The 72,089-nt window shown below is 45.5% G+C and overlaps 2 protein-coding genes across 3 annotated transcripts in view; one reads left to right on the top strand and one right to left on the bottom strand.

Moving 5' to 3' along the window:
* LOC120048477 (transcriptional regulator ATRX-like) overlaps positions 1-25,883 on the bottom strand; it is a 91,646-nt gene extending 65,763 nt beyond the window's left edge. The window contains 8 exon segments of the mRNA XM_038994476.1: positions 185-294; positions 6,267-6,365; positions 9,089-9,224; positions 10,172-10,269; positions 16,049-16,147; positions 18,267-18,402; positions 19,285-19,382; positions 25,741-25,883. Coding sequence (XP_038850404.1) covers positions 185-294; positions 6,267-6,365; positions 9,089-9,224; positions 10,172-10,269; positions 16,049-16,147; positions 18,267-18,402; positions 19,285-19,377 — 771 coding nt within the window. The 5' untranslated portion in view covers positions 19,378-19,382; positions 25,741-25,883.
* A 5,744-nt stretch (positions 25,884-31,627) lies between these two features.
* Positions 31,628-63,371, top strand: LOC120047359 (ectodysplasin-A-like). 2 transcript variants are annotated; one of them, XM_038992884.1, is made up of 8 exons: positions 31,628-32,115; positions 43,487-43,979; positions 52,946-52,987; positions 53,710-53,889; positions 57,410-57,444; positions 57,679-57,730; positions 57,903-58,027; positions 62,482-63,371. In XM_038992884.1, the coding sequence occupies exons 1-8, from the start codon at positions 31,774-31,776 to the stop codon at positions 62,725-62,727; spliced, it is 1,515 nt and encodes a 504-aa protein (XP_038848812.1). In that variant the 5' UTR covers positions 31,628-31,773; the 3' UTR covers positions 62,728-63,371. The 2 variants fall into 2 exon arrangements, with proteins under 2 accessions (XP_038848812.1, XP_038848811.1); XM_038992883.1 differs by having other exon boundaries at positions 57,903-58,033.
* The last annotated feature ends 8,718 nt before the right edge of the window (positions 63,372-72,089 follow it).

Genomic DNA, 72,089 nt, shown 5'->3' with positions numbered 1-72,089 from the left:
GCAGAGACAGGGGGGCAGACAGAGACAGGGGGGCAGACAGAGACAGGGGGGCAGACAGAGACAGGGGGGCAGACAGAGACAGGGGGGCAGACAGAGACAGGGGGGCAGACAGAGACAGGGGGCAGACAGAGACAGGGGGCAGACAGAGACAGGGGGCAGGTGAAGGTGTTGCAGGTGTATCTACCTTGCAGAGGAGCACATGGAGCATGGGGTGCTCAAACACTGAGTGGCGTTGGAAGTGGTTGACCTGCTGTCCACAGGCGGTGCAGTCTATTCTCTCCTGCAGAGTGGTATCTGGATAAACACAGAGGAAGACCGAGAGACACACATGTTTCGTTTACATCCACGATGATTGGTTCACAGAAAAGTATGATCAAAAGAGTGTGGGGGCTGTTTTGTTCGACTTCAGTGCAGCTTAAAACATTATCGATCATAGTCTGCTGCTGGAAAAACCTGTGTTATGGCTTTACACCCCCTGCTATGGATAAAGAGTTACCTGTCTAACAGAACACAGAGGGTGTTCTTCAATGGAAGCCTCTCCAACATAATCCAGGTAGAATCAGGAATTCCCCAGGGCAGCTGTCTAGGGCCCTTACTTTTTTAAATCTTATCTAATGACATGCCACTGGCTTTGAGTAAAGCCAGAGTGTCTATGTATGCTGATGACTCAACACTATACATGTCAGCTACTACAGCGACTGAAATGACTGCATCACTCAACAAAGAGCTGCAGTTAGTTTCAGAGTAGGTGGCAAGGAATAAGTTAGTCCTAAATATTTAAAAAACTAAACGCTTTGTATTTGGGACAAATCATTCACTAAACCCTAAACCTCAACTAAAACTTGTAATAAATAATGTGGAAATGGAGAAAGTTGAGGTGACTAAACTGCTTGGAGTTACCCTGGATTGTAAACTGTCATGGTCAAAACATGTTGATACAACAGTAGCTAAGATGGGGAGAAGTCTGTCCATAATAAAGCGCTGCTCTGCCTTCATAACAACACTATCAACAAGGCAGGTCCTACAGGCCCTAGTTTCTACCTTCTTAACAACACTATCAACAAGGCAGGTCCTACAGGCCCTAGTTTCTACCTTCTTAACAACACTATCAACAAGGCAGGTCCTACAGGCCCTAGTTTCTACCTTCATAACAACACTATCAACAAGGCAGGTCCTACAGGCCCTAGTTTCTACCTTCTTAACAACACTATCAACAAGGCAGGTCCTACAGGCCCTAGTTTCTACCTTCTTAACAACACTATCAACAAGGCAGGTCCTACAGTCTCTAGGTTTGTCTCACCTGGACTACTGTTCAGTCGTGTGGTCAGGTGACACAAAGAGGGACTTAGGAAAATTGCAATTGGCTCAGAACAGGGCAGCACGGCTGGCCCTTGGATGTACACAGAGAGCTAACAATAATATGCATGTCAATCTCTCCTGGCTCAAAGTGGAGGAGAGATTGACTTCATCACTACTTGTATTTATGAGAGGTGTTGACATGTTGAATGCACCGAGCTGTCTGTTTAAACTACTGGCCCACAGCTCAGACACCCATGCATACCCCACAAGACATGCCACCAGAGGTCTCTTCACAGTCCCCAAGTCCAGAACAGACTATGGGAGGTGCACAGTACTGCATAGAGCCATGACTACATGGAACTCTATTCCACATCAGGTAACTGATGCAGCAGGAGAATCAGATTTATAAAACAGGTATAAATACACCTTATGGAACAGCGGGGACTGTTTAGAGACACACACACAGGTACAGACACACGTATACATTGTAATATTGTTGTATGGTGGCATTATACATTTTGTAATGTAGATATGTAGTGGAGAAATATTTAATGTACATGCTTCACCGTGACACTTGGCATTCAGGCGAAAGAGTTCAATCGTGGTTTCAACAGACCAGAGAATCTTGTTTTTTGCCCTGTCAACTGTGGGACCTTATATCGACAGGTGTGTGCCTTTCCAAATCATATCCTATCAATTGAATTGACCACAGGTGGACTCCAGTCAAGTTGTAGAAACATCTCAAAGATGATCAATGGAAACAAGATGCACCTGAACTCAATTTCAAGTCTGGGCGCTCACGTCAAGTCTGGGCTCTCACGTCAAGTCTGGGCGCTCACGTCAAGTCTTGGCGCTCACGTCAAGTCTTGGCGCTCACGTCAAGTCTGGGCGCTCACGTCAAGTCTGGGCGCTCACGTCAAGTCTGGGCGCTCACGTCAAGTCTGGGCGCTCACGTCAAGTCTGGGCGCTCACGTCAAGTCTGGGCGCTCACGTCAAGTCTGGGCGCTCACGTCAAGTCTGGGCGCTCACGTCAAGTCTGGGCGCTCACGTCAAGTCTGGGCGCTCACGTCAAGTCTGGGCGCTCACGTCAAGTCTGAGTACGCACGTGAGGTTTCAGTTTTTTTAAAATTTGTAATACATATGCACAAATGTCAAAAAAACTGTTTTTGCTAATTATTATGGGGTAGTGTGTAAATCGATGAAAAAAATGATTTTATCCAATTTTAGAATAAGGCTGTAAAGTAACTGAATGTGGAAAAAGTCAAGTGGTCTGAATTAGAGGTCGACCGATTAATCGGGGCCGATTTCAAGTTTTCATAACAATCGGAAATCGGTATTTTTGGGCGCCGATTTAAAAAAAAAATGTACACCTTTATTTAACTAGGCAAGTCAGTTAAGAACACATTCTTATTTTCAATGACGGCCAGATTTTTAACCTTGTCAGCTCGGGGGATCCAATCTCGCAACCTTACAGTTAACTAGTCCAATGCTCTAACACCTGATTACATTGCACTCCACGAGGAGCCTGCCTGTTAGCGAATGCAGTAAGCTAAGGTAAGTTGCTAGCTAGCATTAAACTTATCTTATAAAAAACAATCAATCAATGACTGTCATCGCTCCAATGTGTACTCATAAACATCAATGCCTTTCTTAAAATCAATACACAAGTATATATTTTTAAACCTGCATATTTAGCTAAAAGAAATCCAGGTTAGCAGGCAATATTAACCAGGTGAAATTGTGTCATTTCTCTTGCGTTCATTGCACGCAGAGTCAGTGTATATGCAACAGTTGGGGCCGCCTGGCTCTTTGCGAACTAATTTGCCAGAATTGTACGTAATTATGACATAACATTGAAGGTTGTGCAATGTAACAGGAATATTTAGACTGATGGATGCCACCCGTTAGATGAAATACGGAATAAACGTTTTGTTTTCGAGGTGATAGTTTCCGGATTAGTCAAAGGTATATGGTTTAGAGAGAAATAGTCGACACGTTATAATTCCTGTAATAACTTGCGGCTGAACTTGAAAGGGGTTCCTTCGTTATTTTACCGTTCATGTCTTCCATAGAGAATGTCTTGATCTACTTCAAATAAGGTCTGTGTTTCGTGCAGGCTTAAACCGCCTCGACGTTTTGATACCCGTGTAAATCTCACTAGGATAAGGTAACGTTTGTCAACATATTTTCATAAATCTACTCTACAAAAAAATGTATCTTTGCTTATATTTAGCCAATATTGATCAGAGTTACCTTGTCCTATGGATATCTACAGTTATAAAATTGGCACGGTGATGTAAGCCTACACGAAACACAGACCTTATTTTAAGTGAATCTAAAAATATCATATGGAATAAATGAAGGAACCGCTTTTCAGATTTTGCTAGAGGGTGTCATGGGAATTATGACTCGCACTTTGGTTGTCAATTCTTACCATGCCCATTATTAAAATAGGATTTCCTGCATATAGAAATTAAAGTTTTTGTTTTCAACATTCATCACAGGTAACTTAATCTATTTTTATTCAAACAGTTGAGAGTATTTGTCTCCTAAGCAGACTCTTCAGTATCATTGTCACTTCAGAGCTGTGTGCGTGCGTGTGTATTTATGTATTATATTAAGTTAAAATAAGTGTTCATTGTTCATTCAGTATTGTTGCAATTGTCATTATTACAAAAATGTGTGTGTGTATGATATACACTGCTCCAAAAAATAAAGGGAACACTTAAACAACACAATGTAATTCCAAGTCAATCACACTTCTGTGAAATCAAATTGTCCACTTAGGAAGCAACACTGATTGACAATAAATTTCACATGCTGTCGTGCAAATGGAATAGACAACAGGTGGAAATTATAGGCAATTAGCAAGACACCCCCAATAAAGGAGAGGTTCTGCAGGTGGTGACCACAGACCACTTCTCAGTTCCTATGCTTCCTGGCTGATGTTTTGGTCACTTTTGAATGCTGGCGGTGCTTTCACTCTAGTGGTAGCATGAGACGGAGTCTACAACCCACACAAGTGGCTCAGGTAGTGCAGTTCATCCAGGATGGCACATCAATGCGAGCTGTGGCAAGAAGGTTTGCTGTGTCTGTCAGCGTAGTGTCCAGAGCATGGAAGCGCTACCAGAAGACAGGCCAGTACATCAGGAGACGTGGAGGAGGCCGTAGGAGGGCAACAACCCAGCAGCAGGACCGCTACCTCCGCCTTTGTGCAAGGAGGAGCACTGCCAGAGCCCTGCAAAATGACCTCCAGCAGGCCACAAATGTGCATGTGTCAGCATATGGTCTCACAAGGGGTCTGAGGAGCTCATCTCGGTACCTAATGGCAGTCAGGCTACCTCTGGCGAGCACATGGAGGGCTGTGTGGCCCCACAAAGAAATGCCACCCCACACCATGACTGACCCATCGCCAAACCGGTCATGCTGGAGGATGTTGCAGGCAGCAGAACGTTCTCCACGGCGTCTCCAGACTCTGTCACGTCTGTCACATGTGCTCATGTGCTCAGTGTGAACCTGCTTTCATCTGTGAAGAGCACAGGGCGCCAGTGGCGAATTTGCCAATCTTGGTGTTCTCTGGCAAATGCCAAACGTCCTGCACGGTGTTGGGCTGTAAGCACAACCCCCACCTGTGGACGTCGGGCCCTCATACCACCCTCATGGAGTCTGTTTCTGACCGTTTGAGCAGACACATGCACATTTGTGGCATCGGCTTTTTTTGTCCTCCAATAATCGGTATCGGCATTGAAAAATCATAATCGGTCAACCTCTAGTCTGAATACTTTCCGAAGGCACCGTATGTAGATACGGAGGGCAGGTAGCCTAGTGGTTAGAGTGTAGGGTCGGCAGGTAGCCTAGTGGTTAGAGCGTAGGGACGGCAGGTAGCCTAGTGGTTAGAGCGTAGGGACGGCAGGTAGCCTAGTGGTTAGAGCGTAGGGGCGGCAGGTAGCCTAGTGGTTAGAGCGTAGGGACGGCAGGTAGCCTAGTGGTTAGAGCGTAGGGACGGCAGGTAGCCTAGTGGTTAGAGCGTAGGGACGGCAGGTAGCCTAGTGGTTAGAGCGTAGGGACGGCAGGTAGCCTAGTGGTTAGAGCGTAGGGACGGCAGGTAGCCTAGTGGTTAGAGCGTAGGGACGGCAGGTAGCCTAGTGGTTAGAGCGTAGGGACGGCAGGTAGCCTAGTGGTTAGAGTGTAGGGTCGGCAGGTAGCCTAGTGGTTAGAGTGTAGGGTCGGCAGGGTAGCCTAGCGGTTAGAGCGTAGGGGCGGCAGGTAGCCTAGTGGTTAGAGCGTAGGGACGGCAGGTAGCCTAGTGGTTAGAGCGTAGGGACGGCAGGTAGCCTAGTGGTTAGAGCGTAGGGGCGGCAGGTAGCCTAGTGGTTAGAGCGTAGGGACGGCAGGTAGCCTAGTGGTTAGAGTGTAGGGGAGGCAGGTAGCCTAGTGGTTAGAGCGTAGGGACGGCAGGTAGCCTAGTGGTTAGAGCGTAGGGACGGCAGGTAGCCTAGTGGTTAGAGCGTAGGGACGGCAGGTAGCCTAGTGGTTAGAGCGTAGGGACGGCAGGTAGCCTAGTGGTTAGAGTGTAGGGGCGGCAGGTAGCCTAGTGGTTAGAGTGTAGGGGCGGTTGCTATGGCTACTGTTCCTAGGCCGTCATTGTAAATAAGAATTTGTTCTTAACATACTTGCCTAGTTAAATAAGGGTTAAATTATAAAATGTTAAAAGATATGTAGTGGTGGAATTATGTTATATCATATATCTGCTGTTTTAGGTGATGTAATGTGTTTGGACCCCAGGAAGAGCAGTTAACGGGGATCCCTAATAAACACAAATATCAATCCCAAACGGTTTGATTTCATTAAACTGGCAGCAGTTGTGATTATTAGGCCGTAGGAACACCCTTTCTGGTCAACACCTTGGGGGCTTCTCTGACTATCCCCTGGTTGGTAGCAGTGTGGTATATAGTGAGGAGACTAACCTGTCTTTCTCCGTGAGAGGTCCACTCGGAGCTTCATGGCTCCTCTGCTCTTGTCCTCCTTGTTGTCAGTCCCAGCGGGAGGCTGCACAACCAACATCCCTGAAGGAGAGGACAAGAAATTAGGGTGTCAGCATGCTTTAGTTCAGCTGGAGCGTAGTAATCTGGTCGAGGGGAACCTAACGAGGGAGCTCCATGCTCCCAGAAAAAAGCTGCAAAAGTACTGTTTGTCCATTTTGAGATGCCGTAGCCAGTATACACTTCCTCAAAATAATCAGAATGAATCTAAGACAACAAGAAATCTGTAACTGACGTTTTTGCCAAAGAGATCTTGATCACACACTTTTCCATCTAACTGAGATGTACGATGCAGTATTTTCAGAAGAAAGAGTCGTCTCTTGTTGAATGACAAAGACTTTACTGAAGAATCCCTACTGTTGACAGATCAATAGATTTAGACTCCACAAAAAACAGTACTAAATGTCTTCATAATATACAGTGCATTTCGGAAAGTATTCAGACTCCTTGACTTTTTCCACATTTTGTTACGTTACAGCCTTTTTCTAAAATGGATTACATTGAGGAGGACAAACAATGTACACATAATACCCCATAATTACAAAGCAAAAGCAGATTAGACAGTTTTGCAAATTTATTAAAAAACTGAAACATAATTTACATAAGTATTCAGACCCTTTACTCAGTATTTTGTTGAAGCACCTTTGACAGCGATTACAGCCTCGCGTCTTCTTGGGTATGACGCTACAAGCTTGGCACACCTGTATTTGGGGAGTTTCTCCCATTCTTCTCTGCAGATGCTCTCAAGTTCCAAACTTCTTACATTTAATGATGGAGGCCACTGTGTTCTTGGGGACCTTCGATGCTGCAGACATTTTTTGGTACTCTTCCCCAGATCTGTACCTCGACACAATCCTGTCTCGGAGCTCTACGGACAATTCCTTTGACCTCATGGCTTGGTTTTTCCTCTGAAATGCACTGCCAACTGTGGGACCTTATATAGACAGGAGTGTGCCTTTCCAAATCATGTCCAATCAATTGAATTTACCACAGGTGGACTCCAATCAAGTTGTAGAAACATCTCAAGGATGATCAATGGAAACAGGATGCACCTGAGCTCAATTTCAAGTCTCATAGCAAAAGGTCTGAATACTTATGTAAATAAGGTATCGTTTTTTTAATTTTAATACATTTGAAAACAGATCTAAAAACCTGTTTTTGCTTTGTCATTATGGGGTATTGTGTGTAGATTGATGAGGGGGGAAAACTATTTAATCCATTTTAGAATAAGGCTGTAATGTAACAAAATGTGGAAAAAGTCAAGGAGTCTGAATACTTTCCGAATGCCCTGTAGAGAGAGAAGGTGAAGTAGCACTTGTCACACTGTACGGTGCAGGGTTACCCCCTAGTGGTAAAAGCAGGTACTGCAACAGGACGGTGCAGGGTTGCCCCCTAGTGGTAAAAGCAGGTACTGCAACAGGACGGTGCAGGGTTACCCCCTAGTGGTAAAAGCAGGTACTGCAACAGAGAACGGCGCAGCGTTACCCCCTAGTGGTAAAAGCAGGTACTGCAACAGAGAACGGCGCAGCGTTACCCCCTAGTGGTAAAAGCAGGTACTGCAACAGATTACAGTGCAGGGTTACCCCCTAGTGGTAAAAGCAGGTACTGCAACAGATTACAGTGCAGGGTTACCCCCTAGTGGTAAAAGCAGGTACTGCAACAGATTACAGTGCAGGGTTACCCCCTAGTGGTAAAAGCAGGTACTGCAACAGAGTACGGTGCAGGGTTACCCCCTAGTGGTAAAAGCAGGTACTGCAACAGATTACAGTGCAGGGTTACCCCCTAGTGGTAAAAGCAGGTACTGCAACAGAGTACAGTGCAGGGTTGCCCCCTAGTGGTAAACGCAGGTACTGCAACAGAGAACGGTGCAGGGTTACCCCCTAGTGGTAAAAGCAGGTACTGCAACAGAGTACAGTGCAGGGTTGCCCCCTAGTGGTAAACGCAGGTACTGCAACAGAGAACGGTGCAGGGTTACCCCCTAGTGGTAAAAGCAGGTAATGACAGGGTCAGATTAGACAAATGGTTAGGAGTGGAGGTAGATTTGATTTCATAAAAAAATATATATATATATATCACACATTCAACCTTTATTTGACATTATGTTCTGTATGTTTACACAAACTCTACCAAACTGTTTCGGCTTGGAAGCATGTGGAAGCTTTTAGAGTGTCCCAAATGACACCCTATTTAGTGCACTACTTTAGACCAGAGCCCTATTCCCTATTTAGTGCACTACTTTAGACCAGAGCCCTATTCCCTATATAGTGCACTACTTTAGACCAGAGCCCTATTCCCTATATAGTGCACTACTTTAGACCAGAACCCTATTCCCTATATAGTGCACTTCTTTAGACAGGAGACCTATGCACCCTATTCCCTATATAGTGCACTACTTTAGACCAGAGCCCTATTCCCTATATAGTGCACTACTTTAGACCAGAACCCTATTCCCTATATAGTGCACTACTTTAGACCAGATCCCTATGCACCCTATTCCCTATATAGTGCACTACTTCAGACCAAGGCCCTATGGAACCCTATTCCCTATATAGTGCACTACTTTGGACCAGATCCCAGAACCCTCAACAACTGCTTCATCACCACCACATAAACCTGGAATATCAACTCAGAACAGACCAACAAAAACATTATTATCCACAAAGTGTGGAAATGCACCTTTTGGCTCCACAAGGACATTAAGAAGCACTAAAACCCGTGCTGGGCCCAGGTCTAGTGGTAGACCTTACCATCTGAGGCGCCATCTTCCTGTCCACTCTCGTCCGAGGTGTCTGACTCATTCCCTCCAACTTGCTTGGCTGCGGCAGCAGGCTTCCTCTTGGTGTGAGAAGAGGAGGGTCTCTCAGTCTCTGTTGAGCTCCCAGCCTGAGGAATAAACAGTCATGAGAGTCTATTAAAAAACATCCAAGAGGGAAAAGCCTTAGAATAACCTGAGTGATCGTATTGTCCTGTTGTCTGCCACAGAAGCTACAGTCCGGCTGTGTCCCAAATGGCACCTTATCTAGTGCACTACTGTTTTTGTTAAAACATTGTTTGTGCCCAGGTGGAAACATTTTAAAAAGTAAGCAGGGGACATAGAAAGACAATCTGATGTTGACCTACCTCCTCCTCCTCCTCCTCCTCCTTCATCTGGTCTGTAATCTGATGTTGACCTACCCCCCCCTCCTCCTCCTCCTCCTCCTCCTTCATCTGGTCTGTAATCTGATGTTGACCTACCCCCTCCTCCTCCTCCTCCTCCTTCATCTGGTCTGTAATCTGATGTTGACCTACCTCCTCCTCCTCCTCCTCCTTCATCTGGTCTGTAATCTGATGTTGACCTACCTCCTCCTCCTCCTCCTCCTCCTTCATCTGGTCTGTAATCTGATGTTGACCTACCTCCTCCTCCTCCTCCTCCTCCTTCATCTGGTCTGTAATCTGATGTTGACCGACCCCCCCCTCCTCCTCCTTCATCTGGTCTGTAATCTGATGTTGACCGACCCCCCCCTCCTCCTCCTTCATCTGGTCTGTAATCTGATGTTGACCTACCCCCCCCCCCCTCCTCCTCCTCCTTCATCTGGTCTGTAATCTGATGTTGACCTACCCCCCCCTCCTCCTCCTCCTCCTTCATCTGGTTTGTAATCGGAAGCTGACCGACCCCCCCCCCCCTCCTCCTCCTCCTCCTCCTCCATCTGGTCTGTAATCTGATGTTGACCTACCTCCTCCTCCATCTGGTCTGTAATCTGATGTTGACCTACCTCCTCCTTCATCTGGTCTGTAATCTGATGTTGACCTACCTCCTCCTTCATCTGGTCTGTAATCTGATGTTGACCTACCTCCTCCTCCTCCTCCATCTGGTCTGTAATCGGAGGCTGACCTACTTCCTCCTCCATCACTTGGTCTGTAGATTCAGCTGAGGCCTTACTCATTTTACCTGCCAACAACAAGAAATCCCATTATTAGGTCTGAAATTATACATATTAGCTCCCAGTAATTTATTGGGTAAATCACCAACCGGAGGACAATCCTTCCAGATTTTTTCCCCAGGTCACCCTTGATTACTATGGCTGTCAATGGGAATATAAAAGGAAGTCCTCCCAGATTGCAGTTCCTAGGGCTTCCACTAGATGTCAACAGTCTTTAGAAAGCGTTTCAGGCTTGTTTTTTGAAAAATGAGCTCGAATTTGTAGTTTTAGTAAGTGGCTGCCATTTTGGCTGTAGTGTTTGTTGCGCGTTCCGGTGAGTGCGCGTACTCTGTTATTTATCTCCGGTATTCTCTGTTTTAAATTGTATCATTTATTTACATATTATATATCCTGAGGATTGATTAGGAACGTTGCTTGATATGTTTGGAAGGAGTTTATTGGTAACTTACGGGATTCATTTGTATGCATTTTGAACGAGGGAAACCGGTGGATTACTGAGTCTGCTCGGTTGGAAAATGTATGTAATGCTTTTGTGTGCGGGGCGCTGTCCTCAGATAATCGCATGGTGTGCTTTCGCCGTAAAGCCTTTTTGAAACCTGACTAAGCGGCTGGATTAACAAGAAGTTAAGCTTTTAAATAATGTTGTATTTTCATGAATGTTCAATATTATGATTTCCGTAATTTGAATATCGCGCTCTGCAATTTCACCGGATGTTGTCGAGGCGCTAGTGGCATGCCCTAACCCTAACCCTAACCCTAACCCTAACCCAAAGAGGTTAACCAGGCCAGTTGAGAACAAGTTCTCATTTACAACTGCGACCTGGCCAAGATAAAGAAAAGCAGTGCGACAAACACCAGAGTTACACATGGAATAAACAAACATACAGTCAATAATACAATAGAAAAAGTCTATATACAGTGTGTGCAAATGAGGTAAGATAAGGGAGGTAAGGCAATAAATAGGCCATAGTGGCGAAATAATTACAAATATAGCAATTAAACACTGGAGTGATAGATGTGGAGAAGATGAGTGTGCAAGTAGAGATACTGGGGTGCAAAGGAGAAAAATAAATAAAATAAATAACAGTATGGGGAGGAGGTAGATGATTGGATGGGCTATTTACAGATGGGATATTTACAGGTGCAGTGATCTGTGAGCTCCTCTGACAGCTGATGCTTAAAGTTAGTGAGGGAGATATGGGTCTCCAGCTTCCGTGATTTTTGCAATTCGTTCCAGTCATTGGCAGCAGAGAACTGGAAGGAAAGGCGGCCAAAGTAGGAATTGGCTTTGGGGATGACCAGTGAGATATACCTGCTGGTGCGCGTGCTGCGGGTGGGTGCTGCGGGTGGGTGCTGCTATGGTGACCAGGGAGCTGAGATAAGGCGGGGCTTTACCTAGCAAAGACTTGTAGATGACCTGGGGCCAGTGGGTTTGGCGACGAATATAAAGCATGGCCAGCCGTAGAAAAATGCTTATTGAAATTCTCAATTATCGTGGATTTATCGGTGGTGACAGTGTTTCCTAGCCTCAGTGCAGTGGGCAGCTGGGAGGAGGTGCTCTTATTCTCCATGGACTTTACAGTGTCCCAGAACTTTTTGGAGTTTGTGCTACAGGATGCAAATTTGTTTGAAAAACGCTAGCCTTTGCTTTCCTAACTGCCTGTGTATATTGGTTCCTAACTTCCCTGAAAAGTTGCATATCGCGGGGGCTATTCGATGCTAATGCAGAACGCCACAGGATGTTTTTGTGCTGGTCAAGGGCAGACAGGTCTGGAGAGAACCAAGGGCTATATCTGTTACTGGTTCTAAATGGTTTGAATGTGGCATGCTTATTTAAGATGGCGAGGAAAGCACTTTTAAAGAATAACCAGGCATCCTCTACTGACGGGATGAGGTCAATATCTTTCCAGGATACCCGGGCCAGGTCGATTAGAAAGGCCTGCTCGCTGAAGTGTTTTAGGGAGCGTTTGACAGTGATGAGGGGTGGTCGTTTGACCGCAGACCAATTACGGACGCAGGCAATGAGGCAGTGATCGCTGAGATCCTGGTTGAAGACAGCAGAGGTGTATTTAGAGGGCAAGTTGGTCAGGATGATATCTATGAGGGTTCCCGTGTTTACAGATTTGGGGTTGTACCTGGTAGGTCCATTGATAATTTGTTTGAGATTGAGGGCATCAAGCTAGGATTGTAGGATGGCCTGGGATTTAAGCATGTCCCAGTTTAGGTCACCTAACAGCACGAGCTCTGAGGACAGATTGGGGGCAATCAATTCACATATGGTGTCCAGGGCACAGAAGGTGGTCTATAGCAAGCGGCAACGGTGAGAGACTTATTTTTGGAAAGGTGGATTTTTAAAAGTAGAAGCTCAAATTGTTTGGGCAATTTAGTAATAGTAAGGATAGTAAGACAGCACTCTGCAGGCTAACTCCGTCCCCTTTGGCAGTGTTATCTTGTCAGAAAATGTTATAGTTAGGGATGGAAATTTCAAGGTTTTTGGTGGTCTTCCTAAACCAGGATTCAGACACGACTAGGACCTCCGGGTTGGCAGAGTGTGCTAAAGTAGTGAGTAAAACAAACTTAGGGAGGAGGCTTCTAATGTTAACATGTAAGAAACCAAGGCTTTTACGGTTACAGAAGTCAACAAATGAGAGTGCCTGGGGAATGGGAGTGGAGCTAGGCGCTGCAGGGCCTGGATTAACCTCTACATCACCAGAGGAACAGAGGAGGAGTAGGATAAGGGTACGGCTAAAGGCTATAAGAACTGGTCGTGTAGTACGTTCGGAACAGAGAGTAAAAGGAGCAGGTTTCTGGACACGGTAGAATAGATTCAAGGCATAATGTACAGACAAGGGTATGGTAGGATGTGAATACAGTGACCTAGGCATTGAGTTATGATGAGAGAGATATTGTCTCTAGAAACATAATTTAAACCAGGTGAGGTCATCGCATGTGTGGGTGGTGGAACTGAAAGGTTGGATAAGGTATAATGAGCAGGGCTAGAGGCTCTATAGTGAAATAAGACATAAATCACTAACCAAAATAGCAATGGACAAGGCATATTGACATTAGGGAGATGCATGCTTAGTTGAGTGATCATAGGGGTCCAGTGAGTAGCTCGGCGGGCTGGAGACACAGCGATTCAGACAGCTAGCGGGCCGGGGCTAACAAGCTAGCAGAAGGGCCTTAGAGGGACGTCGCGACGGAAGAAGTCTGTTGTAGCCCCCTCGTGCTGTTACGTCGGCAGACCAGTCGTCGTGGATCAACAGGGCTCCGTGTGGTAAACCAGGCCAATTGACAAAATAGGTATATAATTGCCAAAGAATTTGTCCGATGGGCCTCTTCAGCTAACAGTCCGATATACTCTAGACAGCTAGCGGGCCGCGTCTAGCATGCTAGCAGATGGGCATTCAGGGGAAGTCGTGACGGAGGAGCCTGTTGAAAAACCACCTCAGGCGGATTACATCGGTAGTCCAGTCGTGATGGATCGGCGGGGCTCCGTATCGGCAATAAAAGGGGTCCAGGCCAATTGACAAAATAGGTATTTTAGCCCAAGGAGTGGCTGATGGACCTCTTCGGGTAGCCGGGAGATGGGCCTAGCAAAGGCTAGCTCCAGGCTAATTGGTTCTTGCTTCGGGACAGAGACGTTAGCCGGGAGTAGCCACTCGGATAGCAGCTAGCTAGTTGCGATGATCCAGGTGAAAAGGTGCAGAGCTTACGGTAGGAATCCGGAGATGGAGAAAAATGAGTCCGCTCTGCAGACTGGCAGGAGGTGACCGGGCTAAAGGTTAGCTGATGACCGCTAGCCGTGGATAGCTGACTACTAGCTAGTAAGCTGGCTAGCTTCTGTTGGGGGATCCGGTTCTAAGTTAAATAAAATAGCAGATCAATACCACATTGGGTGAGGCGGGTTGCAGGAGACTATGTTGAAGTTAAGAATAAAATTGTTTAAATATATACGAAGAAAAAATATATATATTATACACGGGACAAGACGAAGACGTCTGACTGCTACGCCATCTTGTAATCAACCGGAGCTTTTAGAATATCAAAAAATACTTGATATACCATCAAGCCCTGGGTTTTTTCCAGACTGAAAGGATTTAAGAGCCTCAAAAATGTTCTTCCTCTGTAATTTGGCCTTCGCACTGATCTTTCTGTACATTTGCTAATTTTCCATTTTTTATATTATTTGTAAAGAATTCCTTACCATAATCTTCATTCAGTGGGAAAGGATGAGACGGAAGAGAGAACATCTGCCTAAAATAATTAGCTTCCTCTTTTAAAATATAATTCGGAGAATCATAGATGACTCCGTCTTCAGTAACGAGTTTCTGCAAATTATTTTTGTTAGCGTTCCTGTATTGGAGATTCAGGAAGAATTTTGTGCATTTTTCTCCGTATTCCATCCAGTTTGCTTTATTTCTGTAATAGATTACATTAGATCGTTCTTGAATAAAGTTCCTCCAGTTCTTTTTGTTTTTCCTCTAACTTATTGTGTATCTCTGTAGTATCGTTTTTATTGCTATCTACCTGTACTATTAATTCATGGATTTCCCTTGTTAGTCTTGTCTCTTTAGACAGAAACTGCTTTTTTATTATTGATGAATATTGAATGACCCCTGAAGGTACATTTAAAGGTATCCCAAATGGGGATTTGGGGACTTATGGGCCCTTCCCAACAAGGCAACGTAAATAGTCTGGGTAGCATTTTGACTAGATGTTCAGGAGTCTTATGACTGGGGGGTAGAAGCTGTTTAGAAGCCTCTTGGAAAAAGACCTGGTGCTCCGGTACCGCTTGCCGTACGGTAGCAGAGAGAACAGTCTATGACTAGGATGGCTGGAGACTGACAATTTGTAGGGCCTTCCTCTGACACCGCGTGGTATAGAGGTCCTGGATGGCAGGAAGCTTGGCCCCAGTGATGTACTGGGCCTTCCTCTGACACCGCGTGGTATAGAGGTCCTGGATGGCAGGAAGCTTGGCCCCAGTGATGTACTGGGCCTTCCTCTGACACCGCGTGGTATAGAGGTCCTGGATGGCAGGAAGCTTGGCCCCAGTGATGTACTGGGTCTTCCTCTGACACCGCGTGGTATAGAGGTCCTGGATGGCAGGAAGCTTGGCCCCAGTGATGTACTGGGCCTTCCTCTGACACCGCGTGGTATAGAGGTCCTGGATGGCAGGAAGCTTGGCCCCAGTGATGTACTGGGCCTTCCTCTGACACCGCGTGGTATAGAGGTCCTGGATGGCAGGAAGCTTGGCCCCAGTGATGTACTGGGCCTTCCTCTGACACCGCCTGGTATAGAGGTCCTGGATGGCAGGAAGCTTGGCCCCAGTGATGTACTGGGCCTTCCTCTGACACCGCCTGGTATAGAGGTCCTGGATGGCAGGAAGCTTGGCCCCAGTGATGTACTGGGCCTTCCTCTGACACCGCCTGGTATAGAGGTCCTGGATGGCAGGAAGCTTGGCCCCAGTGATGTACTGGGCCTTTCGTACTCCGCTCTGTAGTGCCCTGCAGATGGAAGCCGAGCAGTTGCCATACCAGGCAGTGATGCAACCAGGTACTGTTGTTTCTGTCGTTTTAGGTGATGTAATGTGTTTGGACCCCAGGAAGAGCAGTTAACGGGGATCCCTAATAAACACAAATATCAATCCCAAACGGTTTGATTTCATTAAACTGGCAGCAGTTGTGATTATTAGGCCGTAGGAACACCCTTTCTGGTCAACACCTTGGGGGCTTCTCTGACTATCCCCTGGTTGGTAGCAGTGTGGTATATAGTGAGGAGACTAACCTGTCTTTCTCCGTGAGAGGTCCACTCGGAGCTTCATGGCTCCTCTGCTCTTGTCCTCCTTGTTGTCAGTCCCAGCGGGAGGCTGCACAACCAACATCCCTGAAGGAGAGGACAGGAAATTAGGGTGTCAGCATGCTTTCGTTCAGCTGGAGCGTAGTAATCTGGTCGAGGGGAACCTAACGAGGGAGCTCCATACTCCCAGAAAAAACCTTATTAAATGTCCTCATAATATACAGTGCATTTCAGAAGGTATTCAGACCCCATGACTTTTTCCACATTTTGTTAAGTTACAGCCTTATTCTAAAATGGATTACATTGTTTTCCCCCCTCAATCTACACATAATACCCCATAATTACAAAGCAGATTAGACATTTTTGCAAACGTAAAAGATAAGCCTGAAATTTCACATTTACATAAGTATTCAGACCCTATAAACAGTACTTTGTTGAAGCACCTTTGGCAGCGATTACAGCCTCGCGTCTTCTTGGGTATGACGCTACAAGATTGACACACCTGTATTTGGGGAGTTTCTCCCATTGTTCTCTGCAGATCCTCTCAGGCTCTGTCAGGTTGGATGGGGAGCGTTGCTGCACAGCTATTTTCAGGTCTCTCCAGAGATGTTTGATCGGGTTCAAGTCAGGGCTCCGGCTGGGCCACTCAAAGACATTCAGAGACTTGTCCTGAAGCCACTCCTGCGTTGTCTTGGCTGTGTGCTTAGGGTCAATGTCCTGTTGAAAGGTCAACCGTCGCCCCACGCGGAGGTCCTGAGCACTCTGGAGCAGGTTTTCATCAAGGATCTCTGTCCCAGTCCCTGCCGATGTAAAACATCACCACAGTATGATGTTGCCACCACCATGCTTCACCGTAGGAATGGTGTCAGGTGTCCTCCAGACGTGAAGCTTGGCATGCAGGTCAAAGAGTTCAATCTTGGTTTCATCAGACCAGAGAGTCATGTTTCTCATGGTCTGAGAGTCTTCAGGTGCCTTTTGGCAAACTCCAAGCGGCTGTCATTTACCTTTTACTGAGGAGTGGCTTCCGTCTGGCCACTCTACCATAAAGGTCTGATTGGTGGAGTGCTGCAGAGATGGTTGTCCTTCTGGAAGGTTCTCCCATCTCCACAGAGAAACTCAGAGCTCTACGGACAATTCCTTTGACCTCATGGCTTGGTTTTTGCTCTGACGTGCACTGTCAACTGTGGGACCTTCTATAGACAGGTGTGTGCCTTTCCAAATCATGTCCAATCAATTGAATTTACCACAGGTGGACTCCAATCAAGTTGTAGAAACAGCTCAAGGATGATCAATGGAAACAGGATGCACCTGAGTTCAATTTCAAGTCTCATAGCAATGTGTCTGAATACAGAGGTAGATAAGGTATCTGTTTTTTATTGTTAATACATTTGAAAACAGATCTAAATAAACATTTTTGCTTTGTCATTATGGGCTATTGTGATGTCATTATGGGGTATTGTGATGTCATTATGGGGTATTGTGATGTCATTATGGGGTATTGTGATGTCATTATGGGGTATTGTGTGTAGATTGATGAGGGGAAAAACGATTTAATCAGTTTTAGAATAAGGCTGTAACGTAAACAATTTGGAAAAAGGGAAGGGCTCTGAATGAGGGTCAGACAAGATAAATGGTGGAAGTAGACATTATGCTCCTCCCACAACCAGAGAAACACCCCCTTCTATAGGAAGACAGAAATTACAGTCTAACAAACAGAAACAACAGGTGGCTGGGTGGTACAGACCTTTATAGTGCACTACATTAGACCAGATCCCTATAGAACCCTATCCCCTATATAGTGCACCACATTAGACCAGATCCCAATGCACTCTATTCCCTATATAGTGCACTACTTTAGACCAGATCCCTATGCACTCTATTCCCTATATAGTGCACTACTTTAGACCAGAGCCCTATTCCCTATATAGTGCACTACTTTAGACCAGAGCCCTATTCCCTATATAGTGCACTACTTTAGACCAGATCCCTATGCACCCTATTCCCTATATAGTGCACTACTTTGGACCAGATCCCAGAACCCTCAACAACTGCTTCATCATCACCACATAAACCTGGAATATCAACTCAGAACAGACCAACAAAAACATTATTATCCACAAAGTGTGGAAATGCACCTTTTGGCTCCACAAGGACATTAAGAAGCACTAAAACCCGTGCTGGGCCCAGGTCTAGTGGTAGACCTTACCATCTGAGGCGCCATCTTCCTGTCCACTCTCGTCCGAGGTGTCTGACTCATTCCCTCCAACTTGCTTGGCTGCGGCAGCAGGCTTCCTCTTGGTGTGAGAAGAGGAGGGTCTCTCAGTCTCTGTTGAGCTCCCAGCCTGAGGAATAAACAGTCATGAGAGTCTATTAAAAAACATCCAAGAGGGAAAAGCCTTAGAATAACCTGAGTGATCGTATTGTCCTGTTGTCTGCCACAGAAGCTACAGTCCAAACGTGTCCCAAATGGCACCCTACACCCTATCTAGTGCACTACTGTTTTTGTTAAAACATTGTTTGTGCCCAGGTGGAAACATTTTAAAAAGTAAGCAGGGGACATAGAAAGACAATCTGATGTTGACCTACCTCCTCCTCCTCCTCCTCCTCCTTCATCTGGCCTGTAATCTGATGTTGACCTACCTCCTCCTTCATCTGGTCTGTAATCTGATGTTGACCTACCTCCTCCTCCTCCTCCTCCTCCATCTGGTCTGTAATCGGAGGCTGACCTACCTCCCCCTCCTCCTCCTCCTCCTTCATCTGGTCTGTAATCGGAGGCTGACCTACCTCCCCCTCCTCCTCCTCCTCCTTCATCTGGTCTGTAATCGGAAGCTGACCGACCTACCTCCTCCTTCATCTGGTCTGTAACCTGATGTTGACCTACTCCCTCCTCCTCCTCCTTCATCTGGTCTGTAATCTGATGTTGACCTACCTCCTCCTCCTCCTTCATCTGGTCTGTAATCTGATGTTGACCTACCTCCTCCTTCATCTGGTCTGTAATCTGATGTTGACCTACCTCCTCCTCCTCCTCCTCCTCCTCCTTCATCTGGTCTGTAATCTGATGTTGACCTACCCCCCCCTCCTCCTCCTCCTCCTTCATCTGGCCTGTAATCTGATGTTGACCGACCTACCTCCCCCTCCTCCTCCTCCTCCTCCTCCATCTGGTCTGTAATCTGATGTTGACCTACCTCCTCCTTCATCTGGTCTGTAATCTGATGTTGACCTACCTCCTCCTCCTCCTCCATCTGGTCTGTAATCGGAGGCTGACCTACTTCCTCCTCCATCACTTGGTCTGTAGATTCAGCTGAGGCCTTACTCATTTTACCTGCCAACAACAAGAAATCCCATTATTAGGTCTGAAATTATACATATTAGCTCCCAGTAATTTATTGGGTAAATCACCAACGTTTCGGCATCGCTGTGCCTTCTTCAGGGTGATGTCATGAATACGTAAACCAGGTTATGTAGACAACCAATGACAATAGTGAGGGGTGTGTCATAATGAGTAAGTTAATTAGGATGAATTGAGTGAAAAACTGTAGTTTATGGCATATTAAATATATTAGATTGTTATCATATGGAAACATAATTTAATATTGTACATAATATTAGCATCAACATACATTATTGTTTCATTGAATTTCACATATTTAACCGTTTCGTATTTCGTTACATGTAATCTTTTGGTTCAACCTTAATGCATAATAAGCATCATCAACAGGGGGAACTTATCGGGTGAACGCTGATAAGCTGGAGAAACAATATATCCATTTATAAGACTTTGAATTGTTCATAAGAGCCTGAGATCAAAGTCAATATTCAGACCACTAGGGGTCAATGTTTTTAGACAGGATATCCTGTCTCCCTTTGTAGTAAGTAGGATCTCCATGTTACCTCCTCTTCTTGGTGGAGCAACATGCTCACTGCCGGTGTATTTGAGGGAGGTGATTGGACGGTTAGCTTCAACGAAGTGGGCTGCTATTGGACAGTCAGTGTTCTGACACCTGATTGAGCTCCTATTGGACAGTCAATGTTCTGACACCTGATTGAGCTGCTATTGGACAGTCAATGTTCTGACACCTGATTGAGCTGCTATTGGACAGTCAATGTTCTGACACCTGATTGAGCTGCTATTGGACAGTCAATGTTCTGACACCTGATTGAGCTGCTATTGGACAGTCAATGTTCTGTCACCTGATTGAGCTGCTATTGGACAGTCAATGTTCTGACACCTGATTGAGCTGCTATTGGACAGTCAATGTTCTGACACCTGATTGAGCTGCTATTGGACAGTCAATGTTCTGTCACCTGATTGAGCTGCTATTGGACAGTCAATGTTCTGTCACCTGATTGAGCTGCTATTGGACAGTCAATGTTCTGTCACCTGATTGAGCTGCTATTGGACAGTCAATGTTCTGTCACCTGATTGAGCTGCTATTGGACAGTCAATGTTCTGTCACCTGATTGAGCTGCTATTGGACAGTCAATGTTCTGTCACCTGATTGAGCTGCTATTGGACAGTCAATGTTCTGTCACCTGATTGAGCTGTGGTGTTCAGCTATGTGTTGTTGTGTCTCTTCGTTGGTCCTTCGTTGTCTTTTCCACATGAACAGCTGATGAGATAGATTACTACCTTGGTCTTGCATGATAACTCTTACAGGGATTTTTCCACCTGTATGTGGGTGTCTGAAGGCTGTTTTTTATAGTGCTATTGAACTGTGCACATGAGCCACATTTGTAGTTCCCATTTGGAATGGGTGTCACGAGTGTCTGAGTGGGCTCAGGGGGCAGCGGATTAAATTAGTATCAGGTTACAGGCTTTTTCCTAAGTAAAAGTTAACGTCCGCGAACACTCAGAAGCAAAATAGCCTGAAGCTCAACAGCCTGATCTGGATCTAAGACATTATTGTTCAACACGATGAGCCCGTTTCATTCACGTCGTACAGGACGGCGTCACGTCGTATTGGATGACATCATGTAAGAACATTACTGATCAACGTGAGGAGTCTGTTTCATTCTGAAGATATGTTCCAAATGCCACCCTATTCCCTATGGGCCCTAGTCAAATGTAGTGCACTATAGAGGGAATAGGGTGCCATTTGGGACCCACTCCCCATGGGCCCTGGTCAAATGTAGTGCACTATAGAGGGAATAGGGTGCCATTTGGGACCCAGTCCCCATGGACCCTAGTCAAATGTAGTGCACTATAGAGGGAATAGGGTGCCATTTGGGACCCACTCCCCATGGACCCTGGTCAAATGTAGTGCACTATAGAGGGAATAGGGTGCCATTTGGGACCCACTCCCCATGGGCCCTGGTCAAATGTAGTGCACTATAGAGGGAATAGGGTGCCATTTGGGACCCACTCCCTATGGACCCTGGTCAAATGTAGTGCACTATAGAGGGAATAGGGTGCCATTTCAGATGCAAGTCTAGATAAATAAAGAAACGTCCTCTCACTGTCAACTGCGTTTATTTTCAGCAAACTTAACATGTAAATATTTGTATGAACATAACAAGATTCAACAACTGAGACATAAACTGAACAAGTTCCACAGACATGTGACTAACAGAAATGGAATAATGTGTCCCTGAACAAAGGGGGGGGTCAAAATCAAAAGTAACAGTCAGTATGTGGTGTGGCCACCAGCTGCATTAAGTACTGCGGTGCATCTCCTCCTCATGGACTGCACCAGATTTGCTAGTTCAAGGCACCTGCAAGTTCCCGGACATTTCTGGGGGGGGAATGGCCCTAGCCCTCACCCTCCGATCCAACAGGTCCCAGACGTGCTCAAGGGGATTGAGATCTGGGCTCTTCGCTGGCCATGGCAGAACACTGACATTTCTGTCTTGCAGGAAATTACGCACAGAACGAGCAGTATGGCTGGTGGCATTGTCATGCTGGAGGGTCATGTCAGGATGAGCCTGCAGGAAGGGTACCACGAGGGAGGAGGATGTCTTCCCTGTAACGCACAGCGTTGAGATTGCCTGCAATGACAACAAGCTCAGTCCGATGATGCTGTGACACACCGCCCCAGGCCATGACGGACCCTCCACCTCCAAATCGATCCCGCTCCAGAATACAGGCCTCGGTGTAACGCTCATTCCTTCAACGATAAACGCGAATCCGACCATCACCCCCGGTGAGACAAAACCGTAACTCGTCAGTGAAGAGCACTTTTTGCCAGTCCTGTCTGGTCCAGCGACGGTGGGTTTGTGCCCACAGGCGACGTTGGTGGCGGTGATGTCTGGTGAGGACCTGCCTTACAACAGGCCTACAAGCCATTAGTCCAGCCTCTCTCAGCATATTGCGGACAGTCTGAGCACTGATGGAGGGATTGTGCGTTCCTGGTGTAACTCAGGCAGTTGTTGTTGTCATCCTGTACCTGTCCCACAGGTGTGATGTTCGGATGTACGGATCCTGTGCAGGTGTTGTTACACGTGGTCCGTGGTCTGCCACTGCGAGGACGATCAGCTGTCCGCCCTGTCTCCCTGTAGCGCTGTCTTAGGCGTCTCACAGTACGGACATTGCAATTTATTGCCCTGGCCACATCTGCAGTCCTCATGCCTCCTTGCAGCATGCCTAAGGCACGTTCACGCAGATGAGCAGGGACTCTGGGCATCTTTCTTTTGGTGTTTTTCAGAGTCTGTAGAAAGGCCTCTTTAGTGTCCTAAGTTTTCATAACTGTGACCTTAATTGCCTACCGTCTGTAAGCTGTTAGTGTCTTAGCGACCGTTCCACATGTGCATGTTCATTAATTGTTTATGGTTCATTGAACAAGCATGCTTTCCCCCCTCATCTACACAGAATAACCCATAATGACAAAGCAAAAACAGGTTCAGACATATAAAAAAACAGAAATACCTTTACATAACTATTCAGACCCTTTGCTGTGAGACTTGAAATTGAGTTCAGGTTCCATTGATCATCCTTGAGATGTTTCTACAACTTGGAGTTCACCTGTGGTAAATTCAATTGATTGGACATGATTTGGAAAAGACACACACCCGTCTAAAACCAAGCCATGAGGTCGAATGAATTATCCGTCGAGCTCTGAGACAGGATTGTGTCGAGGCACAACTCTGGGGAAGGGTACCAAAAAATTTCTACAGCATTTAAGGTCCCCGAGAACACAGTGGCCTCCATCATTAAATGTAAGAAGTTTGAAACCACCAAGACTCTTCCTAGAGCTGGCCACCCGGCCAAACTGAGCAATCGGGGGAGAAGGGCCTTGGTCAGGGAGGTGACCAAGAACCCGATGGTCACTCTGCCAGAGCTCCAGAGATTCTCTGTGGAGATGGGAGAACCTTCCAGAAGGACAACCATCTCTGCAGCACTCCACCAATCAGAACTTTATTGTACAGTGGCCAGAAGGAACCAACTCCTCAGACAAAGGCACATGACAGCCCGTTTGTAGTTTGCCAAAAAGGCACCTAAAGGACTCTCAGACCAAGAGAAACAAGACTCTCTGGTCTGATGAAACCAAGATTGAACTCCTTGACCTGAATGCCAAGTGTCACATCTGGAGGAAACCTGGCACCATCCCTACGGTGAAGCATGGTGGTGGCAGCATCATGCTGTGTGGATGTTTTTCAGCAGCAGGGACTGGGAGACTAGTCAGGACCGTGGAAAAGATGAACAGAACAAAGTACAGAGAGATCCTTGATGAAAATCTGCTCCAGAGCGCTCAGGACCTCAGACTGGGGCGAAGGTTCACCTTCCAACAGGACAACGACCCTAAGTACACAGCCAAGACAACGCAGGAGTGGCTTCGGGACAAGTATCTGAATGTCCTTGAGTGGCCCAACCAGAGACCAGACTTGAACATCTCTGGAGAGACCTGAAAATAGCTGTGCAGCAACGCTTCCCATCCAACCTGACAGAGCTTGAGAGGATCTGCAGAGAAGAATGGGAGAAACTCCCCAAATACAGGTGTGTCAATCTTGTAGCGTCATACCCAAGAAGACGCGAGGCTGTAATCGCTGCCAAAGGTGCTTCAACAAAATACTGAGTAAAGGGTCTGAATACTTATGTAAATGTGATCAGCTAATTTTATTTATACATTTGCTAACATTTTTAAAAACCTGTTTTTCCTTTGTCATTATGGGGTTTTGTGATGTCATTATGGGGTTTTGTTTGTAGATTGATGAAGAAAAAAAAACTATTTAATACGTTTTAGAATAAGGCTGTAATGTAACAAAATGTGGAAAAAGTCATGGGGTCTGAATACTTTCAGAATGCACTGTAGAGACAAATAACTAGGAATAAAGTGACAGATAAACAGTAAAATCAGTGTACGTGACGAGTCAAAGTTAGTGCAGAAAGGGTCAATGCAGATAGTCTGGGTAGCTATTTGGATAACTATTCAGCAGTCTTATGGCTTTTGGGGGTAGAAGCTGTTCAGGTTACAGACTTGCTGCATCGGTACCGCTTGCTGTGTGGTAGCAGAGAGAACAGTCTATGACTTGGATGGCTGGAGTCTGGACATTGTTAGGGCCTTCCTCTGACACTGCCTGGTATACAGGTCTTGGATGGCAGGGAGCACAGCCCCAGTGATGTACTGGCCTTTAAGCTCCCAAACAGTTTCCATACCAAGCAGTGATGCAGCCAGTCAAGATGCTCTCAATGGTGCAGCTGTATAACTTTGAGGATCTGAGGGCCCATGCCAAATATTTTGAGCCTCCTGCGGGGGAAGAGGCTAGTTACATGGATAGCTAGCTACCAAACATTACGGTCCGTTTTTTTTTTTTTTGCTATTCATATTATAAATAACCTAACAAACGTAAGGTATCTATCTAGCAAGCTAACTTCGTAAAATTCATTTACAACAGCTCGTTGTAAAGAAAAAAGACCAGAGCGCTAGCTAGCTAACGGTTTACCTCAACGGCCAGTTTAGCATTTAGCTAACTAGGATAATTCAGACATTTTGCGCCATTATAGGCGTGAGGCGATTCTGTTGTTCATCTCTCTAATGCATCGGTTTCCTGTCTGACGTGAGTACGTTAACTATCATGGATCGTGTCTGCTTCTAGGGATGCTATCTGACATGCACAGAGTACATAAAGGCGAACTGGGAGAGAAACGGTCTACAAAAACCGGGCCTCATCCCATCAAAGGCTAACTAACTAGATAACGGGTTAGCTATTTAGCCATCTTGTATGTGCAGTAAGTCAACCAGACAAAGTTATGAGATTAACAAAACAGACATCACTGCAGCATGTCAACATTTCAGACATTCGTTTCCCGGGTAACCCTGCAATCCCAGTGCATGAATGGTCCAGTGCATTCAGAGGCATGCACCGAAATGCATACATCCCGTGTATCCCCCTCCCCCAGAATGAAATGTAAAATTTCACATTAGTTAGCATGCTAGTTAGCAAGTAAACTGCAACTAGCTGATGCATTCCAAGACAGAACACAGGTGGAATTTTACGCGCACAATTGTTTTGTGATGCAACATTTACCATTTCGAAAAGACTCAATAATAGTGGATAGCTAGCTAGATAGCTTATAAAATCCCTCAGTAGAGTTTTTCATTCTGCTCCGTTGGGAAAATGTGCCGGCTTCCTCTGCGTAACACCGTTACATAGCTAGCCAGCTAACTAGCCTAGCACAGTGTTTCAATGCAAAGCTGCCAACGTTAGGAACTGCTTTTTAGGAAAAAGCCGAATATTACGCATACCTTCTGTACTCTGTCGTCATTTCTTGAACGACTGAGACACGTGTAGTTCTTGGCACGTCGTCCCGGAGATAAAACACCGTTAATTTTAGAAAAAATATATATAGACTATTGAAGCAACCCTGTTCACTGGAGACAAAGCAAAGTCGCCATCATACCGGATGGCTGGAGACGCGCTAAAATGGCGCATCTAGCCCAAATCGTATCTGCTATCCTATTGGTTGATGAGTCAGGAAATTCTGGCTTTCTGATTGGCCAAAACGTTTTGAGCGTTCCCATAGGCTTATAATTTAGTGCGTACCAAAATCTCTTAATATCTACTGGCGATTTTTTTGTGTGTCCCACCTCTTTGCTCTGGTTTTATTTGTTATTCATTCATGAATAATACACACAGAGGCAGGCACCACACTGTACATATTCTACAATGGAAATGCCACATGCATACCGGTACACACTATTTGCGCTGATATTCTGAGCCTCCCATAGACGCAGGCTGCATTCTGGTCTCAGTCTTGAATTCTAAACTATATTGTCCTAGATTCTAAACTATATTGTCCTAGATTCTAAACTATATTGTCCTAGATTCTAAACTATATTGTCCTAGATTCTAAACTATATTGTCCTAGATTCTAAACTATATTGTCCTAGATTCTAAACTATATTGTCCTAGATTCTAAACTATATTGTCCTATTCTGCACTTCACAAAATAGATGGCATCATGAGGATGGAAATTATGTGGATATATTGAAACAACATCTCAAGACATCAGTCAGGAAGTTAAAGCTTAGTCGCAAATGGGACTTCCAAATGGACAATGACCCCAAGTATACTTCCAAAGGCAAAATGGCTTAAGGACAACAAAGTCAAGGTATAGGAGTGGCCATCACAAAGCCCTGACCTCAATCCTATAGAAAATTTGTGGGCAGAACTGAAAAAGCGTTTGCGAGCAAGGAGGCCTACAAACAGTGATATATGTGCATGTAAAGAGCAAACAACAAGCTGCACAAGAACTCACTACTGTAATGGTCCAGGTTACAAAGTGGCTCAGTGACTCAGTGACTCACTACTGTAATGGTCCAGGTTACAAAGTGGCTCAGTGACTCACTACTGTAATGGTCCAGGTTACAAAGTGGCTCAGTGACTCACTACTGTAATGGTCCAGGTTACAAAGTGGCTCAGTGACTCAGTGACTCACTACTGTAATGGTCCAGGTTACAAAGTGGCTCAGTGACTCACTACTGTAATGGTCCAGGTTACAAAGTGGCTCAGTGACTCACTACTGTAATGGTCCAGGTTACAAAGTGGCTCAGTGACTCACTACTGTAATGGTCCAGGTTACAAAGTGACTCAGTGACTCACTACTGTAATGGTCCAGGTTACAAAGTGGCTCAGTGACTCACTACTGTAATGGTCCAGGTTACAAAGTGGCTTAGGGACTCACTACTGTAATGGTCCAGGTTACAAAGTGACTCAGTGACTCACTACTGTAATGGTCCAGGTTACAAAGTGGCTCAGTGACTCACTACTGTAATGGTCCAGGTTACAAAGTGGCTCAGTGACTCACTACTGTAATGGTCCAGGTTACAAAGTGACTCAGTGACTCACTACTGTAATGGTCCAGGTTACAAAGTGGCTCAGTGACTCACTACTGTAATGGTCCAGGTTACAAAGTGGCTCAGTGACTCACTACTGTAATGGTCCAGGTTACAAAGTGGCTCAGTGACTCACTACTGTAATGGTCCAGGTTACAAAGTGACTCAGTGACTCACTACTGTAATGGTCCAGGTTACAAAGTGGCTCAGTGACTCACTACTGTAATAGTCCAGGTTACAAAGTGGCTCAGTGACTCACTACTGTAATGGTCCAGGTTACAAAGTGGCTTAGGGACTCACTACTGTAATGGTCCAGGTTACAAAGTGGCTCAGTGACTCACTACTGTAATGGTCCAGGTTACAAAGTGACTCAGTGACTCACTACTGTAATGGTCCAGGTTACAAAGTGGCTCAGTGACTCACTACTGTAATGGTCCAGGTTACAAAGTGGCTCAGTGACTCACTACTGTAATGGTCCAGGTTACAAAGTGACTCAGTGACTCACTACTGTAATGGTCCAGGTTACAAAGTGGCTCAGTGACTCGTGTTTGCATCTCAATGTGAAAAAAACTGTTTGCATGTTTTTCACAAAGAGGGCAACAGATGCTACTGAGCCAGATGTCTGTGTGTCAGGGTTGAAGCTCCAGGTGGTATCTGATGCTACTGAGCCAGATGTCTGTGTGTCAGGGGAGAAGCTCCAGGTGGTATCTGATGCTACTGAGCCAGATGTCTATGTGTCAGGGGAGAAGCTCCAGATGTCTATGTGTCAGGGGAGAAGCTCCAGGTGGTATCTGATGCTACTGAGCCAGATGTCTGTGTGTCAGGGGAGAAGCTCCAGGTGGTATCTGATGCTACTGAGCCAGATGTCTATGTGTCAGGGGAGAAGCTCCAGATGTCTATGTGTCAGGGGAGAAGCTCCAGGTGGTATCTGATTTTAAGTACCTTGGCATCATACTTGATTCCAACCTCTCTTTTAAAAAGCATGTGAAAAAGGTAATTAAAATAACCAAATTCAACAGAGGTAGCAAAACTGTACTTCAAATCTATGATACTCCCCCACTTAACATACTGCTTGACTAGTTGGGCCCAAGCTTGCTGTACAACATTAAAACCCATTCAGTCTGTCTACAAACAGGCTCTCAAAGTGCTTGATAGGAAGCCCAATAGCCATCATCACTGTTACATCCTCAGAAAGCATGAGCTCCTGAGTTGGGAAAATCTTGTGCAATACACCGATGCATGTCTTGTATTCAAGATCCTAAATGGCCTGGCTCCCCCTCCACTCAGTATTTTTGTTAAACAGAAAACCCAAACATATGGCAGCAGATCCACAAGGTCTGCCATGAGAGGTGACTGTATAGTTCCCTTAAGGAAAAGCACCTTTAGTCAATCTGCTTTCTCTGTGAGAGCTTCCCATGTCTGGAATACACTGCCATCAGACACACATAACTGCACCACATATCACACTTTCACAAAATGCATGAAGACATGGCTAAAGGTCAATCAGATTTCTGAACATAATCCCTAACTGTGTATTGCCGCTTTCCATGTTGTCTGTAGCTTGTGAGGTGTGGAAACACTTTGTTGCTTTTATGAATTTTGTCTTGTTGCTTTTTGTTCTATGTTGCTCTGACTGTATGCTACGTCTTGCTTGTTCTATGTTGCTCTGTCTGTATGCTACGTCTTGCTTGTTCTATGTTGCTCTGTCTGTATGCTATGTCTTGCTTGTTCTATGTTGCTCTGTCTGTATGCTACGTCTTGCTTGTCCTATGTTGCTCTGTCTGTATGCTACGTCTTGCTTGTTCTATGTTGCTCTGCGTGTGCTCACTGCTCAATGATTGTTTATATTGTAATTGTTTTTAATAACCTGCCTAGGGACTGCAGTTGAAAATTAGCCGGCTGGCTAAAACTGTCACTTTTACTGAAACGTTGATTAATGTGCACTGTCCCTGTAAAAATACAATAAATAAATTCAAACTCAAACCTGACTCAGTTACACCAGCTCTGTCAGGAGGAATGGGCCAAAATTCACCCAACTTATTGTGGGAAGCTTGTGGAAGGCTACACGAAACGTTTGACCCAGTTAAACAATTTCAAGGCAACGCTACCAAATACTAATTGAGTGTATGTAAACGTCTGACCCACTGGGAATGTGATGAAAGAAATAAAACCTGAAATAAATCATTCTCTCTACTATTATTCTGACATTTCACATTCTTAAAATAGCGTGAAGGAGCGTTGACTCTGTGTTTTGTTTGTCGCACCATTCTCTGTAAACCGTAGACACTGTCGTGTGTGAAAAGCCCAAGAGGCCGGCCGGTTCTGAGATACTGGCACTGATGATCATACTGTGCTCAAAGTCGCTCGTTTTACCCATTCTAACGTTCAATCGAACAGTAACTGAATGCCTCGATGCCTGCTTTATAGAGAGAGCCACATCCACCTGACTCACTGTCTGTAAGAGCAAATCATTTACATAATATATATATATATATATCTTCCGGTCTCTGACAATTTTCTTTCTTTTCACTTTTTGTATTGTGTGCATATTGTTTTGTATTGCTAGGTATTATTACTGCACTATTGGAGCTAGAAACACAAGCATTTCACTGCAATTACATCTTGGATATCTGTGTAGGTGACGAAGAAACTGTGATTTGATTTTGAAAGTGGGTTCACAGCCAGGCTCTGACATTATCAACGACGATCCTGTGAGATCACAGCCAGGCTCTGACATTATCAACGACGATCCTGTGAGATCACAGCCAGGCTCTGACATTATCAACGACGATCCTGTGAGATCACAGCCAGGCTCTGACATTATCAACGACGATCCTGTGAGATCACAGCCAGGCTCTGACATTATCAACGACGATCCTGTGAGATCACAGCCAGGCCTCGACATTATCAACGGCGATCCTGGAGCAATTAGGTTGAAGTGCCTTGCTCACGGGCACGTCGGATGATTTTTCACCTTGTCGGCTCAGGGATTCAAACTAGTGACTTTTCTATTACTGGGCCAACACTCTAACCGCTAGGCTATATGGCTCAGGTTGATCCTACCTGGCCTACTAAACATGAATAGTTGGTCACCCATGTTGAGTACGTTCAGGGTTATAATATTTATAGCCTATCACAGTGCCATCCGTTTTATCACCAAAGCCCCATGTATTACCCACCCCTGCGACCTGGTTGGCCCTCGCTTCATACTCGTCGCCAAACCCACTGGCTCCAGGTCATCTACAAGTCTCTGCTAGGTAAAGCTCCGCCTTATCTCAGCTCACTGGACACCATAGCAGCACCCACTCGTAGCACGCGCTCCAGCAGGTATATCTCACTGGTCACCCCCAAAGCCAATTCCTTCTTTGGTCATCTTTCCTTCCAGTTCTCTGTTGCCAATGACTGGAACGAACTGCAAAAATCTCTGAAGCTGGAGACTCTTACCTCCCTCACTAGCTTTAAGCACCAGCTGTCAGAGCAGCTCACAGATCACTTTCCCATGTACATAGCTCATCTGTAAATAGCCCATCCAATCTACCTCATCCCCATACTGTATTTATTTATTTATCTTGCTCCTTTGCACCCCAGTATCTCTACTTGCACATTCATCTTCTGCACATCTACCATTCCAGTGTTTAATTGCTATATTGTAATTACTTTGCCACCATGGCCTATTCATTGCCTTACCTCTCTTATCCTACCTCATTTGCACATGCTGTATATAGATTTTTCTACTGTATTATTGATTGTATGTTTTGTTTATTCCATGTGTAACTCTGTGTTGTTGTACGTGTCGAAATGTTTTGCTTTATCTTGGCCAGGTCGCAGTTGTAAATGAGAACTTGTTCTCAACTAGCCTACCTGGTTAAATAAAGTTGAAATAAATAAATAAAAAATAAACTAATAAATAGCATATAGAAGAGGGAGGTGAAGAATTTTGGGATGATCAGATAGATAATCCTGCTTCCTGCATGAAAATCAATGTACATCGCATTAGTTGCAGGAGAGACCATTGTCCAGCAGATGTCGCTAAAGTCCTGTAGATACCAGAGCAATACATGTTTCTTTAACTGTAGCGTTTGCTTTATAGGATCAGTTCACACTCTCCACAACGCCAAACATTCACCCTTGGTAGGAAAAATACCAAACTGATCACAGATCAGCGTCGGTCTCGGGGCTGGTGGCAGCTTCCGTTAAAAAACATGTGGGCGGAGTCACAAAGGGGAACCACAACGGGAACCAATCAGATACTCGGAAGGCGTGGTCCTCAGTACTCGGACCTTTTGTATCACTACGGAGACGCGTGCAGTTTGCGCTGACCGGAGATTGTACTATCGTTGTTATTATGTTGGCATGAGGATCAAGTCTAGTGAGTAGCGGTGGAACCAACGTGCTGATTATGCCTAGATAAACCAACGCAACTCTCTGACACTTTGTGTGATAATGGCATGCGATGGTTCGATTGACGATTTCCCCGACAAAGTGTTGTTGACCGGATCACCGTCTTCATGCACGTGCATCAATACGTGCAAAACCCACAACAGAAGTAGTAGCAGCGTGAGCAACACCAGTATGGTTTTCCTCGGCTTCTTTATTTTGTCTCTGTCTCTGCACATTATAACGCTGCTGTGCTACCTGGATCTCCGGTCCGAAGTGAAGCGAGAAATTTCTCAGCGGAGAGGAGGGGACGAAAAGTTGACCCTCGGTGGAACTGATGTGACCGACCCGTTGAACCCCTCCGATCACCGAGTGATGGACCCCGGCGCCCGGGCACAGGGTCACGAGGTAAACAAAACAGAATCCATAGCAACCACACATGCACTCTTTCGCTCCCCAAACATGTGATACATCAGAACTGCTTCTATTTACAATACTTAGTCATGAGCCTATTTCGTTTCCATTTTAGCATTTGAATCATATAGGCCTAGCTCTTGATCAGACCAGTCATCTGTACTCTACAGATCTGAAACGTAGTTTGGTTAAATATGCAGCGATGCACTTGTGTTGTGTAATAACCTGTTCTCCGGTCACTGAGGTGTGTGAATGAGCTGGAAGTCATTGATCAGGTCTGTTCTCCGGTCACTGAGGTGTGTGAATGAGCTGGAAGTCATTGATCAGACCTGTTCTCCGGTCACTGAGGTGTGTGAATGAGCTGGAAGTCATTGATCAGGTCTGTTCTCCGGTCACTGAGGTGTGTGAATGAGCTGGAAGTCATTGATCAGGTCTGTTCTCCGGTCACTGAGATGTGTGAATGAGCTGGAAGTCATTGATCAGGTCTGTTCTCCGGTCACTGAGGTGTGTGAATGAGCTGGAAGTCATTGATCAGGTCTGTTCTCCGGTCACTGAGGTGTGTGAATGAGCTGGAAGTCATTGATCAGGTCTGTTCTCCGGTCACTGAGGTGTGTGAATGAGCTGGAAGTCATTGATCAGGTCTGTTCTCCGGTCACTGAGGTGTGTGAATGAGCTGGAAGTCATTGATCAGGTCTGTTCCCAGAACTCTGTAGCTTTGAGTAGCCTACTCTAACAGAAACAATCAATCTTAAGAGAAACAGGTGTTCATGACTTCTTTACTGAACAACACCTTGACTCACAGAGAGAGGAGGAGAGGGGAGAACAGAGGAGAGGGGAGAACGGGGGAGAGGGGAGAACGGAGGAGAGGGGAGAACGGAGGGGAGGAGAGAACGGAGGAGAGGAGAGAACAGAGGAGAGGAGAGAACAGAGGAGAGGAGAGAACAGAGGAGAGGGGAGGAGAGGTAGAACAGAGGAGAGGGGAGGAGAGGCAGAACAGAGGAGAGGGGAGAACAGAGGGGATGAGAGGTAGAACAGGAGAGGGGAGGAGAGGTAGAACAGGAGAGGGGAGGAGAGGTAGAACAGGAGAGAGAAGAACAGGAGAGGTAGAACAGGAGAGGTAGAACAGGAGAGGGGAGAACAGGCAGAACAGGAGAGGCAGAACAGGAGAGGTAGAACAGGAGAGGAGAGGGGGGAACAGGAGAGGTAGAACAGGAGAGGAGAGGGGAGAACAGGAGAGGAGAGGGGGGAGGAGAGGCAGCAGTTGGGTGGAAAGATGATGTGGTCATCGCAAAGCCAGCAGGTGCAGAGCCTCCGGCTGAATGTGTAGGCCTGCATTTATTGTCACATCTGATTGGTGTTAATTTTGTTCTGATGTTGCTCACCATTCCACAATAGAACCCCTCCCCCCAGATCAGCACTCCTGCACGTTGAGTTCCAGGCCCCTGATCTGATAGGTGTTCATTCTGTTCCTACAGAGGGTGATGGAATGCTGTGATCAGTCAGAGACTGTGGCTGTATGTTGCCTGTTCCCCTTGAGTGGAACAGGCTATGGGGCTTTCCCTCCTGAGGGCCCTGAGTGGAACAGGCTATGGAGCTTTCCCTCCTGAGGGCCCTGAGTGGAACAGGCCTTTTCTGTCACCCAGCTGGTGATGCTCTCTCTGTGAGGACAGCGAGGTGCAGGCCATGATGAGACACAGCACTACAGCTGTACATATTCACTAGGCTGTACTGTATGCTGTTTCTCCAGATGTCTGCCTTAAACACGGCTGATTACTGAGGCCACAGTTTACATAGTGGTAGAAACAGAAGCATGTGGTGGAGGGGTGTGTGTGTGTGTGTGTGTGTGTGTGTGTGTGTGTGTGTGTGTGTGTGTGTGTGTGTGTGTGTGTGTGTGTGTGTGTGTGTGTGTGTGTGTGTGTGTGTGTGTGTGTGTGTGTGTGTGTGTGTGTGTGTGTGTGTGTGTGTGTGTGCTTGTGTGTGCGTGTGTATGTGTGTGTGCGCCGCACCACCAAAGCCATACCGCAGTACTTGTTAGTGTTCAGACACTTGCTCCAGCTTTGAAGATATGTTCTCTCCCCTCCTGCTCAGATGAAAGCTTGTCCCTCTGGTTGGCACTTGACAGACATTCCACCACGTTGGTATCCAGTCATCTAATGCTGCATGCCTTAGTAGTGAGGGGATTTACCATGTCTTAATGTAGGGCCATTAATGTAGCATGTCTTAGTTAATGTAGGGCTAGTCAGGTAGCATGCCTTAGTAGTGAGGTGATTTACCATGTCTTAGTTAATGTAGGGCTAGTCAGGTAGCATGCCTTAGTAGTGAGGTGCTTTACCATGTCTTAGTTAATGTAGGGCCAGTCAGGTAGCATGTCTTAGTTAATGTAGTACTAGTCAGGTAGCATGTCTTAGTAGTGAGGTGATTTACCATGTCTTAGTTAATGTAGGGCTAGTCAGGTAGCATGCCTTAGTAGTGAGGTGCTTTACCATGTCTTAGTTAATGTAGGACCAGTCAGGTAGCATGTCTTAGTAGTGAGGTGATTTACCATGTCTTAGTTAATGTAGGGCCGGTCAGGTAGCATGTCTTAGTTAATGTAGGACCAGTCAGGTAGCATGTCTTAGTAGTGAGGTGATTTACCATGTCTTAGTTAATGTAGGGCTAGTCAGGTAGCATGCCTTAGTAGTGAGGTGCTTTACCATGTCTTAGTTAATGTAGGGCCAGTCAGGTAGCATGTCTTAGTTAATGTAGGACCAGTCAGGTAGCATGTCTTAGTTAATGTAGGGCCAGTCGGGTAGCATGTCTTAGTTAATGTAGGGCCGGTCAGGTAGCATGTCTTAGTTAATGTAGGGCCAGTCAGGTAGCATGTCTTAGTTAATGTAGGACCAGTCAGGTAGCATGTCTTAGTAGTGAGGTGATTTACCATGTCTTAGTTAATGTAGGGCCAGCCAGGTAGCATGTCTTAGTTAATGTAGGACCAGTCAGGTAGCATGTCTTAGTTAATGTAGGGCCGGTCAGGTAGCATGTCTTAGTTAATGTAGGGCCAGTCGGGTAGCATGTCTTAGTTAATGTAGGGCCGGTCAGGTAGCATGTCTTAGTTAATGTAGGGCCGGTCAGGTAGCATGTCTTAGTTAATGTATGACCAGTCAGGTAGCATGCCTTAGTTAATGTAGGACCAGTCAGGTAGCATGCCTTAGTTAATGTAGGACTAGTCAGGTAGCATGTCTTAGTTAATGTAGGACCAGTCAGGTAGCATGTCTTAGTTAATGTAGGGCTAGTCAGGTAGCATGTCTTAGTTAATGTAGGACCAGTCAGGTAGCATGTCTTAGTTAATGTAGGACCAGTCGGGTAGCATGTCTTAGTTAATGTAGGACCAGTCAGGTAGCATGTCTTAGTTAATGTAGGACCAGTCAGGTAGCATGTCTTAGTTAATGTAGGACCAGTCAGGTAGCATGTCTTAGTTAATGTAGGGCCAGTCAGGTAGCATGCCTTAGTTAATGTAGGACCAGTCAGGTAGCATGTCTTAGTTAATGTAGGGCCGGTCAGGTAGCATGTCTTAGTTAATGTAGGACCAGTCAGGTAGCATGTCTTAGTTAATGTAGGGCCGGTCAGGTAGCATGTCTTAGTTAATGTAGGACCAGTCAGGTAGCATGTCTTAGTTAATGTAGGACCAGTCAGGTAGCATGCCTTAGTTAATGTAGGACTAGTCAGGTAGCATGTCTTAGTTAATGTAGGACCAGTCAGGTAGCATGTCTTAGTTAATGTAGGACCAGTCAGGTAGCATGTCTTAGTTAATGTAGGGCCAGTCAGGTAGCATGTCTTAGTTAATGTAGGGCCAGCCAGGTAGCATGTCTTAGTTAATGTAGGACTAGTCAGGTAGCATGTCTTAGTTAATGTAGGACCAGTCAGGTAGCATGTCTTAGTTAATGTAGGGCTAGTCAGGTAGCATGTCTTAGTTAATGTAGGGCCAGCCAGGTAGCATGTCTTAGTTAATGTATGACCAGTCAGGTAGCATGTCTTAGTTAATGTAGGGCCGGTCAGGTAGCATGTCTTAGTTAATGTAGGACCAGTCGGGTAGCATGCCTTAGTTAATGTAGGACCAGTCAGGTAGCATGTCTTAGTTAATGTAGGGCCGGTCAGGTAGCATGTCTTAGTTAATGTAGGGCCGGTCAGGTAGCATGTCTTAGTTAATGTAGGACCAGTCAGGTAGCATGTCTTAGTTAATGTAGGACCAGTCAGGTAGCATGTCTTAGTTAATGTAGGACCAGTCGGGTAGCATGCCTTAGTTAATGTAGGACCAGTCAGGTAGCATGTCTTAGTTAATGTAGGACCAGTCGGGTAGCATGCCTTAGTTAATGTAGGACCAGTCAGGTAGCATGTCTTAGTTAATGTAGGGCCGGTCAGGTAGCATGTCTTAGTTAATGTAGGACCAGTCAGGTAGCATGTCTTAGTTAATGTAGGGCCGGTCAGGTAGCATGTCTTAGTTAATGTAGGACCAGTCAGGTAGCATGTCTTAGTTAATGTAGGACCAGTCAGGTAGCATGTCTTAGTTAATGTAGGACCAGTCAGGTAGCATGTCTTAGTTAATGTAGGGCTAGTCAGGTAGCATGTCTTAGTTAATGTAGGACCAGTCGGGTAGCATGTCTTAGTTAATGTAGGACCAGTCAGGTAGCATGTCTTAGTTAATGTAGGACCAGTCATGTAGCATGTCTTAGTTAATGTAGGACCAGTCGGGTAGCATGTCTTAGTTAATGTAGGACCAGTCATGTAGCATGTCTTAGTAGTGAGGTGATTTACCATGTCTTAGTTAATGTAGGACCAGTCAGGTAGCATGTCTTAGTTAATGTAGGACCAGTCAGGTAGCATGTCTTAGTTAATGTAGGGCCAGCCAGGTAGCATGTCTTAGTTAATGTAGGGCCAGTCAGGTAGCATGTCTTAGTTGATGTAGGACCAGTCAGGTAGAATGTCTTAGTTAATGTAGGACCAGTCGGGTAGCATGCCTTAGTTAATGTAGGACCAGTCAGGTAGGATGCCTTAGTTAATGTAGGACCAGTCAGGTAGCATGCCTTAGTTAATGTAGGACCAGTCAGGTAGCATGTCTTAGTTAATGTAGGACCAGTCAGGTAGCATGTCTTAGTTAATGTAGGACCAGTCAGGTAGCATGTCTTAGTTAATGTAGGACCAGTCAGGTAGCATGCCTTAGTTAATGTAGGACCAGTCAGGTAGCATGTCTTAGTTAATGTAGGGCCGGTCAGGTAGCATGTCTTAGTTAATGTAGGACTAGTCAGGTAGCATGTCTTAGTTAATGTAGGGCCAGTCAGGTAGCATGTCTTAGTTAATGTAGGACCAGTCAGGTAGCATGTCTTAGTTAATGTAGGACCAGTCGGGTAGCATGCCTTAGTTAATGTAGGACCAGTCAGGTAGCATGCCTTAGTTAATGTAGGACCAGTCAGGTAGCATGCCTTAGTTAATGTAGGACCAGTCAGGTAGCATGTCTTAGTTAATGTAGGACCAGTCAGGTAGCATGTCTTAGTTAATGTAGGACCAGTCAGGTAGCATGTCTTAGTTAATGTAGGACCAGTCAGGTAGCATGCCTTAGTTAATGTAGGACCAGTCAGGTAGCATGTCTTAGTTAATGTAGGGCCGGTCAGGTAGCATGTCTTAGTTAATGTAGGACTAGTCATGTAGCATGTCTTAGTTAATGTAGGGCTAGTCAGGTAGCATGCCTTAGTAGTGAGGTGCTTTACCATGTCTTAGTTAATGTATGACCAGTCAGGTAGAATGTCTTAGTTAATGTAGGGCCAGCCAGGTAGCATGTCTTAGTTAATGTAGGACTAGTCAGGTAGCATGTCTTAGTTAATGTAGGGCTAGTCAGGTAGCATGTCTTAGTTAATGTAGGACCAGTCAGGTAGCATGTCTTAGTTAATGTAGGACCAGTCAGGTAGCATGTCTTAGTTAATGTAGGACCAGTCAGGTAGCATGTCTTAGTTAATGTAGGGCCGGTCAGGTAGCATGTCTTAGTTAATGTAGGACCAGTCAGGTAGCATGTCTTAGTTAATGTAGGGCTAGTCAGGTAGCATGTCTTAGTTAATGTAGGACCAGTCAGGTAGCATGTCTTAGTTAATGTAGGACCAGTCAGGTAGCATGTCTTAGTTAATGTAGGACCAGTCAGGTAGCATGTCTTAGTTAATGTAGGGCCGGTCAGGTAGCATGTCTTAGTTAATGTAGGACTAGTCAGGTAGCATGTCTTAGTTAATGTAGGGCTAGTCAGGTAGCATGTCTTAGTTAATGTATGACCAGTCAGGTAGAATGTCTTAGTTAATGTAGGGCTAGTCAGGTAGCATGTCTTAGTAGTGAGGTGCTTTACCATGTCTTAGTTAATGTAGGACCAGTCAGGTAGCATGTCTTAGTTAATGTAGGACCAGTCAGGTAGCATGTCTTAGTTAATGTAGGGCCGGTCAGGTAGCATGTCTTAGTTAATGTAGGACCAGTCAGGTAGCATGTCTTAGTTAATGTAGGGCCGGTCAGGTAGCATGTCTTAGTTAATGTAGGGCCAGTCGGGTAGCATGTCTTAGTTAATGTAGGGCCGGTCAGGTAGCATGTCTTAGTTAATGTAGGGCCGGTCAGGTAGCATGTCTTAGTTAATGTATGACCAGTCAGGTAGCATGCCTTAGTTAATGTAGGACCAGTCAGGTAGCATGCCTTAGTTAATGTAGGACCAGTCAGGTAGCATGCCTTAGTTAATGTAGGACCAGTCAGGTAGCATGTCTTAGTTAATGTAGGGCCGGTCAGGTAGCATGTCTTAGTTAATGTAGGACTAGTCAGGTAGCATGTCTTAGTTAATGTAGGGCTAGTCAGGTAGCATGTCTTAGTTAATGTAGGACCAGTCAGGTAGCATGCCTTAGTTAATGTAGGACCAGTCAGGTAGCATGCCTTAGTTAATGTAGGACCAGTCAGGTAGCATGTCTTAGTTAATGTAGGACCAGTCAGGTAGCATGCCTTAGTTAATGTAGGACCAGTCAGGTAGCATGTCTTAGTTAATGTAGGACCAGTCAGGTAGCATGTCTTAGTTAATGTAGGGCCGGTCAGGTAGCATGTCTTAGTTAATGTAGGACCAGTCAGGTAGCATGCCTTAGTTAATGTAGGACCAGTCAGGTAGCATGTCTTAGTTAATGTAGGACCAGTCAGGTAGCATGTCTTAGTTAATGTAGGGCCAGTCAGGTAGCATGTCTTAGTTAATGTAGGACCAGTCAGGTAGCATGTCTTAGTTAATGTAGGGCCGGTCAGGTAGCATGTCTTAGTTAATGTAGGACCAGTCAGGTAGCATGTCTTAGTTAATGTAGGACCAGTCGGGTAGCATGCCTTAGTTAATGTAGGACCAGTCAGGTAGCATGTCTTAGTTAATGTAGGACCAGTCAGGTAGCATGTCTTAGTTAATGTAGGGCCGGTCAGGTAGCATGTCTTAGTTAATGTAGGACCAGTCAGGTAGCATGTCTTAGTTAATGTAGGGCTAGTCAGGTAGCATGCCTTAGTAGTGAGGTGCTTTACCATGTCTTAGTTAATGTAGGACCAGTCAGGTAGCATGTCTTAGTTAATGTAGGACCAGTCAGGTAGCATGTCTTAGTTAATGTAGGACCAGTCAGGTAGCATGTCTTAGTTAATGTAGGGCCGGTCAGGTAGCATGTCTTAGTTAATGTAGGGCCAGTCAGGTAGCATGTCTTAGTTAATGTAGGGCCAGCCAGGTAGCATGTCTTAGTTAATGTAGGACTAGTCAGGTAGCATGTCTTAGTTAATGTAGGGCTAGTCAGGTAGCATGTCTTAGTTAATGTAGGACCAGTCAGGTAGCATGTCTTAGTTAATGTAGGACCAGTCAGGTAGCATGCCTTAGTTAATGTAGGACCAGTCAGGTAGCATGTCTTAGTTAATGTAGGGCCGGTCAGGTAGCATGTCTTAGTTAATGTAGGACCAGTCAGGTAGCATGCCTTAGTTAATGTAGGACCAGTCAGGTAGCATGTCTTAGTTAATGTGGGGCCGGTCAGGTAGCATGTCTTAGTTAATGTAGGACCAGTCGGGTAGCATGTCTTAGTAGTGAGGTGCTTTACCATGTCTTAGTTAATGTAGGACTAGTCAGGTAGCATGTCTTACCTGACTGGTCCTACATTAACTAAGACATGCTACCTGACTGGTCCTACATTAACTAAGACATGCTACCTGGCTGGCCCTACATTAACTAAGACATGCTACCTGGCTGGCCCTACATTAACTAAGACATGCTACCTGACTAGCCCTACATTAACTAAGACATGGTAAATCACCTCACTACTAAGGCATGCTACCTGACTGGTCCTACATTAACTAAGACATGCTACCTGACTAGTCCTACATTAACTAAGACATGCTACCTGACTGGCCCTACATTAACTAAGACATGCTACCTGACTGGTCCTACATTAACTAAGACATGCTACCTGGCTAGCCCTACATTAACTAAGACATGCTACCTGACTGGTCCTACATTAACTAAGACATGGTAAATCACCTCACTACTAAGACATGCTACATGACTGGTCCTACATTAACTAAGACATGCTACCTGACTGGTCCTACATTAACTAAGACATGCTACCTGACTAGCCCTACATTAACTAAGACATGCTACCTGACTGGTCCTACATTAACTAAGACATGCTACCTGACTGGTCCTACATTAACTAAGACATGGTAAATCACCTCACTACTAAGACATGCTACATGACTGGCCCTACATTAACTAAGACATGCTACCCGACTGGTCCTACATTAACTAAGACATGCTACCTGACTGGTCCTACATTAACTAAGACATGCTACCTGACTAGCCCTACATTAACTAAGACATGCTACCTGGCTGGCCCTACATTAACTAAGACATGCTACCTGACTAGCCCTACATTAACTAAGACATGCTACCTGACCGGCCCTACATTAACTAAGACATGCTACCTGACTGGCCCTACATTAACTAAGACATGCTACCTGACTGGTCCTACATTAACTAAGACATGGTAAATCACCTCACTACTAAGACATGCTACATGATTGGCCCTACATTAACTAAGACATGCTACCTGACTGGTCCTACATTAACTAAGACATCCTACCTGACTGGTCCTACATTAACTAAGACATGCTACCTGACTAGCCCTACATTAACTAAGACATGCTACCTGACCGGCCCTACATTAACTAAGACATGCTACCTGACTGGTCCTACATTAACTAAGACATTCTACCTGACTAGCCCTACATTAACTAAGACATGCTACCTGACTAGCCCTACATTAACTAAGACATGGTAAATCACCTCACTACTAAGACATTCTACCTGACTAGCCCTACATTAACTAAGACATGCTACCTGACTGGTCCTACATTAACTAAGACATGCTACCTGACTAGCCCTACATTAACTAAGACATGCTACCTGACTAGCCCTACATTAACTAAGACATGCTACCTGACTAGCCCTACATTAACTAAGACATGCTACCTGACTGGTCCTACATTAACTAAGACATGCTACCTGACTGGTCCTACATTAACTAAGACATGCTACCTGGCTGGCCCTACATTAACTAAGACATTCTACCTGACTGGTCATACATTAACTAAGACATGGTAAAGCACCTCACTACTAAGGCATGCTACCTGACTAGCCCTACATTAACTAAGACATGCTACCTGACTAGGCATGTCTTAGTTAATGTAGGGCCAGTCGGGTAGCATGTCTTAGTTAATGTAGGACTAGTCAGGTAGCATGTCTTAGTTAATGTAGGGCTAGTCAGGTAGCATGTCTTAGTTAATGTAGGACCAGTCAGGTAGCATGTCTTAGTTAATGTAGGACCAGTCAGGTAGCATGTCTTAGTTAATGTAGGACCAGTCGGGTAGCATGTCTTAGTTAATGTAGGACCAGTCATGTAGCATGTCTTAGTAGTGAGGTGATTTACCATGTCTTAGTTAATGTAGGACCAGTCATGTAGCATGTCTTAGTAGTGAGGTGATTTACCATGTCTTAGTTAATGTAGGACCAGTCGGGTAGCATGTCTTAGTTAATGTAGGACCAGTCATGTAGCATGTCTTAGTAGTGAGGTGATTTACCATGTCTTAGTTAATGTAGGGCCAGTCGGGTAGCATGTCTTAGTTAATGTAGGGCCAGTCAGTTAGCATGTCTTAGTTAATGTAGGGCCAGTCAGGTAGCATGTCTTAGACAATACAGTACTGTACTGTATAATACAGGGCAGTACAATGCAGTAGAGTATAGTACAGGGCAGTACAATACAGTATAGTACAATACTGTGGAGTATAGTACAGGGCAGTACAATGCAGTATAGTATAGTACAGGTCAGTACAATGCAGTAGAGTACAGGGCAGTACAATGCGGTAGAGTATAGTACAATACAGTATAGTACAATACTGTGGAGTATAGTACAGGGCAGTACAATACAGTAGAGTATAGTACAAGGCAGTACAATACAGTATAGTACAATACTGTGGAGTATAGTACAGGGCAGTACAATGCAGTATAGTACAGGTCAGTACAATGCAGTAGAGTATAGTACAGGTCAGTACAATACTGACAGTACTCACTGTATATAGCCATGTTATTACTACTCCCTGTATATGTTATTTTCTACTTCCTGTATATAGCCATGTTATTTTCTACTTCCTGTATATAGCTGTGTTATTTTCTACTTCCTGTATATAGTCGTGTTATTTTCTACTTCCTGTATATAGGCGTGTTATTTTCTACTTCCTGTATATAGCCGTGTTCTTTTCTACTTCCTGTATATAACCGTGTTCTTTTCTACTTCCTGTATATAACCGTGTTATTTTCTACTTCCTGTATATAGCCATGTTATTTTTACTTCCTGTATATAGCCGTGTTGTTTTTTACTTCCTGTATATAGCCGTGTTGTTTTTTACTTCCTGTATATAGCCGTGTTGTTTTTTACTTCCTGTATATAGCCGTGTTGTTTTCTACTTCCTGTATATAGCCGTGTTGTTTTCTACTTCCTGTATATAGCCGTGTTGTTTTTTACTTCCTGTATATAGCCGTGTTGTTTTTTACTTCCTGTATATAGCCGTGTTGTTTTCTACTTCCTGTATATAGCCGTGTTGTTTTCTACTTCCTGTATATAGCCTTGTTATTTTCTACTTCCTGTATATAGCCGTGTTGTTTTCTACTTCCTGTATATAGCCGTGTTGTTTTTTCCCCCCTGAGGGACCTGTCCCCTGAAGCTAGCTAGACAGGCAAGTCTTCAAAAGACAGTCTACTTTGAACAGGGGCTTAAATATTGCTATCCTGAGCAGTGTTATGTTTCTGTTTCAACAGGAGAGGTTGCTCCACAGACAGCCGGATGGCCACCCCACCAGACCCCCCTCAGCCCCAGGGGACAGTAGCAGTATTCACAGACAGCAGGATGGCCACCCCACCAGACCCCCCACAGCCCCAGGGGACAGTAGCAGTATTCACAGACAGCAGGATGGCCACCCCACCAGACCCCCCTCAGCCCCAGGGGACAGCAGCAGTATTCACAGACAGCAGGATGGCCACCCCACCAGACCCCCCACAGCCCCAGGGGACAGTAGCAGTATCCACAGACAGCTGGATGGCCACCCCACCAGACCCCCCACAGCCCCAGGGGACAGCAGCAGTATCCACAGACAGCCGGATGGCCACCCCACCAGACCCCCCTCAGCCCCAGGGGACAGTAGCAGTATTCACAGACAGCCGGATGGCCACCCTACCAGACCCCCCTCAGCCCCAGGGGACAGTAGCAGTATTCACAGAGCCAAACGGAGCCCAAGGAAACAATCTGACTCAGGTATGGGCTTTAGCTCAACCAACTACACAGTGTTCATGTTTCAACTGTTTATTCCATCCTGCACACACACACACACACACACACACACACACACACACACACACACACACACACACACACACACACACACACACACACACAGAAAAACACACACACACACACACACACACACACACACACACACACACACACACACACACACACACACACACACACACACACACACACAGAAAAACAGACACACACTCAGAAATGAGATAATCAGGCTGAACACACAGACACGACAGGCAGGGTCAGCTACAGAACCTGTCCCCTGAAGCTAGCTAGGCAGGCAGGGTCAGCTACAGAACCTGTCCCCTGAAGCTAGCTAGACAGGCAGGGTCAGCTACAGAACCTGTCCCCTGCAGCTAGCTAGACAGGCAGGGTCAGCTACAGAACCTGTCCCCTGAAGCTAGCTAGACAGGCAGGGTCAGCTACAGAACCTGTCGCCTGAAGCTAGCTAGACAGGCAGGGTCAGCTACAGAACCTGTCCCCTGCAGCTAGCTAGACAGGCAGGGTCAGCTACAGAACCTGTCCCCTGAAGCTAGCTAGACAGGCAGGGTCAGCTACAGAACCTGACCCCTGAAGCTAGCTAGACAGGCAGGGTCAGCTACAGAACCTGTCCCCTGAAGCTAGCTAGACAGGCAGGGTCAGCTACAGAACCTGTCCCCTGAAGCTAGCTAGACAGGCAGGGTCAGCTACAGAACCTGTCCCCTGAAGCTAGCTAGACAGGCAGGGTCAGCTACAGAACCTGTCCCCTGAAGCTAGCTAGACAGGCAGGGTCAGCTACAGAACCTGTCCCCTGAAGCTAGCTAGACAGGCAGGGTCAGCTACAGAACCTGTCCCCTGAAGCTAGCTAGACAGGCAGGGTCAGCTACAGAACCTGTCCCCTGAAGCTAGCTAGACAGGCAGGGTCAGCTACAGAACCTGTCCCCTGAAGCTAGCTAGACAGACAGGGTCAGCTACAGAACCTGTCCCCTGAAGCTAGCTAGACAGGCAGGGTCAGCTACAGAACCTGTCCCCTGAAGCTAGCTAGACAGGCAGGGTCAGCTACAGAACCTGTCCCCTGAAGCTAGCTAGACAGACAGGGTCAGCTACAGAACCTGTCCCCTGAAGCTAGCTAGACAGACAGGGTCAGCTACAGAACCTGTCCCCTGAAGCTAGCTAGACAGGCAGGGTCAGCTACAGAACCTGTCCCCTGAAGCTAGCTAGACAGGCAGGGTCAGCTACAGAACCTGTCCCCTGAAGCTAGCTAGACAGACAGGGTCAGCTACAGAAGGGAATAGGGCTCTGGTCTAAAGTAGTGCACTATATATAGGGAATAGGGCCCTGGTCTAAAGTAGTGCACTATATAGGGAATAGGGCTCTGGTCTAAAGTAGTGCACTATATATAGGGAATAGGGCCCTGGTCTAAAGTAGTGCACTATATAGGGAATAGGGCCCTGGTGTAAAGTAGTGCACTATATAGGGAATAGGGCTCCGGTCTAAAGTAGTGCACTATAATAGGGAATAGGGCCCTGGTCTAAAGTAGTGCGTTATATAGGGAATAGGGCCCTGGTCTAAAGTAGTGCACTATGTAGGGAATAGGGCTCTGGTCTAAACTAGTGCACTATATAGGGAATAGGGCTCTGGTCTAAAGTAGTGCGTTATTAGGGAATAGGGTGCCATTTGGGATGCTCCCTCTGTGTATAATAGATCTACTAGCTAGTAGATTTGTCTACTGAGGCGTCCTACCCCTAACCCAGAGTGCACTCTGTTTTAGCTAGGAGTTATCTCTTGGTAGCTAAACAGCATGACAATGACTGACAACGGCAGACCAATTACGATCTTTTACACGATTGTTGGCGGAAGTTTGTTTATGGTTTCTCACCGTGTTGTGGAGTACATTTTTATTACCGCTCATTTAACGGAGCTGCTCCACCATCCAGGGTTGACGGTGTTCCTGCGTTGGATTGATTATCAGTTGGATGTGAAACGAGGGAAATTTCGCCCCGATTTGAGCGTGACTCGTGGTGGAGTTTTACCATTTCTAAAGAATCTACATAATGTCCCACTAGGTATTCAGGATCAGAGAATCTACATAATGTCCCACTAGGTATTCAGGATCAGAGAATCTACATAATGTCCCACTAGGTATTCAGGATCAGAGAATCTACATAATGTCCCACTAGGTATTCAGGATCAGAGAATCTACATAATGTCCCACTAGGTATTCAGGATCAGAAAATCTACATAATGTCCCACTAGGTATTCAGGATCAGAGAATCTACATAATGTCCCACTAGGTATTCAGGATCAGAGAATCTACATAATGTCCCACTAGGTATTCAGGATCAGAAAATCTACATAATGTCCCACTAGGTATTCAGGATCAGAGAATCTACATAATGTCCCACTAGGTATTCAGGATCAGAGAATCTACATAATGTCCCACTAGGTATTCAGGATCAGAGAATCTACATAATGTCCCACTAGGTATTCAGGATCAGAGAATCCACATAATGTCCCACTAGGTATTCGGGATCAGATTATCTACATAATGTCCCACTAGGTATTCAGGATCAGAGAATCTACATAATGTCCCACTAGGTATTCAGGATCAGAGAATCTACATAATGTCCCATTAGGTATTCAGGATCAGAGAATCTACATAATGTCCCACTAGGTATTCAGGATCAGAAAATCTACATAATGTCCCACTAGGTATTCAGGATCAGAGAATCTACATAATGTCCCACTAGGTATTCAGGATCAGAGAATCCACATAATGTCCCACTAGGTATTCGGGATCAGATTATCTACATAATGTCCCACTAGGTATTCAGGATCAGAGAATCTACATAATGTCCCACTAGGTATTCAGGATCAGAGAATCTACATAATGTCCCACTAGGTATTCATGATCAGAGAATCTTCATAATGTCCCACTAGGTATTCAGGATCAGACAATCCTTTAGACTGGTGATTACAGGACATTCCATTAGACTGGTGATGACAGGACATTCCTTTAGACTGGTGATTACAGGACATTCCCTTAGACTGGTGATTACAGGACATTCCTATAGACTGGTGATTACAGGACATTCCTTTAGACTGGTGATTACAGGGCATTCCTTTAGACTGGTGATTACAGGACATTCCCTTAGACTGGTGATTACAGGACATTCCTATAGACTGGTGATTACAGGACATTAATTTAGACTGGTGATTACAGGACATTCCTTTAGACTGGTGATTACAGGGCATTCCTTTAGACTGGTGATTACAGGACATTCCCTTAGACTGGTGATTACAGGACATTCCTTTAGACTGGTGATTACAGGACATTCCTTTAGACTGGTGATTACAGGACATTCCCTTAGACTGGTGATTACAGGACATTCCTATAGACTGGTGATTACAGGACATTCCTTTAGACTGGTGATTACAGGGCATTCCTTTAGACTGGTGATTACAGGGCATTCCTTTAGACTGGTGATTACAGGACATTCCTTTAGACTGGTGATTACAGGACATTCCCTTAGACTGGTGATTACAGGACATTCCATTAGACTGGTGATTACAGGACATTCCTTTAGACTGGTGATTACAGGACATTCCTTTAGACTGGTGATTACAGGACATTCCTTTAGACTGGTGATTACAGGGAGCTGACTGATTACTCAGGGGAAGCTCAGTTTTTGGGTTTAAATTAGTAGAAAAAACTCACCTTTGGGACAATCGCCATCAATCTGTAAAACTGAGAGACAGTAACCACTACCAGACCCCTGCGCTCCCTTCCCTCAACACACACACATCCTTTTGTAATCTCAGCCTCTGAGCTCTGTGTGTGTGTGTGTGTGTGTGTGTGTGTGTGTGTGTGTGTGTGTGTGTGTGTGTGTGTGTGTGTGTGTGTGTGTGTGTGTGTGTGTGTGTGTGTACTCACACACACACGTGTTACTCCCGGAGACCGACATCTTCAAAGACCAAAGGCTGTTTTTTATTTGCATAGCTCACATTCTAAACATCGAGGACTGAAGCAAAGCTGTGCACGTCGAGGACTGAAGATGGAGGTTCTAAATCACATCAGTGAAATGAATGAAACACATCAATACGACACATCCTCTAAGACGGCCCACCTGGTTCGTCCTCTAAGACAGCCCCCCTGGTTCGTCCTCTAAGACAGCCCCCCCGGTTCGTCCTCTAAGACAGCCCCCCTGGTTCGTCCTCTAAGACAGCCCCCCTGGTACGTCCTCTGAGACAGCCCCCCTGGTACGTCCTCTGAGACAGCCCCCCTGGTACGTCCTCTGAGACGGCCCCCCTGGTACGTCCTCTGAGACGGCCCCCCTGGTACGTCCTCTGAGACGGCCCCCCTGGTACGTCCTCTAAGACGGCCCCCCTGGTTCGTCCTCTAAGACGGCCCCCCTGGTTCGTCCTCTAAGACGGCCCCCCTGGTTCGTCCTCTAAGACGGCCCCCCTGGTTCGTCCTCTAAGACGGCCCCCCTGGTTCGTCCTCTAAGACGGCCCACCTGGTTCGTCCTCTAAGACAGCCCACCTGGTTCGTCCTCTGAGACAGCCCACCTGGTTCGTCCTCTGAGACAGCCCCCCTGGTTCGTCCTCTAAGACAGCCCCCCTGGTTCGTCCTCTAAGACAGCCCCCCTGGTTCGTCCTCTGAGACAACCCACCTGGTTCGTCCTCTGAGACAGCCCACCTGGTTCGTCCTCTAAGACAGCCCACCTGGTTCGTCCTCTAAGACAGCCCACCTGGTTCGTCCTCTGAGACAGCCCACCTGGTTCGTCCTCTAAGGAAGGAAGAGGAGGGAGATGGGAGGAAGAGACGCGTGAGGAACAGGGGAGAGACGCTGGCCACATGTCTGTGATGTACTCATGGTAAGGCCTTGGTGGTTGTAATGACGTGGTGAACACGGGGACAGCCGGACGGCTGTGATGTACTAATGGTAAGGCCTTGGTGGTTGTAATGACGTGGTGAACACGGGGACAGCCGGACGGCTGTTTCACACTGTTCAGCAGCACACCCACCAACACGCAAACACAAGTAAGGCTGGTGATGCCCTTCTAGCATGTGTGAATTAATACACGCTTTCATCTGGCTACATTCCCCATCTGAGGCTAATTCAATGGACAGTGTTTTGGCAGGAAGATCTCTAATGATCCACTGCAGCCTTGCACACACACCGCAGACACACACCGCACACACACACACACACACACACACACACACACACACACACACACACACACACACCGCAGACACACACACACCGCAGACACACACACACCACAGACACACACACACACACACCGCAGACACACATACACCACAGACACACACATACACCACAGACACACACATACACCACAGACACACACACCGCACACACACCGCACACACCACACACACACACACACACACACACACACACACACACACACACACACACACACACACACACACACACACACACACACACACACACACACACACACACACACACAGCCTGATCTGGGCTAAGAACGCTTCAGGCTGGAGGTGGAACCACAGAAATTACTGGAATTACTACAATACAGACACACACACACCGCAGACACACACATACACCACAGACACACACATACACCACAGACACACACACCGCACACACACCGCACACACCACACACACACACACACACACACACACACACACACACACACACACACACACACACACACACACACACACACACACACACACACACACACACACACACAGCCTGATCTGGGCTAAGAACGCTTCAGGCTGGAGGTGGAACCACAGAAATTACTGGAATTACTACAATACAGACACACACACACCGCAGACACACACACACACACACACACACACCACAGACACACACACACACCACAGACACACACACACACACCGCAGACACACATACACACCGCAGACACACACACACACACCGCAGACACACACACACACACCGCAGACACACACACACACACACATACACACCGCAGACACACACACGCACACCGCAGACACACACACACACACACACACCGCAGACACACACACGCACACCGCAGACACACACACACACACACATACACACCGCAGACACACACACGCACACCGCAGACACACACACACACACACACACACACCGCAGACACACACACGCACACAGCAGACACACACACACACACCACTGAACACAATATACCGCCACACATACTCCATGTTCTGCTTATTAACGTTGAGGTTGTAGTGTTACTGTATTCCTGGAGGTAGATGTTGTAGTGTTACTGTATTCCTGGAGGTAGAGGTTGTAGTGTTACTGTATTCAGGGAGGTAGAGGTTGTAGTGTTACTGTATCCAGGGAGGTAGAGGTTGTAGTGTTACTGTATCCAGGGAGGTAGAGGTTGTAGTGTTACTGTATTCCTGGAGGTAGATGTTGTAGTGTTACTGTATTCAGGGAGGTAGAGGTTGTAGTGTTACTGTATTCCTGGAGATAGATGTTGTAGTGTTACTGTATTCAGGGAGGTAGAGGTTGTAGTGTTACTGTATTCCTGGAGGTAGATGTTGTAGTGTTACTGTATCCAGGGAGGTAGAGGTTGTAGTGTTACTGTATTCCTGGAGGTATATGTTGTAGTGTTACTGTATCCAGGGAGGTAGAGGTTGTAGTGTTACTGTATCCAGGGAGGTAGAGGTTGTAGTGTTACTGTATTCAGGGAGGTAGAGGTTGTAGTGTTACTGTATTCAGGGAGGTAGAGGTTGTAGTGTTACTGTATTCAGGGAGGTAGAGGTTGTAGTGTTACTGTATTCAGGGAGGTTGAGGTTGTAGTGTTACTGTATTCAGGGAGGTAGAGGTTGTAGTGTTACTGTATTCAGGGAGGTAGAGGTTGTAGTGTTGCTGTATTCAGGGAGGTAGAGGTTGTAGTGTTACTGTATTCAGGGAGGTAGAGGTTGTAGTGTTGCTGTATTCAGGGAGGTAGAGGTTGTAGTGTTACTGTATTCAGGGAGGTAGAGGTTGTAGTGTTGCTGTATTCAGGGAGGTAGAGGTTGTAGTGTTACTGTATTCCTGGAGGTAGAGGTTGTAGTGTTACTGTATTCAGGGAGGTAGAGGTTGTAGTGTTACTGTATTCAGGGAGGTAGAGGTTGTAGTGTTACTGTATTCAGGGAGGTAGAGGTTGTAGTGTTACTGTATTCAGGGAGGTAGAGGTTGTAGTGTTACTGTATTCAGGGAGGTAGAGGTTGTAGTGTTGCTGTATTCAGGGAGGTAGAGGTTGTAGTGTTACTGTATTCCTGGAGGTAGAGGTTGTAGTGTTACTGTATTCAGGGAGGTAGAGGTTGTAGTGTTACTGTATTCAGGGAGGTAGATGTTGTAGTGTTACTGTATTCAGGGAGGTTGAGGTTGTAGTGTTACTGTATTCAGGGAGGTAGAGGTTGTAGTGTTACTGTATTCAGGGAGGTAGAGGTTGTAGTGTTGCTGTATTCAGGGAGGTAGAGGTTGTAGTGTTACTGTATTCAGGGAGGTAGAGGTTGTAGTGTTGCTGTATTCAGGGAGGTAGAGGTTGTAGTGTTGCTGTATTCAGGGAGGTAGAGGTTGTAGTGTTACTGTATTCCTGGAGGTAGAGGTTGTAGTGTTACTGTATTCCTGAAGGTAGAGGTTGTAGTGTTACTGTATTCCTGGAGGTAGAGGTTGTAGTGTTACTGTATTCAGGGAGGTAGAGGTTGTAGTGTTACTGTATTCAGGGAGGTAGAGGTTGTAGTGTTACTGTATTCAGGGAGGTAGAGGTTGTAGTGTTACTGTATTCCTGGAGGTAGAGGTTGTAGTGTTACTGTATTCAGGGAGGTAGAGGTTGTAGTGTTACTGTATTCAGGGAGGTAGAGGTTGTAGTGTTACTGTATTCAGGGAGGTAGAGGTTGTAGTGTTACTGTATTCAGGGAGGTAGAGGTTGTAGTGTTACTGTATTCAGGGAGGTAGAGGTTGTAGTGTTACTGTATTCAGGGAGGTAGAGGTTGTAGTGTTACTGTATTCCTGGAGGTAGAGGTTGTAGTTTTACTGTATTCAGGGAGATAGAGGTTGTAGTGTTACTGTATTCCTGGAGGTAGATGTTGTAGTGTTACTGTATCCAGGGAGGTAGAGGTTGTAGTGTTACTGTATCCAGGGAGGTAGAGGTTGTAGTGTTGCTGTATTCAGGGAGGTAGAGGTTGTAGTGTTGCTGTATTCAGGGAGGTAGAGGTTGTAGTGTTACTGTATTCAGGGAGGTAGAGGTTGTAGTGTTACTGTATTCAGGGAGGTAGAGGTTGTAGTGTTGCTGTATTCAGGGAGGTAGAGGTTGTAGTGTTACTGTATTCAGGGAGGTAGAGGTTGTAGTGTTACTGTATTCAGGGAGGTAGAGGTTGTAGTGTTACTGTATTCAGGGAGGTAGAGGTTGTAGTGTTACTGTATTCAGGGAGGTAGAGGTTGTAGTGTTACTGTATTCAGGGAGGTAGAGGTTGTAGTGTTACTGTATTCAGGGAGGTAGAGGTTGTAGTGTTACTGTATTCAGGGAGGTAGAGGTTGTAGTGTTACTGTATTCCTGGAGGTAGAGGTTGTAGTGTTACTATATTCAGGGAGATAGAGGTTGTAGTGTTACTGTATTCAGGGAGGTAGAGGTTGTAGTGTTACTGTATTCCTGGAGGTAGAGGTTGTAGTGTTACTATATTCAGGGAGGTAGAGGTTGTAGTGTTACTATATTCAGGGAGATAGAGGTTGTAGTGTTACTGTATTCAGGGAGGTAGAGGTTGTAGTGTTACTGTATTCCTGGAGGTAGAGGTTGTAGTGTTACTGTATTCCTGGAGGTAGAGGTTGTATATTGTTGTTGTTGACATCTGACACCTGGTGTTCAGTCCACCATCAAGACTAGATTAAACACTTGTTTCTGTTTGTCTTTCAGAATCAACTGGGAAACGGAAAGAAACGGAAAGAAGAAAGAAAGGTGATTTCCTGTAATATATCCTCCTCTGAGCCTCCTGTAATGTTTCCTCCTATAAGCTTCCTGTAATGTTTCCTCCTCTGAGCCTCCTGTAATGTGTCCTCCTCTGAGCCTCCTGTAATGTTTCCTCCTCTGAGCCTCCTGTAATGTGTCCTCCTCTGAGCCTCCTGTAATGTTTCCTCCTCTGAGCCTCCTGTAATGTTTCCTCCTCTGAGCCTCCTATAATATTTCCTCCTCTGAGCCTCCTGTAATGTTTCCTCCTCTGAGCCTCCTGTAATATTTCCTCCTCTGAGCCTCCCGTAATGTTTCCTCCTCTGAGCCTCCCGTAATGTTTCCTCCTCTGAGCCTCCTGTAATGTGTCCTCCTCTGAGCCTCCTGTAATGTTTCCTCCTCTGAGCCTCCTATAATATTTCCTCCTCTGAGCCTCCTGTAATATTTCCTCCTCTGAGCCTCCCGTAATGTTTCCTCCTCTGAGCCTCCCGTAATGTTTCCTCCTCTGAGCCTCCTGTAATGTTTCCTCCTCTGAGCCTCCTGTAATGTTTCCTCCTCTCAACCTCCTGTAAAGTACTGAGTTGATGGTGCCCAGATAACGTTCATGGACTTAATGAGACTCAGACTACCTGTTATGTTGAAATTCTGCCTTAGTTGATCTGCAGACATTAGTTATCAATCAGTTGATAGGAATGATACTCATTATGTATTTCTGTGTGTCCGTGTGGCCCCAGGCAGGAAGAGGTCTCCTCCAGGAGCTCAGGGCTCCCCCGGTCCACCTGGTTCCCCAGGCCCCCAGGGGCCTCCAGGTATCCCAGGTATCCCTGGTATTCCTGGTAGCAACGCTGTGGGCCTTGCTGGACCTCCTGGTCTCCCCGGAGCACAGGGGCCCCCCGGGCTGACGGGACCGGCAGGTAAGGGATGAGATAATAGATCTAGACAGCATATTGGTCAGTCATATTATGGCTGTGTCCAAAATGGCACCCTATTCCCTATAGCAGTGGTTCCCTACTCCAGTCCTCCAGTACTACCAGCAGTGCAGTTTACTGTAGCCCTCGACAAACACACCTGATTCAACTTGTTAACTAATCATTTAGGCCCTCTGAGTTGACTCAGGTGAGTTCATCAAGGGCTACAATACAAATGTGTGTTGGTGAAGAGGAAAAGGAAATTCAACCCTGACCCAGAGAAGCATCGGCATTCTTCTGAACGGACTTCCTGTGGAGGGTCAGAACCCAGAGAAGCATCAGCATTCTTCTGAACGGACTTCCTGTGGAGGGTCGGAACCCAGAGAAGCATCAGCATTGTTCTGAACGGACTTCCTGTGGAGGGTCAGAACCCAGAGAAGCATCGGCATTCTTCTGAACGGACTTCCTGTGGAGGGTCAGAACCCAGAGAAGCATCGGCATTGTTCTGAACGGACTTCCTGTGGAGGGTCAGAACCTAAATCACAGTCAGCATAATTTTACTAGCGGGTGAGGGCATACCAGCCAACCATTTCTATCATTTCTATAGGCTTTGCAATTGCGGTAGAAAACAGAGTGATGGCCTCTATTAAAAAGAGGAGGATCCCATCAGCTTTCTATAGACTAGACCTATATTAGACTATATTACATGGATTTATAGTGATGGTGTAGACTATATTACATGGATTTATTGTGATGGTGTAGACTATATTACATGGATTTATTGTGATGGTGTAGGCTATATTACATGGATTTATTGTGATGGTGTAGACTATATTACATGGATTTATTGTGATGGTGTAGGTAGACTATATTACATGGATTTATTGTGATGGTGTAGACTATATTACATGGATTTATTGTGATGGTGTAGACTATATTACATGGATTTATTAGACTTGTTTAAAACCTCTTATGGCTGCAAGCCCGAGGTCGGTACACCTATGACAACATCCCCCACCCCCCCCACACTGATTAGCATCGCTAGCATAGCGTCACAATTAAATAGTAGCATCTAAATATCATTAAATCACAAGTCCAAGACACCAAATGAAAGATACAGATCTTGTGAATAAAGCCACCATTTCAGATTTTTAAAATGTTTTACAGGGAAGACAAAATATGTAAATCTATTAGCTAACCACGTTAGCAAAAGACACCATTTTTCTTTGTCCACCATTTTTTCTCTCCACCAGTAGCTATCACCAATTCGGCCAAATAAAGATATTGATAGCCACTAACCAAGAAAAAACCTCATCAGATGACAGTCTGATAACATATTTATTGTATAGGATAGGTTTTGTTAGAAAAATGTGCATATTTCAGGTATAAATCATAGTTTACAATTGCACCCACCATCACAACTCGACTAGAATAAATACACTGAGCAACGTGTATTACCTAATTACTAATCATAAAACATTTCTTAAAAATACACAGCTCACAGCAATGGAAAGACACAGATCTTGTGAATTCAGACAATATTTCAGATGTTCTAAGTGTTTTACAGCGAAAACACAATAAATCGTTATATTAGCATACCACATGTGCAAACGTTACCAGAGCATTGATTCTAGCCAAAGAGAGCGATAACGTAATCATCGCCAAAATATATTAATTTTTTCACTAACCTTCTCAGAATTCTTCCGATGACACTCCTGTAACATCATATTACAACATACATATAGAGTTTGTTCGAAAATGTGCATATTTAGCCACAAAAAAACGTGGTTATACAATGACAAAACTAGCAAAACTAGCCTGAAAATGTCGGGCGCCATATTTGACAGTGATCTTGTCTCATGATTAACTATTCATAAACTTGACTAAAAAAATATAAGTTGGACAGCTATCGAAAGACAAATTAGTTCTTAATGCAATCGCTGAATTACATTTCTAAAATTATCCTTACTGTGCAATACAGGGTTCGCCAAGCGAAGCTATACCAAAGAAAATGGCGGAATATGCGTTTAAAAATTTTCGGCAGAACAACGATTTATCATCTTAAATATTTCTTACTATGAGGTGATCTTCCATCAGAATCTTGGGCAATGTATCCTTTCTTGGGTCTAATCTTCTTTTGGTCGAAAGATGTCCTCTTGTCCGTCGAAATGCCCACTAACGTTCGACCGGTACTGGAAACGTGCCCAAAGCTTCAAAGTGCATCACTAAGAATTGCCTCAAAATCGCACTAAACGGATATAAATTGCTATAAAACGGTTTAAATTAACTACCTTATGATGTCTTTAACACCTATAACGAGTAAAAACATGACCGGCGAAATATTACTGGCTAAACCCAAGCTTGGAAAGAGAGCAGGTCCAACGTCCATCGTGCGTCAGGCGCAGCAGGAAAAGAACGGTACATCCGGTCTTTGGCTTTTTATACAGGCCCTGATTGCGCAATCGACTCCATTCAAATTGTCACCTCTTACTGACATCTAGAGGAAGGCGTGGGCAGTGTTTGTATCCTCATAGGATTTACAGGGACTTTAAAACTGACCTGGGACCAGAGGCCAACATTTCTGAAATCTCACTCCATATCAGGAAAAGTGCTGTAGAATGAGTTCTGTTCCACTCAGAGACATAATTCAAACGGCTATAGAAACTAGAGAGTGTTTTCTATCCAATAATAACAATAATATGCATATTGTACGAGCAAGAATTGAGTACGAGGCCGTTTGAAATGGGCACCTTAAACAGAGCTACTCAATACTGCCCCTGCAGCCATAAAAAGTTAAAAGTAGATGTTCCTAAGGTCTGAATCAGTGGCCTGTAGGCTGCGTGTGGAGGACCGGAGGAAGCCACTGCATCAGTGGCCTGTAGGCTGCGTGTGGAGGACCGGAGGAAGCCACTGCATCAGTGGCCTGTAGGCTGCGTGTGGAGGACCGGAGGAAGCCACTGCATCAGTGGCCTGTAGGCTCCGTGTGGAGGACCGGAGGAAGCCACTGCATCAGTGGCCTGTAGGCTGCGTGTGGAGGACCGGAGGAAGCCACTGCATCAGTGGCCTGTAGGCTCCGTGTGGAGGACCGGAGGAAGCCACTGCATCAGTGGCCTGTAGGCTGCGTGTGGAGGACCGGAGGAAGCCACTGCATCAGTGGCCTGTAGGCTGCATGTGGAGGACCGGAGGAAGCCACTGCATCAGTGGCCTGTAGGCTGCGTGTGGAAGACCGGAGATGCTAAATGTGTTTATGTTCATTAACGGTCAACTACCGTGAGACCGACAGTTATTTGATTGACAATCTCCTGCTGACAACATGGCCGCCGCAGCCCTAGTTTAGATCACTTTTTCCTTTGTTCTCCTGCCTGAAGTTGGGGTTAGGGGTCGCGTCCCAAGTGAAACCCTGTATAGTGCATTACTTTTGTTGGGCCCTGGTCAAATGTAGTGCACTGTAAATGGGAATAGGGTGCCATTTGGGACAAAGTTAAGAGTTAGGAACTGATCCAGGATCTGATTCTATCTGTTACAGGAGTCGTGGATAAAACCAAAACAAGAGAATTCCAGGTAGAGTATCTCATCTTTGAACAAACATTTTACAACATATTATTACATAACTTATTGTTGTACCGAACAACGATGAAGGGTGGGAGTAACGCTGTGCTCCTAAAGACTGATGAGAAATGATCTACCGTATGTGATGTGTGTTGCAAGGCCTTCTTGTTCTACTAAACTGTATTGAAGGTTGAGGTTAGGTTGAGCTCCAGTCGACTGACTAGATGTATGTGATGTGTGTTGCAGCCTGCTGTGGTGCATCTACAAGGACAGGAAACCACCATACAGGTTAAGGAGGGTAAGTGTCCATTTTAGATATACCTTTTGCGTGGTATTATCTACATTCAATACTGCAGGTGTAAATTTACTCTTGTTCAGAGGTGCTCTGGGTGTTTACTATGGTTGTTTTGACTGCCTTTCCCCCCATGATTGATTGATTGATTGATTGATTGATTGATGTCTTTGTCTAGACCTGTCTGAAGGTGTTTTGAGGAACTGGAAGATGGTGACGATCCACCACCGTGTCTTCAAGATGCACTCTCGCTCCGGAGAACTGGAGGTCCTACTAGGTGGCATCTACTTCATATATAGTCAGGTAGAAGTGAGTAGTGACTACTACAATAATACTACAACTTTACTACATTACTATATACTACTACAGTCTCTACCTACTTCATATATAGTCAGGTAGAAGTGAGTAGTGACTACTACAATAATACTACAACTTTACTATATACTACTACAGTCTGTAGATACTTCATATATAGTCAGGTAGAAGTGAGTAGTGACTACTACAATAATACTACAACTTTACTATATACTACTACAGTCTGTAGATACTTCATATATAGTCAGGTAGAAGTGAGTAGTGACTACTACAATAATACTACAACTTTACTACATTACTATATACTACTACAGTCTGTAGATACTTCATATATAGTCAGGTAGAAGTGAGTAGTGACTACCACAATAATACTACAACTTTACTACATTACTATATACTACTACAGTCTGTAGATACTTCATATATAGTCAGGTAGAAGTGAGTAGTGACTACCACAATAATACTACAACTTTACTACATTACTATATACTACTACAGTCTCTACCTACTTCATATATAGTCAGGTAGAAGTGAGTAGTGACTACTACAATAATACTACAACTCTACTATATACTACTACAGTCTCTACCTACTTCAAATAACATGGCTATATACAGGAAGTAGAAAATAACATGGCTATATACAGGAAGTAGAAAATAACATGGCTATATACAGGAAGTAGAAAATAACATGGCTATATACAGGAAGTAGAAAATAACATGGCTATATACAGGAAGTAGAAAATAACATGGCTATATACAGGGAGTAGAAAATAACATGGCTATATACAGGAAGTAGAAAATAACATGGCTATATACATTTTACGTTACTGTCTTATTCTAAAATTGATTAAATTGTTTTTCCCTCATCAATTTACACACAATACCCCATATGACATCACAATACTCCATAATGACAACACAATACCCCATATGACATCACAATACTCCATAATGACAACACAATACCCCATATGACATCACAATACTCCATAATGACAACACAATACCCCATATGACATCACAATACTCCATAATGATCACACACAATACCCCATATGACATCACAATACTCCATAATGACAACACAATACCCCATATGACATCACAATACTCCATAATGATCACGCACAATACCCCATATGACATCACAATACTCCATAATGACAACACAATACCCCATATGACATCACAATACTCCATAATGATCACACACAATACCCCATATGACATCACAATACTCCATAATGACAAAAGCAAAAACACATTTTTAGAAATTTTAACTTTAAAAAAAGGCAGCTTGACCCACATTTACATAAGTATTCAGACCTTTTACTCAGTACTTTGTTGAAGCACCTTCGGCAGCGATTACAGCCTCTAGTCTTCTTGGGTATGACGCTACAAGCTTGGCACCTGTATTTGGGAAGTTTCTCCCATTCTTCTCTGCAGATCCCTTCAGGCTCTGTCAGGTTGGTCGGGGAGCGTCACTGCACAGCTATTTTCAGGTTTCTCCAGAGATGTTCGATCAGGTTCAAGTCCAGGCTCTGGTTGGGCCACTCAATGACATTCAGAGACTTGTCCCAAAGCCACTCCTGCGTTGTCTTGGCTGTGTGCTTAGGGTCGTTGTCCTGTTGGAAGGTGAACCTTCACCCCAGTCTGAGGTCCTAAGCGCTCTGGAGCAGGTTTTCATCAAGGATCTCTCTTTACTTTGTTCTGTTCATCTTTTCCACGGTCCTGACTAGTCTCCCAGTCCCTGCTGCTGAAAAACATCCCCACAGCATGATGCTGCCACCACCATGCTTCACCGTAGGGATGGTGCCAGGTTTCCTCCAGACGTGACGCTTGGCATTCAGGTCAAAGAGTTCAATCTTGGTTTCATCAGACCAGAGTCATGTTTCTCTTGGTCTGAGAGTCTTCAGGTGCCTTTTGGCAAACTCCAAGCGGGCTGTCATTTACCTTTTACTGAGGAGTGGCTTCTGTCTGGCCACTCTACCATAAAGGCCTGATTGCTGAAGTGCTGCAGAGATGGTTGTCCTTCTGGAAGATTCTCCCATCTCCACAGAGGAACTCTGGAGCTCTGTCAGAGTGACTATTGGGTTCTTGGTCACCTCCCTGACCAAGGCCCTTCTCCCCCGATTGCTCAGTTTGGCCGGGTGGCCAGCTCCAGGAGGAGTCTTGGTGGTTCCAAACTTCATACATTTAAGAATGATGGGAGGCCACTGTGTTCTTGGGGACCTTCAATGCTTCTGACATTTTTCGGTTCCCTTCCCCAGATCTGTGCCTCGACACAATCCTGTCTCGGAGCTCTACGGACAATTCCTTCGACCTCATGGCTTGGTTTTTGCTCTGACATGTGCTGTCAACTCTGGGACCTTATATAGACAGGTGTGTGCCTTTCCAAATCATGTCCAATCAATTGAATTTACCACAGGTGGACTCCAATCAATTGAATGTAGAAACAACTCAAGGATGATCAATGGAAACAGGATGCACCTGAGCTCAATTTCGAGTCTCATAGCAAAGGGTCTGAATACTGATGTGTGTGTGTACATGTGTGTGTGTGTGTACGTGTGTGTGTACATGTGTGTACGTGTGTGCATGTTATGTGTGAGTGGGGTGCGTACACTGAGTTTACAAAACATTAAGAACACCTGCTCTTTCCATGACAGACTGACCAGGTGAATCCAGGTGAAAGATATGATCCCTTATTGATGTCACCTGTTAAATCCACTTCAATCAGTGTAGATGAAGGGGAGGAGACGGGTTAAAGAAGGATTTTTAAACCTTGAGAAATGGATTGTGTATGTGTGCCATTCAGAGGGTAAATGGGCAGGACCAAAGATTGAAGTGCCTTTTTAACAGGGTGTGGTAGTAGGTGCCAGGCGCACCGGTTTGAGTGTTAAGAACTGCAACGCTGCTGGGTTTTTCACTCAACAGTTTCCTGTGTATCAAGAATGGTCCACCACCCAAAGGACATCCAGACAACTTGACACAACTGTGGGAAGCATTGGAGTCAACATGGACCAGTATCCCTGTGGAGTCAACATGGACCAGCATCCCTGTGGAGTCAACATGGACCAGCATCCCTGTGGAGTCAACATGGACCAGCATCCCTGTGGAGTCAACATGGGCCAGCATCTCTGTGGAGTCAACATGGACCAGTATCCCTGTGGAGTCAACATGGGCCAGCATCCCTGTGGAGTCAACATGGGCCAGCATCCCTGTGGAGTCAACATGGGCCAGCATCCCTGTGGAGTCAACATGGGCCAGCATCCCTGTGGAGTCAACATGGACCAGTATCCCTGTGGAGTCAACATGGGCCAGCATCCCTGTGGAGTCCACATGGACCAGCATCCATGTGGAGTCAACATGGACCAGCATCCCTGTGGAGTCAACATGGGCCAGCATCCCTGTGGAGTCAACATGGGCCAGCATCCCTGTGGAGTCAACATGGGCCAGCATCCCTGTGGAGTCAACATGGGCCAGCGTCCCTGTGGAGTCAACATGGGCCAGCGTCCCTGTGGAGTCAACATGGGCCAGTATCCCTGTGGAGTCAACATGGGCCAGCATCCCTGTGGAGTCAACACGGGCCAGCATCCCTGTGGAGTCAACATGGGCCAGCATCCCTGTGGAGTCAACATGGGCCAGCATCCCTGTGGAGTCAACATGGGCCAGCATCCCTGTGGAGTCAACATGGACCAGCGTCCCTGTGGAGTCAACATGGGCCAGCATCCCTGTGGAGTCAACATGGACCAGCATCCCTGTGGAGTCAACATGGGCCAGCATCCCTGTGGAACGCTTTCGATACCTTGTAGAGTCCATGCCCCGACAAATTGAGCACGTTCTGAGGGCTGAAGGGGGGTGCAACTCAATATTAGGAACGTGTTCTTAATGTTTTGTGTATGTAGTGTGTGATGATGATACTTGGTGTACTATTGCTACTTACCCTGACCCTCTTTCCTCTTCCTCCTCTACCTGACCCTCTTTCCTCTTCCTCCTCTACCCCTACCTCTGTTCCCCTGGTGTACTATTGCCACTTACCCTGACCCTCTTTCCTCTTCCTCCTCTACCTGACCCTCTCTCCTCTTCCTCCTCTACCCCTACCTCTGTTCCCCAGGTGTACTATTGCTACTTACCCTGACCCTCTCTCCTCTTCCTCCTCTACCTGACCCTCTCTCCTCTTCCTCCTCTACCCCTACCTCTGTTCCCCAGGTGTACTATTGCTACTTACCCTGACCCTCTCTCCTCTTCCTCCTCAACCTGACCCTCTCTCCTCTTCCTCCTCTACCCCTACCTCTGTTCCCCTGGTGTACTATCGCTACTTACCCTGACCCTCTCTCCTCTTCCTCCTCTACCTGACCCTCTCTCCTCTTCCTCCTCTACCCCTACATCTGCCAGTTGTATTCATCTTCTCTCTCTCCTTCTCCTCCCTCTGTTCCCCAGGTGTACTATCTCAACTTCACGGACATCGCCAGCTACGAGGTGATGGTAGACTCCACCCCCTTCCTGCGTTGTACCTGCAGCATGGAGACGGGTCAGAGGAAGTTCAACACGTGCTACACGGCGGGGGTCAGCCTGCTGAGGGCGGGACAAAGGATCTCCATCAGGATGGTCTATGATGACACGCTGATCAGCATGACCAATCATACTACGTTCCTGGGGAGCGTCAGGCTGGGGGATTCCCCCTGACCATGACCAATACGGCACAACTTCTCCCTGACCAATCACACCTCCTTCCTGGGACTTCCTGACCAATCATACTACGTTCCTGGGACGTGTCAAGCTGGGGGATTTCCCCCTGGCCAATACGGCACCACTTCCTGGGGCCCCCTGACTAATCACACCTCCTTCCTGGCGCTCCATGACCAATCACACTACGTTCCTTTTGGAGCGTCCGGCTGGGGGGGAGACTCCCACATCTGGACATCACTAAGTAGTACAATCAATCTTGATCTCCACTATAAAAAGCATCTAGACATTATCTCATATTTCTTTTAGACTCAAATTTAGTTTTCAACAGTGGACATGTGTATAAAACTTTGTCTCTGACATTTGCAAAATTGTTTCAATATTCAGATTGGATCTCCATCTGTCCCATAGTAACGAACGTGTCGGGAGTCGGGACAGAGACAGACAGGCAGCGTTTCTCAGCCAGTCGAAATCATGAATCGGCATCATTTTTATTTATACAAAGAAATGTAAATTGAAAAAAGGTAAAACGAAATGAAGTGCAGCTGGTTTTCAGTCTTTCCAGCTTCAGTTTGAAGTGATTGTGTTGGCTGTGTTGTTGGCTGTGTTGTTGGCTGTGTTGTTGACTGTGTTGTTGACTGTGTTGTTGGCTGTGTTGTTGGCTGTGTTGTTGACTGTGTTGTTGGCTGTGTTGTTGACTGTTGTTGACTGTGTTGTTGGCTGTGTTGTTGGCTAACTCCTCTGAACAACAGTGTCCTGATGAGAAAACACATGTTCTATGCCAGGGTGAAATCACACCTCATTAGCTCATTGTTATGGATGTGTCCAAATAAATGTCACTAGAAAACAGCTGAAACAAATGCAAATGCCGCTACTTTGTTGTTATTCTGTCTGCACTGTTTGACGTGACTGTAAGTTAGCCGTAGTTGGCTAGCTAGCAAGCAAAGGATTAGAACGTTGCCAGTCAGTATGGAACATTTAGAACAAACGACTGTCCATAGATACAGAACAAAAAGACTAAACGACTGGGTCACGTCTCTGGCAACCGAACCGATAAAACTAACGACCAGCTGGCTCGGGTAGCAACCCTTAAAAAACACCGGCTTCTCGTGGCCTAACAACACCGTGTCAATATATCCTTAAAAAACACCGGCTTCTCGGCATTATCACTTAACTATGCATCTTCGTCTCTGTTTCGGCACCGACTGGTAGGTTTAGTTTGGAGAGGCTTTACGCACAGTCCTGTAAATCTACCCTGATCCTCACTAATCATGGAACTGTAATAGGGGTTAAACAGTAGTCCTGTAAATCTACCCTGATCCTCACTAATCATGGATCTGTAATAGGGGTTAAACAGTAGTCCTGTAAATATACCCTGATCCTCACTAATCATGGAGCTGTAATAGGGGTTAAACAGTAGTCCTATAAACCTACCCTGATCCTCACTAATCATGGAACTGTGATAGGGGTTAAACAGTAGTCCTATAAATCTACCCTGATCCTCACTAATCATGGAACTGTGATAGGGGTTAAACAGTAGTCCTATAAATCTACCCTGATCCTCACTAATCATGGAACTGTAATAGGGGTTAAACAGTAGTCCTATAAATCTACCCTGATCCTCACTAATCATGGAACTGTAATAGGGGTTAAACAGTAGTCCTATAAACCTACCCTGATCCTCACTAATCATGGAGCTGTAATAGGGGTTAAACAGTAGTCCTATAAACCTACCCTGATCCTCACTAACCATGGAACTGTAATAGGGGTTAAACAGTAGTCCTGTAAATCTACCCTGATCCTCACTAATCATGGAACTGTAATAGGGGTTAAACAGTAGTCCTATAAATCTACCCTGATCCTCGCTAATCATGGAACTGTAATAGGGGTTAAACAGTAGTCCTGTAAATCTACCCTGATCCTCACTAATCATGGAACTGTAATAGGGGTTAAACAGTAGTCCTATAAATCTACCCTGATCCTCGCTAATCATGGAACTGTAATAGGGGTTAAACAGTAGTCCTATAAATCTACCCTGATCCTCACTAATCATGGAACTGTAATAGGGGTTAAACAGTAGTCCTATAAACCTACCCTGATCCTCACTAATCATGGAGCTGTAATAGGGGTTAAACAGTAGTCCTGTAAATCTACCCTGATCCTCACTAATCATGGAACTGTAATAGGGGTTAAACAGTAGTCCTATAAATCTACCCTGATCCTCACTAATCATGGAACTGTAATAGGGGTTAAACAGTAGTCCTATAAATCTACCCTGATCCTCACTAATCATGGAACTGTAATAGGGGTTAAACAGTAGTCCTATAAACCTACCCTGATCCTCACTAATCATGGAACTGTAATAGGGGTTAAACAGTAGTCCTATAAATCTACCCTGATCCTCACTAATCATCGAACTGTAATAGGGGTTAAACAGTAGTCCTATACATCTACCCTGATCCTCGCTAATCATGGAACTGTAATAGGGGTTGAACAGTAGTCCTATAAACCTACCCTGATCCTCGCTAATCATGGAGCTGTAATAGGGGTTAAACAGTAGTCCTATAAATCTACCCTGATCCTCACTAATCATGGAACTGTAATAGGGGTTAAACAGTAGTCCTATAAACCTACCCTGATCCTCGCTAATCATGGAACTGTAATAGGGGTTAAACAGTAGTCCTATAAATCTACCCTGATCCTCACTAATCATGGAACTGTAATAGGGGTTAAACAGTAGTGTTATACATCTACCCTGATCCTCACTAATCATGAGCTGTAATTCACCGTTCCAGTAGTTGTGAACCGAGCACCAGGCTCCAGGTTTAACCTGCTACGTGTGGTCTGAGTTCCATAACTATTCAAATAGACTACATGTCCCAAATTATTACACAACGTTAGTCTGATGAGATCTAGTAATGCTAGCGACCGTCGGGAACAACTAACCTCACAGACATGACAGGGGAAGGAAAGGTACATGGACTGCAATGATGCTAAACGTAAGGTACAAATTGAAGAAAACTAAACACTAAAGTGAACTGTTATAAAATGTATGTGGGTATAACTGACGGTGTCTCCTGATAATATTTAACATTTATACAAATAAAATAGAGAAATACCCGAGCATATAATTGAAACATTCTAAAGAGCGAACATCAACTGGGCAGGTTCAGCCTTACAGAAGAAGCCTGTAGCTCGGGTTCAGCCTTACAGAAAGAAGCCTGTAGCTCGGGTTCAGCCTTACAGAAGCCTGTAGCTCGGGTTCAGCCTAACAGAATAAGCCTGTAGCTCAGGTTCAGCCTTACAGAAGAAGCCTGTAGCTCGGGTTCAGCCTTACAGAAGAAGCCTGTAGCTCGGGTTCAGCCGTACAGAAGAAGCCTGTAGCTCGGGTTCAGCCTTACAGAAAGAAGCCTGTAGCTCGGGTTCAGCCGTACAGAAGAAGCCTGTAGCTCGGGTTCAGCCTTACAGAAAGAAGCCTGTAGCTCGGGTTCAGCCTTACAGAAGAAGCCTGTAGCTCGGGTTCAGCCTTACAGAAGAAGCCTGTAGCTCGGGTTCAGCCTTACAGAAAGAAGCCTGTAGCTCGGGTTCAGCCTAACAGAATAAGCCTGTAGCTCTGGTTCAGCCTTACAGAAGAAGCCTGTAGCTCGGGTTCAGCCTAACAGAAGAAGCCTGTAGCTCGGGTTCAGCCTTACAGAAGAAGCCTGTAGCTCGGGTTCAGCCTTACAGAAGCCTGTAGCTCGGGTTCAGCCTTACAGAAGCCTGTAGCTCGGGTTCAGCCTTACAGAAGCCTGTAGCTCGGGTTCAGCCTTACAGAAAGAAGCCTGTAGCTCGGGTTCAACCTTACAGAACAAGCCTGTAGCTCGGGTTCAGCCCTACAGAAGCCTGTAGCTCAGGTTCAGCCTTACAGAAAGAAGCCTGTAGCTCGGGTTCAGCCTTACAGAAAGAAGCCTGTAGCTCGGGTTCAGCCTTACAGAAAGAAGCCTGTAGCTCGGGTTCAGCCTTACAGAAGAAGCCTGTAGCTCGGGTTCAGCCTTACAGAAAGAAGCCTGTAGCTCGGGTTCAGCCTTACAGAAAGAAGCCTGTAGCTCGGGTTCAGCCTTACAGAAGAAGCCTGTAGCTCGGGTTCAGCCTTACAGAAGCCTGTAGCTCGGGTTCAGCCTAACAGAAAGAAGCCTGTAGCTCGGGTTCAGCCTAACAGAAAGAAGCCTGTAGCTCGGGTTCAGCCTAACACAAAGAAGCCTGTAGCTCGGGTTCAGCCTTACAGAAGAAGCCTGTAGCTCAGGTTCAGCCCTACAGAAGCCTGTAGCTCAGGTTCAGCCCTACAGAAGCCTGTAGCTCGGGTTCAGCCTTACAGAAAGAAGCCTGTAGCTCGGGTTCAGCCTTACAGAAGAAGCATGTAGCTCGGGTTCAGCCTTACAGAAGAAGCATGTAGCTCGGGTTCAGCCTTACAGAAGAAGCATGTAGCTCGGGTTCAGCCTTACAGAAGCCTGTAGCTCGGGTTCAGCCTAACAGAAAGAAGCCTGTAGCTCGGGTTTAGCCTTACAGAAGAAGCCTGTAGCTCGGGTTCAGCCTTACAGAAAGAAGCCTGTAGCTCGGGTTCAGCCTTACAGAAAGAAGCCTGTAGCTCGGGTTCAGCCTTACAGAAAGAAGCCTGTAACTCGGGTTCAGCCTTACAGAAAGAAGCCTGTAACTCGGGTTCAGCCTTACAGAAGAAGCCTGTAACTCGGGTTCAGCCTTACAGAAGAAGCCTGTAACTCGGGTTCAGCCTTACAGAAGAAGCCTGTAGCTCGGGTTCAGCCTTACAGAAGAAGCCTGTAGCTCGGGTTCAGCCTTACAGAAGAAGCCTGTAGCTCGGGTTCAGCCTTACAGAAGAAGCCTGTAGCTCGGGTTCAGCCTTACAGAAGAAGCCTGTAGCTCGGGTTCAGCCTTACAGAAGCCTGTAGCTCGGGTTCAGCCTTACAGAAGCCTGTAGCTCGGGTTCAGCCTTACAGAAAGAAGCCTGTAGCTCGGGTTCAACCTTACGGAACAAGCCTGTAGCTCGGGTTCAGCCCTACAGAAGCCTGTAGCTCGGGTTCAGCCTTACAGAAAGAAGCCTGTAGCTCGGGTTCAGCCTTACAGAAAGAAGCCTGTAGCTCGGGTTCAGCCTTACAGAAAGAAGCCTGTAGCTCGGGTTCAGCCTTACAGAAAGAAGCCTGTAGCTCGGGTTCAGCCTTACAGAAGAAGCCTGTAGCTCGGGTTCAGCCTTACAGAAAGAAGCCTGTAGCTCGGGTTCAGCCTTACAGAAAGAAGCCTGTAGCTCGGGTTCAGCCTTACAGAAAGAAGCCTGTAGCTCGGGTTCAGCCTTACAGAAAGAAGCCTGTAGCTCGGGTTCAGCCTTACAGAAGAAGCCTGTAGCTCGGGTTCAGCCTTACAGAAGAAGCCTGTAGCTCGGGTTCAGCCTTACAGTTCCATGATTAGTGAGGATCAGGGTAGTTATACATACTGTGTGTATTAACAAGGTAGTTATACATACTGTGTGTATTAACAATGTAGTTATACATACTGTGTGTATTAACAAGGTAGTTATACATACTGTGTGTATTAACACATACTGTGTGTATTAACAATGTAGTTATACAGTGGGGCAAAAAAGTTTTTAGTCAGCCACCAATTGTGCAAGTTCTCCCACTTAAAAAGATGAGAGAGGCCTGTAATTTTCATCATAGGTACACTTCAACTATGACAGACAAAATGAGGAAAAAAATCCAGAAAATCACATTGTAGGATTTTGAATGAATTTATTTGCAAATTATGGTGGAAAATAAGTATTTGGTCAATAACAAAAGTTTATCTCAATACTTTGTTATATACCCTTTGTTGGCAATGACAGAGGTCAAACGTTTTCTGTAAGTCTTCACAAGGTTTTCACACACTGTTGCTGGTATTTTGGCCCATTCCTCCATGCAGATCTCCTCTAGAGCAGTGATGTTTTGGGGCTGTTGCTGGGCAACACGGACTTTCAACTCCCTCCAAAGATTTTCTATGGGGTTGAGATCTGGAGACTGGCTAGGCCACTCCAGGACCTTGAAATGCTTCTTACGAAGCCACTCCTTCGTTGCCCGGGTGGTGTGTTTGGGATCATTGTCATTCTGAAAGACCCAGCCACGTTTCATCTTCAATGCCCTTGCTGATGGAAGGAGGTTTTCACTCAAAATCTCACGATACATGGCCCCATTCATTCTTTCCTTTACACGGATCAGTCGTCCTGGTCCCTTTGCAGAAAAACAGCCCCAAAGCATGATGTTTCCACCCCCATGCTTCACAGTAGGTATGGTGTTCTTTGGATGCAACTCAGCATTCTTTGTCCTCCAAACACAACGAGTTGAGTTTTTACCAAAAAGTTCTATTTTGGTTTCATCTGACCATATGACATTCTCCCAATCTTCTTCTGGATCATCCAAATGCTCTCTAGCAAACTTCAGACGGGCCTGGACATGTACTGGCTTAAGTAGGGGGACACGTCTGGCACTGCAGGATTTGAGTCCCTGGCGGCGTAGTGTGTTACTGATGGTAGGCTTTGTTACTTTGGTCCCAGCTCTCTGCAGGTCATTCACTAGGTCCCCCCGTGTGGTTCTGGGATTTTTGCTCACCGTTCTTGTGATCATTTTGACCCCACGGGGTGAGATCTTGCGTGGAGCCCCAGATCGAGGGAGATTATCAGTGGTCTTGTATGTCTTCCATTTCCTAATAATTGCTCCCACAGTTGATTTCTTCAAACCAAGCTGCTTACCTATTGCAGGTTCAGTCTTCCCAGCCTGGTGTAGGTCTACAATTTTGTTTCTGGTGTCCTTTGACAGCTCTTTGGTCTTGGCCATAGTGGAGTTTGGAGTGTGACTGTTTGAGGTTGTGGACAGGTGTCTTTTATACTGATAACAAGTTCAAACAGGTGCCATTAATACAGGTAACGAGTGGAGGACAGAGGAGCCTCTTAAAGAAGAAGTTACAGGTCTGTGAGAGCCAGAAATCTTGCTTGTTTGTAGGTGACCAAATACTTATTTTCCACCATAATTTGCAAATAAATTCATAAAAAATCCTACAATGTGATTTTCTGGATTTTTTTTTCTCATTTTGTCTATCATAGTTGAAGTGTACCTATGATGAAAATTACAGGCCTCTCTCATCTTTTTAAGTGGGAGAACTTGCACAATTGGTGGCTGACTAAATACTTTTTTGCCCCACTGTACATACTGTGTGTATTAACAAGGTAGTTATACATACTGTGTGTATTAACAAGGTAGTTATACACACTGTGTTTGAACACAGCTGCACCATGTCACACATGCAGCAAAGTAACAGTCATATCGTTCTGTTATTATGTTGTTCTTAGTTACCGTATCAACGGGTACACATTGAAGTAATTCAGTTCATATATTTATATGTCTCTGTACATACAAGTATGTATATACCATGGGATATACTTCTGTAAAAGAAAGTGATGGATGACGTTAAAACATTTTGTATTTTGTCTGAATTCTCCCGGTCTGTGGTATTGATTGTATTTTGTCTGAATTCTCCCGGTCTGTGGTATTGATTGTATTTTGTCTGAATTCTCCTGGTCTGTGGTATTGATTGATAAGCGGTTAGGAACTGATTTTATACGCCACTCCGTTGGCAGAAACTCTGACAAAGGAAGTTTCTATATTCAGATGTGTCCTGTGCTGAATGTCAACAGTTATGTGACTACAAACTCACTCTGCTATCTGAACTTCCTCTAAACAGGTTGTACAGGCTGTCTGCCTAATGGAACCCTTTCCTCTAAACAGGTGGTACAGGCTGTCTGCCTAATGGAACCCTTTCCTCTAAACAGGTTATACAGGCTGTCTGCCTAATGGAACCCTTTCCTCTAAACAGGTTGTACAGGCTGTCTGCCTAATGGAACCCTTTCCTCTAAACAGGTGGTACAGGCTGTCTGCCTAATGGAACCCTTTCCTCTAAACAGGTTGTACAGGCTGTCTGCCTAATGGAACCCTTTCCTCTAAACAGGTTGTACAGGCTGTCTGCCTAATGGAACCCTTTCCTCTAAACAGGTGGTACAGGCTGTCTGCCTAATGGAACCCTTTCCTCTAAACAGGTTATACAGGCTGTCTGCCTAATGGAACCCTTTCCTCTAAACAGGTTGTACAGGCTGTCTGCCTAATGGAACCCTTTCCTCTAAACAGGTGGTACAGGCTGTCTGCCTAATGGAACCCTTTCCTCTAATAATATGAGAGAGAATCGTCCTAATAATATGTCCTCCTGTGTTTCCTCCTGAAACATCAAGACTCAGAGACGTCTAGATCTCCAAGACAACGGGATCAAAACACACTATCATAACGCCTTTGGTTTCTTTCAACCTGGCCAGTAATGTACAGTAGATAAAATCGTGGATAGTTGCGCTCTAGTATGGAACGCCGTTTGGGTCTTTGCGTGTCAAAAAATATTTGACGTGTCAAATAAGCATGTTGACCAATCGGGACCTGTATATGACTGCAAGTTACATAATAATTTAACGCGTTAATAAAAAAAAATTACGTAGTTATTAAACATTGATTACACTATCACTCGTATTTCATATGTCAGTGATTCATCGATACGTTGCTATGATACTGGTAAAGTTGTCTCGCACACCTACAGTACTGGTCATAAAAAAAGCTAGCTAGCTCAGGCATGCAAACAATGTTCATCCCCAAAAACATAGCAACATTAAATAATCTGGTTCAGTAGCTATAGTTAGCTAACTATATAGCTAGGTGTCATCATGTAAAATATCCCTAATTTATAAGACAGTTCTTATTTGAGTAATGGTGGTCGGACTCGTCTATGTGAAGCTAGCCACAATAAGGATTAGCCACAATAGTGGACTTTGCGGTTAGCCTTCAAAATAAAGGTTTGTCATTGACAACGATGCAAATGAATACAAATAGTATTGATTATTATGCCATAATTGAATAGATCATGCTAAACGAGGTTGGAATGGTATATAAAATCAACAAAACACAATAATTTGTTAATTTGGCAAACCTTTATTGTGAAAGCTAACAGCAAAGTCCACTATTGTGGCGAATCCTTATTGTGGCTAATGCTTATTGAGGCTAGCTTCACATAGATGGGTCCGACCACCATTAATCAAATAAGAATCACACTGGATGTAGTAGACTTTAGAATTGCATTGGGGGCATCTTTATTTCCCTGTACTGCCTTACATATGGATTGTGGATCAATGACATGTGGTATCAGTCTACTCAGTGACACCCAGAGAACATTAGCATCGTTGCTCTTATTGCGGGACTCTGAAACATCTGTGAGTTGAGCCACATTTATTGTCAACCTAATGTGTATTGAAC

This window comes from Salvelinus namaycush, chromosome 5 (genome assembly GCF_016432855.1).
Source record: "Salvelinus namaycush isolate Seneca chromosome 5, SaNama_1.0, whole genome shotgun sequence".
NCBI lineage: Eukaryota > Metazoa > Chordata > Actinopteri > Salmoniformes > Salmonidae > Salvelinus > Salvelinus namaycush.
This window is presented reverse-complemented; position numbering and strand designations above follow the sequence as displayed.

Coding starts and splice junctions, on each gene's coding strand:
- LOC120047359 (XM_038992883.1), top strand. CDS start 31,774: ATGGCATGCGATGGTTCGATTGACGATTTCCCCGACAAAGTGTTGTTG. Junction 32,116..43,486: donor CCCGGGCACAGGGTCACGAG/GTAAACAAAACA, acceptor CTGTTTCAACAG/GAGAGGTTGCTCCACAGACA. Junction 57,731..57,902: donor CACCATACAGGTTAAGGAGG/GTAAGTGTCCAT, acceptor GTCTTTGTCTAG/ACCTGTCTGAAGGTGTTTTG.